Genomic DNA, 72,089 nt, shown 5'->3' on the forward strand with positions numbered 1-72,089 from the left:
TGTATGACTAACTTGATTGAATTTCTCGAGGAGGTAACAAGGAGGGTCGATGAGGGCAGTGCGTACGATGTAGTGTATATGGATTTTAGCAAAGCTTTTGATAAGGTCCCACACGATAGACTGGACATGAAAGTAATAGCCCATGGGATCCAGGGCAAAGGGTCCAGTTGGATCCAAAATTGGCTCGGAGGCAGGAAGCAAAGGGTAATAGTTGATGGGTATTTTTGTGACTGGAAAGGTATATCCAGTGGGGTTCTGCAGGGCTCAGTGCTGGGTCCCTTGATTATAGTGGTATATATCAATGACTTGGTCTTAAATGTTGGGGGTATGAGTAAGAAGTTTGCAGATGACACTGTGTGGTTGATAATGAAGAAGAAAGCTGCAGACTGCAGGAAGTTATCAATGTACTGGGCAGGTGGGCAGAACAGTGGCAAATGGAATTCAATCTGGATAAGTGTGAGGTAATGCATTTGGGGAGGTCTAACTAGGCAAGGGAATACACATTAAATGTACACTGAAAAGTGTAAAGGAGCAAAGGCACCTTGGAGTGCAGGTCCACAGATCCCTGAAGGGAGCAGGCTAGGTAGATAAGGTGGTTAAGAAGGCACATGGAATACTTGCCTTTATAAGTCGAGGCATGGAATACAAGAGCAAGGAGGTTATGCTTGAACTCTAAAAAACACTGGTTAGGCCACAGCTGGAGTACTGTGTACAGTTCTGGTCACCACATTACAAGAAAGATGTGATTGCACTGGAAAGGGTGCAGAGGAGATTTACAAGAATGTTGCCTGGACTGGAGAATTTTGGCTATGAGGAAAGATTGGAGATGCTGGGTCTGTTTTCTTTGGAACAGAGGAGGCTGAGGGGAGACCTAATTGAGGTGTACAAAATTATAAGGGGCCTGGATAGAGTGGATGAGAAGGACCTGTTTCTCTTGGCAGAGGGGTCAACAGTCAGTGGGTATAGATTTGAAGAAATTGGGGGGAGGTTTAGAGGAGATATATGGGGAAATGTCTTCACCCAGAGGGTGATGGAGGTCTGGAACTCACTGCCTGAAAGGGTGGTAAGGGCAGAAACCCTTAGCACATTTAAAAGATACTTCGATGTGCAGTTAAAGTGCCATAACCTACAGGGCTACAGACCAAGAGCTGGAAAGTAGGATTAGGCTGGATAGCTCTTGGTCAGCCAGTGCGGACACAGACCGAAATGGCCTCCTTCCGTGCTGTAAATTTCTATGATTCTATGATTCTATTCTATCCCCTGTACAGGGCATCGTGCTGGAAATTATGTCTAAGAACCATAAGTTGCTGTTCAAAAACCTGTGAAAAGTCTGTGGGCAGTTGTAAGCATGATGAATGGCGATACTGTTCGTCACGCTGTCATCAAAATCCGCGCCTATATTTATACTCACACCTTAAATTGCAAAACCGATGTTTTCACATTTTATTTTCACAAGTCAGGGCTATTCTTGTAGTGTCAGCTTTTGCTAATTTTCTAGGTTGGCACATATGGAAGAGAAAGGGAAAATGTATTCCTATGGTATTAAGATGAAATGCCTTCTGACAGATGCTAATATGATATTGTATGAGGTGGTCAAGAAAAAGCAAGCACTCTACTTGGAGCTCCGACACGGCAAGTGAGCTCAAGATGGGCAGAGGAAACGTTTCAAGGACGCCTCCTTGATGAAATGCAACATCCCCACCGACACCTGGGAGACCCTGGCCAAAGACCACCCTAAGTGGAGAAAGAGCAAGAGGGCGCTAAGCACCTCGAGTCTCGACGCCGAGAGCATGCAGAAACCAAGCGCAGGCAGCGGAAGGAGCGTGCGGCAAACTGGTCCCACCCATCCTTTCCTTCAATAACTGTCTGTCCCACCTGTGACAGAGACTGTAATTCCCGAATTGGACTGTACAGTGATCTTAGAGTGGAAGCAAGTCTTCCTCAATTTTGAGGGACTGCCTATGATGATGATGATGATTGTATGTCATACTGCTGTCGTGCATTGTGTGGATTGGATTCTCCTCTGGAGTCCCACTTGAAATCGGGACAAGGAACGTTCTGGTGGTGAGGCCTACTGCTGCCTCGCCGCCCTGACCTGGATTTTCCTGCTCCGCCCCGACTGAAACTGCTGCTGGATGCTCCTTCCCCACCCACCACATGTGAATGGCAGTGGCTGGATGGGAGCCAGGTCCCCAGCAGCTTTTCCTGGCGCCTGCCTCATTTACCACTGCTTTGTGGAGCCACCATGTGGTGGTAGGCATGGGAAGCAACAATCATGGCCTTGCGGTTCCCCAATGGGTTTTGTCTCTGTCAAGGCTGATGATTTTCCGATCCGCTGGCCTCCTCTTCCCCTTTTCAATACTGAGCCGTCACCTCTGGTGTTGCCGTGGCAACCTGCTGCAGCACTGTTGAGATTTTTCAGCCGGACACTAGTGTGTTCCTCCTTGGCAGCAGAGAGGCTGCCGGATGTGTGCCGTGCATATAAAATGACTCCCCGACATAGGGCTGGGTTCAGGGAGATACGCTTCAGCGGGCGGATCTCCCCCCCCCCCCGGCCTCAAGCAGGAGAATCCTGCCGATGTTTCCATGTAGCTTAGTGAGAGAATGAGTCGGGGTAACAATGAGATTAAGAACAGGAGACTCGCTGGAAGTTGGCAGCAAGCCTCCATACATTCCCCGTTGCTACTCCATCCGAGCCAATAATGCTGAGGGCCATCTTTTCAAACCTTGACAAGCCTTTTACAAATTGGGATTGCCCGCTCCTGTGTGCATGCAATCACTGCGGTTGTGAGCAGCATTTTCCTAGAAACATACACAAGACATCCTGATGTTTGAAATTAGCATGGGCAGCCTGCCCTGTAGCCAGTCAAACGGCCCATCTTGTGCGAGCGCATTCCATAGCAGACAAGCCATTTTGCTGGCAGTGCTCGTTCAGAGGGCGAAGGCCCCAGGGAAAGCTTTTCTACAAGAAGAGAGTGTAAAGGAGAAGGATAAATTGTCTCTGCTCTTTGCATGCTACCTTTCTGAGGGTGCTCAGGTTCACAGCTTTAGTTTGTGCTAATTAAACATTGACTCAATAGCAAATTACATTTGTAAGGGTGAGTGCACTTACTTTCACACATCTGATACCACAAAACAACTTCCGCATTTGGTCCAAGATGCCATGGACCTGGAAGACTCCATTCGATCGCTCTGAAAAATCTATCCAGGCAATTTTACCCTGTGCTTTCACCGAGAGGTTGACCTTTCCTTCAAGTACCTTCATGGCATCATCCTCAAAAGGAGGAGCCTTCTTTGCATTCCTCCTTGCCTCCATTGTCCTTCCCAAAAAGGCAAATTTTGAAGTAACAATACAACACCCTGGTGAGCAACAGCCCTTTGTAGGGCAAAGTTGCACAAGACACAACAATTGCAATAATCGTGGACACCTTGCCTGAGTTGTACTGTAGCGCTCCTCTGATCAGGGTGCTGACAATGTGCTCAGATAATATTCTGATGGAAGCATGTGCTTCATGGGACTTGCCCGTCCTGAAGTTGACATTTCCCGTAAGACGAGCTGCCTGTGGAGGGGCGTCCATCGCTGGCAGCCCATCCCCAATTACTCACAGCAGGCCCGAGGGTGAATTTCAATCGATCCCCGGGTCTCTTACTGTGAAATAGAGCCCGCGTGCATTTTTACCTCCACGCCTCCAATGGGAATTCTCTGGGCATCAGAAATTCAAGCCTGTGCTGCGATATGTGTCTCCAATGGGCAAGGCTCCTCAGCTGCAGTGCGAAACCAGAATAGTACCCCATATGCAAAGGGCCGCACTTCAATCATTAAAGAGTCACACGTGGCTCATGAAGTCTCAGTTGGCTGCCTCTGATGTACTTATCTCCTCTGACGCCCCTCCTGTTCTTAAGTTCCACGTATGTCCATCCATTCTTGAAGAATATTCATCCATAACTTTGACAGAACTCAGGCCACATTTCCACATTTCTTCGCCCTAAAGCCTGATAACATTACTGGGCATAAAAGTCTACAGAGTTTGATTTGGGATTGTTCATATACCAGTGGCACTGACACGAGATTACTGCAGGTGCCTGGGAAATTTTAACAAGCATGCTGTTTTCATTATTTTTAGGCTCTTATTACTCTGCCAATGTCTCGGCATGACACTCAAAGTATTGATTTGTAGAATCTGACAAGCAGCTAGAAGGAGTAAATGTGCCCCACTGTTTTAGATAACTGGTGAGAGTGCAACTGTGATGCTAATCTCACCATAAGTTTCTATCAGCAAAGAGTACTTAATAATTGTGCTTGTGGATCAAAGAGTGATTTGTGGAAAAGAGGCTATTGATTAGTTGAGAATGGAGTAATGGCTAAAGACGTTGCAAACCTCGAAGCAGTCAATATGTTGGAACAGGCATGGGATGATATAAATTCTGGCTCTTGAGGCTATTTAGGTATAAAAAAAATTGACTACAAACTATTCAGTCATTACAGAGAAATGTGAACGAGAGAAAGAAAGAAAGACTTGCATTTATATAGCGCCTTTCACTACCACCGGATGTCTCAAAGCACTTTACAGCCAATGAAGAACTATTTGAAGTGTAGTCACTGTTGTAATGTGGGAAACACAGCAGTTCATTTGCACACAGCAAGCTCCCACAAACAGCAATGTGATAATGACCAGATAATCTGTTTTGATATGTTGATTGAGGCATAACTATTGGCCAGGACACCAGGGATAACTCCCCCGCTCTTCTTTGAAATAGTGCCATGGAATCGTTTACGTCCACCTGAGACAGCAGACGGGGCCTCGGTTTAACGTCTCATCCGAAAGACACCACCTCTGACAGTGCAGCACTCCCTCAGCACTGCACTGGAGTGAAGCCACCAAATCAGATGACTGATGCGAAATTTACGGGAAAACAGAATGTCTGGATGGGCGTATTGACTAAGACAGTTTCAGTCGCAATAAAATGTAACGGCAATTGAGCAGAGGGAGGCCATTCGGCCCATCGTGTCTGTGCCGGACCAGAAAGAGCTCGCCAGCCTCATCCCACTTTCAAGCTCTTGGTCCGTAGCCTTGTAGGTTACAGCACTTCAAGTGTATATCTAAATACTTTTTAAAATATGATGAGGGGTTCTGCTTTTACCATCCTTTCAGGAAGTAAGTTCCAGACTCCCACCACCCTCTGAGTGAACAAAAATCTCCTCAACTCCCCTCTAATCCCTCCTAATCATAATATGAGCTTGCAAATGTTACCTTTCTCCTGCACCCCACCCTCTCACTGCCAGTAGACCTTCGTACATATATTCAGACTGTAACCTGGGCTGTTCTGTGTTCTGTAACCTGAAAGAGCTCATCTGGAATATTCCATAACAAGAGTGCACAAAATAGCTAATTATGCATGAATATAAACTATAGGACATGTGATACAATAAAATACATTATTGTAACTGAAGTTTGGGATTTAAAACTAAGAAAGAACAGCAGCCTTAGACTGCATAGAGTAGTTATGGATTCTCCACACAGATAACAGGAAATATATTTAACTTAGAAAGCATTGTTTAAAATTAATTCATAATCATTATTTAGTAGTGACATTTTAAATTGAAATTTTGAGCTCTCCTTCTGAGTTGTAATTATCCTTGGTGTCCAACCATCAGAAGGTAATAAACGTTGTGCTGACCTGTTCAGTTTGGATCTGAGTTAATCAGTTAAATGTGCAATATTTCAGTGGACTTTTGAGCTGGTGTAAATGTCACATGGTGGGGTAAACATGTTGAACAAATGCAGTCACGCAGCACTGACTGCAAGGGGATGGTGCTGATGATATGGGGTGACATTGACTATACAGGGTGGTACTGATCATGTGAGTGTGACACTGACTAAGGGGATGGCGCTGATGTGAAAGTGACACTGACTGTCAGGGCGTGGCAATGATGATATGGGGGTGTCACTGACTGTATTGGAATATTTTTATGAACCCATCTGCTGGTGGGCAGCCTCATCTGTCGGCATTGCTAATCAGATGTTTGGGTCTGCAATTATAATTCTGGTCGGAGAATCACAAGCAATGCACGGCTGAATTTCTGCTGCTGATGGGCAAGGCTCTCTGTCAACAGTGCGAAAATGTAAATTTACCCTCCTTATGCGAAAGAAAGAAAGACTTGCATTTATATAGCACCTTCTACGACCACCGGACATCCCAAAGCGCCTTACAGCAAATGAAGCACTTTTTGAAGTGTAGTCACTGTTGCAATGTAGGAAATGCAGCAGCAAATTTATGCACAGCAAGCTCCCACAAACAGCAATGTGATAATGACGAGATAACCTGTTTTAGTGATGTTGGTTGAGGGATAAATATTAGTCAGGACACCGGGGATAACTCTCTTCTTCTGCTCTTCTTCGAAATAGTGCCATGGGGTCTTTTATGCCCACCTGAGAGGAGAGATGGGATAGAAACATAGAAACATAGAAAATAGGTGCAGGAGCAGGCCATTCAGCCCTTCTAGCCTGCACCGCCATTCAATGAGTTCATGGCTGAACATGAAACTTCAGTACCCCCTTCCTGCTTTCTCACCATAACCCTTGATCCCCCGAGTAGTAAGGACTTCATCTAACTCCCTTTTGAATATATTTAGTGAATTGGCCTCAACTACTTTCTGTGGTAGAGAATTCCACAGGTTCACCACTCTCTGGGTGAAGAAGTTTCTCCTCATCTCGGTCCTAAATGGCTTACCCCTTATCCTCAGACTGTGACCCCTGGTTCTGGACTTCCCCAATATTGGGAACATTCTTCCTGCATCTAACCTGTCTAAACCCGTCAGAATTTTAAACGTTTCTATGAGGTCCCCTCTCATTCTTCTGAACTCCAGTGAATACAAGCCCAGTTGATCCAGTCTTTCTTGATAGGTCAGTCCCGCCATCCCGGGAATCAGTCTGGTGAACCTTCGCTGCACTCCCTCAATAGCAAGAATGTCCTTCCTCAAGTTAGGAGACCAAAACTGTACACAATACTCCAGGTGTGGCCTCACCAAGGTCCTGTACAACTGTAGCAACACCTCCCTGCCCCTGTACTCAAATCCCCTCGCTATGAAGGCCAACATGCCATTTGCTTTCTTAACCGCCTGCTGTACCTGCATGCCAACCTTCAATGACTGATGTACCATGACACCCAGGTCTCGTTGGATAACCTCACATTTATCCACATTATACTTCATCTGCCATGCATTTGCCCACTCACCTAACCTATCCAAGTCACTCTGCAGCCTAATAGCATCCTCCTCGCAGCTCACACTGCCACCCAACTTAGTGTCATCCGCAAATTTGGAGATACTGCATTTAATCCCCTCGTCTAAATCATTAATGTACAATGTAAACAGCTGGGGCCCCAGCACAGAGCCTTGCGGCACCCCACTAGTCACTGCCTGCCATTCTGAAAAGTACCCGTTTACTCCTACTCTTTGCTTCCTGTCTGACAACCAGTTCTCAATCCACGTCAGCACACTACCCCCAATCCCATGTGCTTTAACTTTGCACATTAATCTCTTGTGTGGGACCTTGTCGAAAGCCTTCTGAAAGTCCAAATATACCACATCAACTGGTTCTCCTTTGTCCACTTTACTGGAAACATCCTCAAAAAATTCCAGAAGATTTGTCAAGCATGATTTCCCTTTCACAAATCCATGCTGACTTGGACCTATCATGTCACCATTTTCCAGATGCACTGCTATGACATTCTTAATAATTGATTCCATCATTTTACCCACTACTGAGGTCAGGCTGACCGGTCTATAATTCCCTGTTTTCTCTCTCCCTCCTTTTTTAAAAAGTGGGGTTACATTGGCTACCCTCCACTCCATAGGAACTGATCCAGAGTCAATGGAATGTTGGAAAATGACTGTCAATGCATCTGCTATTTCCAAGGCCACCTCCTTAAGTACTCTGGGATGCAGTCCATCAGGCCCTGGGGATTTATCGGCCTTCAATCCCATCAATTTCCCCAACACAATTTCCAGACTAATAAAGGTTTACCGCCTCATCCAAAAGACGGCACCTCCAACAATGCAGCACTCCCTCAGTACTGCACTGGAATGTCAGCATAGAGTTTTGTGCTCAAGTTTCCGGACTTCAACCCACAACCTTCTGCCTCAGAGGCGAGAGTGCTATCGAATGAGCCATGTCTAACATGCGAATCAATAGAGAATCCATAAGAGTTTCAAGTTGTAAACGAGGGGTTGAGTCTAAGCCGGAAGTAATCAAAAATGAACATCAAGCCAAAGAAGAAGATATTAGAATGGGTGACTAAAGGCTTCATCACAGAGGTAGATGTTAAGGAGCATCTTAAAGGAGGAAAGAGAGCTGGAGAGGCGAAAAGGACTGGAGAGGGAATTCCAGAGCTTATGGCCTTGATGGATGCCAATGATGGAGTAAAGGAAGTGGGGGATGCACAAAAAGCTAGATTTGGAGGAATGCAGAGTTCTCCATGGGTTGTACGGCTGGAGGAGGTTATAGAGATAGGGAGGGGCAAAGCCATGGAGGTATTTGAACTTATGGATGAGCATTTCAAAATTGAGGCATTGCCAGGAGCCAATGCAGCTCAGCGAGCACAAGGTTGATGGATGAACGAGACTTGGTGCAGCAGAGTTTTGGATGAGCTTAAGTTTATGAAGGATGGAAGATGGGAGGTCAGCCAGGAAAGCACTGGAATAGTCAAGTGTGAAAGTAACAAAAGCATGGATGAGTTTTTCAGCAGCCGATGGGCTGGGGCAGTGGCAGAGAGTGGCGATATTATGGAGGTGGAAGTAGACAGTGTTTATGATGGAGAGGATATGGGGTCGGAAGCTCAGCTCAGGGTCAAATAGGATGCCAAGTTGCGAATGGTTCACCTATTTTATTTTATGCCAGAAAAACGAATATATTGATGTCCAATTTCTCCCCATTATTTGTATGAAATTCACTGCTATTTGAGCAACTGCATTAACCCAACATTTTCATTAAACTGTGGACAAAACATATCGTGAAAATCCATTAATGTTCAGCACTAAAATCAATCAAGGTCATTTCAACTCTTGGGTTTTATCCTGCACTGTCTAAAGCAATGTACACCTTCATTATTTCTGAGCTTAATGAAATAACAAGCCAAGGTTACCTAGCATAAAACTCACCACGATCTACTAATGTCTCTCAGTGTAACTGTCCTACACCAGTTATGTTTGATACCAATTGTTATTAAACTTTCAGTTTCTTTATATTATCTTTGTCTTCTCAGCCCATGAGCGAGATCTCCTGGGCACTCTGCTGTCTTGGACGATTGATTTGTGTTCTTATTGCACTTTAGTATAGCTCTTGCAAACCTTTTCAGTGTGTTCATTCCTTTGGGATGGCCCCCTGAAGTTGTAAGGCATGCTATGCCTATTCATTAGCTTTCTTGACAATGATATGCCATTCCTTCTGGCAGCACTCTGTGGCTGGTTGTGTTGTTTTTCTGTCCAAAAAAGAATATTTCTCTTTCACTGCAATGCTTTCACTGTTTCGTCTGTACCACCATTTCTATCCTGTGCTGCCAACAATGCAGTAAGTCATGTCATTGCGTGTTTGTGTGTGCATCAAATTGCTTCTTTTGTTACAATGGTAAACTTGAATAATCTCAATTAATCTCTAGGTAGATTAGTTTAATGCTAGTGAAGACAAACATGGGCCGTGAGTAACTGTGCTTAGTCAGTGGGATTAATCTGAACGCTTCACACTGAAGTCAATGGAAATAAAAATCGGGAGAGATGTATAACGGGATACCGACTTGTTATCATCCATTTTGCACTATCGCTCAAGATCTATCCCAATGTAGTAAAACTAGGCTTTACAGCTCAAAAAACAGGACCTGAGACAACTATCATCAAAAAGACGTGTGGTTTGACCTTCCTGGCTCTATTGGATTAGACACATCTTTTCATTGCAGAATCTAATGTGCTAACATAATCCCTTTGAATTAAATTACATTTCCATCTCTAGATTGTTACCTAGTAACAATTGACAACAAAAGTTTACACAACGCAATACTTTGCGAACATGAATTTGTGGATTAAGACATTCTCTGCAATGAGTATGCATGGAGGTCTCCCCGCATACGTTTACTCCATAGTTCTCAAAATCTCAACTATGATCATTTTTCTTAGATTTAAGTTTGTACCTCGCTAAGCCTTTTGGCACCAAAAACCTGTGAAGTTCCTCACCAGGGGCACAGTGCCTAACTTGTACTATCTGCTGAATCAGACCTGTAGGCAATGTCAGCAGCAAGAATGGCCTTGCCAGTAACTATGGCCCCAAGTTTCCACATGATTTGCTCCTGATTTTTAGGAGCAACTGGTGTAGAACGGAGTATCTTAGAAATTGGAATTCTCGTCATTTAGTTTGCTCCAGTTCTAGTCAGTTAGAACAGTTTCACTTTGGAACAGAATTTTTTTTTCAAAAGTGGGTGTGTCCGGCCACTTACGCCTGTTTTCAAAGTTTCGTCAGTGAAAACTTACTCCAAACTAACTTAGAATGGAGTAAGTGAAGATTTTTGTACGCTCGGAAAAAACTTTGTCTACACTTTAGAAAATCAGGCGTAGGTTATAAATCAGGTGTAGGGAATGGGGGGGGGGGGTGTTTAAAGGGAAGTTTACAAACATTAAACACTTCAGTTTTACAAATAAAGAGCCATCATCAATAATAAATGATAAATACATCAATAAATCAACCAATAAATCAATCAAAAAAAATTAATAAGAAATCATTTTTTTTTTAATCAATAAATAAAACATTTTCTACTTACCGACTGCAGCACCGGGAGCCCTCCAACAGCGTGCTGGGATGCCCCCCTCAGTGTGTCTCTGTCAGTGTCTCTATCTCTCTGTCTGTCTGTGTGTCTCTCATTCTCTGTCTGTCAGTGTCTGTGTTTCTGACAGCAAGAGGAGGGGACGGAGGGGGGTAGAGAGAGTGAAGGGGGAGAAGGGGAGGGGGGAGGGATGGGGAGGGAAGGGGGAGGGAAGGGGGGAGAAGGGGGAGGGAAGGGGGAGGGAAGGGGGAGGGGGGAGAAGGGGATAAAGGGGAGAAGGGGGAGAAAGGAGATGGGAGTGAAAGGAGATGGGGGTGGGGAAGGAGATTGGGGGGTGGGGAAGGAGATTGGGGGGTTGGGGAAGGAGATTGGGGGGGGAAGGAGATTGGGGGCGGGGAGAAAATTGGGGGGGGTGGTGTCGGGGGCGGGGGGGGAGGAGCGGGTGTCGGGTCCGGTCCGGGAGCGGGAGGGAGTGGGGAGCGGGTGTCGGGTCCGATCCGGGGGCGGGGGGGAGGTGGGGAGTGGGTGTCGGGTCCGGTCCGGAGGCGGGAAGCGGGAGTCGAGTCGGGTCGGGAGGAAGCAGGAGCTGGCCATGGGAGGAGCCTTATTCACGCAGCCCCAGTGAGGCCATTCGGCCAGGGCTAGGGGCTGCGTGCTTCGGGCCCCTCCCACACAGTTTCGGGCACCTGGAGCTACTGAACATGCACGCCCACTGTAGCGCATGTGCAGAGGTCCCGGCACTGTTTTCAGCGCAGGGACCTGGCCCCACCCCCTACAGCTTCTGCTGCGCTGTGCCGAGGGCCAGAGGACCTGCAGGGAGGTGGAGAATCTGGAGGGTTTTTTTAGGCGCACTTTGTGGCGTGAAAAACGGACGTCCAGGTTGGGACTGCGCCGTTCTAGGGCCCTATGAAGGTGATCACAACTCCTTTCAAGGTATCTCAGTGGATAGTTGCAACATCAGTCAATTCGTAGTGCACAGTAGCATCAAGCAGATTCATATCATATCCTATCATAGGCAGTCCCTCGGAATCGAGGAAGACTTGCTTCCACTCTAAACATGAGTCCTTAGGTGGCTGAACAGTCCAATACGAGAACCACAGCCCCTGTCACTGGTGGGACAGATAGTCGTTGGGAGAAAGGGTGGGTGGGACTGGTTTGCCATATGCTCGTTCTGCTGCCTGCGCTTGATTTCTGCACGCTCTTGGCGGTGAGACTCGAGGTGCTCAACGCCCTCCCGGATGCACTTCCTCCACTTAGGGAGGTCTTTGGCCAGGGACTCCCAGGTATCAATGGGGATGTTGCATTTTATCAGGGAGGCTTTGAGGGTGTCTGTTTCCTCTGCCCACCTTTGGCTCATTTGGCCGTGAAGGAGTTCCGAGTAGAGCGCTTGCTTTGGGAGTCTCGTGTCTGGCATGCGAACAATGTGGCCTGCCCAGAGGAGCTGATGGAGTGTGGTCAGTGCTTCAATGCTGGGGATGTTGGCCTGGTCGAGGACGCTAACATTTGGTGCGTCTGTCCTCCCAGGGGATTTGCAGGATTTTGCGGAGACATCGTTGGTGGTATTTCTCCAGCGACTTGAGGTGTCTACTGTACATTGTCCCCATTACTGATGCACTGACCACTTTCATCTATTTCCCCCGTGGAAAACAGGATAAGAGTTACTGCAATGCATCTATATGGCAGAAGTCCCTAGAGTCCAGCGTGTTAATGATGACACCTATTTGGCCATCGGCATCTCTACAGACAATGCAATTTATAAGTCTTAAATGACTACACTACATCAATGTGCAGGTGGGCAGTAGCCATTAACACAAGAGCTTACAAGTCAAAGCCTATTTCCCAAGCAACAGTCATGATTCCTTTATTTGAAGTCAATCCTCTGTGCCTGAGTACCTTGAAGGAATAGCCAGACTGGTAAGGTTACTTCCTGTAAACAGAAGCTAACCCCCGACAACCATGATTTGTGCCAACCTTGTATCAGCTGATCCACAAGGCCCATACAGCCATAAGGATGATTCCTGAGCGTTACTATAGCTGTCCTGCGGCAATGTTTCCAGTGTCTCACTGGGATCAGGGAGGTATTACAGTACATCTAAAATGTAATTAAGCTCATTGTTGACAGCTGCATGTTGGGGACTTTGCAAGAGATTGCCCAACAGGAGTTGCAGCTGTCCCAGATATCCCATCATCCTCTGGGGATCTTCTACCAAGAGACCCTGTTTTGGCTGGGAATTCACTTTGCATGTCTAACAGGGCTGTCACGGGAAGATTCTGGAGGGCTGGCCATTCTTATTTTAGGTAAAAACAAAACTTACTGTGCAACAGCAAATCCAAGCATCGGACCAGAATTAACCCTACTTTTCCACAAAGGGTCTGCTGAGAGCAAATTGATTTAATTAACTGTTGAGTTCAATGATTACTGGGGAGTTAGATTTATCAAGTAGATGTCATATGATCTATGCAAAAAGTTGAACCAAGAATTCAGGGTCTGGAATAGGCCCGTTATCCCCCGTTTTGCGGCGGCCATACGACGGAATCGAGTGGCCGCCGCGTTGCAGTCCATTGGCCGCCACAATCCAAATTCACCCCGGGGATTTTTCGGCCTGTCCCCACTTCCACCCCGCTGCTGCCGACTGCCCCAAGTGCGTCACCAAAGCACCGCCATCCCACTCCGCGTGAAATTTACCCTAAACAATCTATGATCCGCCGCGCGGTACCCCCGACAGTCTTTTCTGTCGGTGTACCTTGTTTTCTTGTGTATGAGCCACGGCGGCGCAGTGGCCCTTCGAGGGGAGGGTACACTGCCGCAGCCGCCATGTTTTTTTTTGCCAGCCGACTTCCTGATCAGCCGGACAATTATGGCCCCGGGTTCAGTCAAGCCGGCAACAATCAGCCTGGCACCCCCACTTGGGTGCCAGGCCGCTGGCCTGGCCGAAACGCTCCCTGGTAGCCCAGTGGCCGAACCTAAAGAAACGCTGCTTCTCTCCCCTTTGAATGATGGTGACACGCACGCGCACTGGTGTCATCACCGCTCCGTCCGTCCCTCACCAACACATACCGCCGCATTTCCAACCCCATTATGACCAGCTTCCAGTCCGATCCGAAAAAAATGGCAAAGTGGAGAAAATCGTTCGAAAGCCCGCCTCATCGCAACCGATGGTAAAAATATTTTTTTAAAGATAGGTGCGTCAGCTTTCAGGCAGGCCTGAACTTTGGCCCCACCATGTTATTATAAGAACAGACGAACATAAGAAATAGGAACAGGAGTAGGCCATATGGCCCCTCGAGCCTGCTCCGCCATTCAATAAGATCATGGCTGATCCGATCATGGACTCAGCTCCACTGCCCTGCCCGCTCCCCATAACCCCTTATCCCCTTATCGTTTAAGAAACTGTCTATTTCTTCTTAAATTTATTCAATGTCCCAACTTCCACAGCTCTCTGGCAGCAAATTCCACAGATTTACAACCCTCTGAGAGACGAAATTTCTCCTCATCTTAGTTTTAAATGGGCGGCTCCTTATTCTACGATCATGCCCTCTAGTTCTAGTCTCCCCCATCAGTGGAAACATCCTCTCTGCATCCACCATGTCAAGGCCCCTCATAATCTTATACATTTTGATAAGATCACCTCTCATTCTTCTGAATTCCAATGAGTGGAGGCCCAACCTACTCAACCTTTCCTCATATGTCAACCCCCTCATCTCCGGAATCAACCTAATGAACTTTATCTGAACTGCCTCCAAAGCAAGTATATCCTTTCATAAATATGGAAACCAAAACTGCACGCAGTATTCCAGGTGTGGCCTCACCAATACCTTATATAGCTGTAGCAAGACTTCCCTGCTTTTATACTCCATCCCCTTTGCAAACAAGGCCAAGATTCCATTGGCCTTCCTGCTCACTTGCTGTAGCCGCATACCATTCTTTTGTGTTTCATGTACAAGTACCCCCAGGTCCCGCTGTACTGCAGCACTTTGCAATCTTTCTCCATTTAAATAATAACTTGCTCTTTGATTTTTTCTGCCAAAGTGCCTGACCTCACACTTTCCAACATTATACTCCATCTGCCAAATTTTTGCCCACTCACTTTGACTGCCTATGTCCTTTTGCAGATTTTTTGTGTCCTCCTCACACATTGCTTTTCCTCCCACCTTTGTATCGTTACATTACACTCAGTCCCTTCTTCCAAAGCGTTAATATAGATTGTAAATAGTTGGGGTCCTAGCATTGATCCCTGCGGCACCCCACTAGTTACTGGTTGCCAACCAGTGAACGAACCATTTATCCCAACTCTCTGTTTTCTGTTAGTTAGCCAATCCTCTATCCATGCTAATATATTACCCCCAACCCCGTGAACTTTTATCTTGTGAGTAACCTTTTATGTGGCACCTTGTCAAATGCCTTCTGGAAGTCCAAATACACCACATCCACTGGTTCCCCTTTATCCAGCCTGCTCGTTACATCCTCAAAGAATTCCAGCAAATTTGTCAAACATGACATCCCCTTCATAAATCCATGCTGACTCTGCCTGACCGAATTTTGCTCTTCCAAATGTCCTGCTACTGCTTCTTTAATATGGACTTCAACAAAGTGGAAATAGTCATAGGACATGCTATCCATGCAACCGATACTTGAATTAACATTGTCTCTGCAGCCGCTGCTTCTTTGCTCAGAAGAGTCAAAACATTTCAGCTCTCTCCCCTTGACTCCACAATGACTGCAAAGAAATACAGCAATTCTTTGACATTGCCATATGTCACAATGTCCTTGGAGCTTTCAGCTGGCAGCTGAGCACCTTTGTTCAATTAAATACATTTTAGAAACAGGAAAGAATATGATTTAGTGAACGTCCAGGAGACAGTTAGTGTAATTATATGATCACCTATAATGTGCAAAACTCCTGGGCTCCTGCCATGACTCATACATGACTCATACTTATGATGGGCATAGAGAGCTGGGTCTTTCTACTTTAGAAAGGCTTCGACTTTGGTGAGATTTAATTGAAGTATTTACATTTATGAAGGGACTAGACTGTGTGGAAAGACTATTTAACTTGGATGGTTAGGCAAACTAATTTGGCAGGGAGATGGGCACCATTATTTAGCATTAGCAAGGAGAAACAAGGTGTACAAAGGATTGGGAGAGACTGATAGCACTAGAGTAAGAAATAGTACAGTATTAGGTGGGGTCAGACTAAGATAGAATACAAGAAGGTCAAAGATCAGTTTACGGTGCATGTGTGTGAATGCACGGTGTGGTATATAAGGTTGGTGAGCTGCAGGCGCAATAGACACATGGCTGGATTTTTGGCTTTGATGATTTTTGGGCGGTAATAGAGGCGGGGTGGTAACGTTTGAGCCCTGGAACAGTTTGCGTCTCAGTAAGTAAAATTGGGCAGCCGGGCCCTGAGTCAGGGAGTGCAGTGCTAAGGGAGGCTCTTGGGTGCTAACATGGGAAAATCCCGAGCTGAGGAGCCGGGCCGAGGGTGCTCCCAGAGACGCCTGGGGAGAATGAAAGACTCAACAAAAACATTCCCAAAACATAGCCCACGCCATCACAACATAAATCGCAAAAAAATTAAAAGAAAAAACAATCACACTTAACTTAGGAATCCATTATTTACCCCTCTGCAGTCGGTATCGTTGGACCGCCTGATTTCCCAGGCGTTCACTGCAGACCGTGCTGCGGGGCGTACGGGTTGGGTTGAAGTCAAATCTCCCACCAGTGTTGCAACCAGGAACGCTGCACACCAGTTCCACGCCATCGCAAAACCAGATCCGAGGATCCCTGCGGGATGCAGGAGACCACCTGCCCAGAAGTCCTCACCACCGTCATTGCCGCCGCTCCGGGGCGTAAAACGGAGCGCAGAAGATCCGAAAATCTGCCCCATGATGTGAGAAAATCCAATGTTGTGGGGATAACGGAGACCTGGCTTAAAAAAGGGCAGGATTCGGTGCTAAATATTCCTGGATACAAGGTGTTCAGCAAAGTTAGGGAAGGAAGGTAAGGAGATGGGGTGGCAATATTGATTAAGGAGAACATTACACGGCTGGAGAGAGAGGATGTCCTGGAGGTGTCAAGGACAGAATCTATTTGGTTAGAGTTGAGAAACAATAGAGATGCCATTATACTAATAGGTGTATTCTATAGGCTGCCAACTAGTAGGAATAATATGGAGGAGAAAATTTGCAGGGAAATTACAGAGTGGTGCAAGAACTATCGTGGTAGTGGTTCCAGGGATGAGGGACTTCAGTTACGTGGATAGACTGGAAAAGCTGGGGTTGTTCTCCTTAGAGCAGAGAAGGCTGAGAGGAGATTTGATAAAGGTGTTCAAAATCATGAGGGGTCTAGACAGAGTAGATAGAGAGAAACTGTTCTCATTTGTGGAAGGGTCGAGAACTAGAGGACACAGATTTAAGGTGATTGACAGAAGAACCAAAGACGACATGAGGGAAAACCTTTTTACGCAGCGAGCGGTTATGATCTGGAATGCACTGCCTGAGAGGGTGGTGAAGGAGACTCAATTGTGGCTTTCAAAAGGGAATTGGATAAGTACCTGAAGGGAAAAACTTTGCAGGGTTGTGGGGAAAGGGCAGGGGAGTGGGACTAGCTGAAGTGCTCTTGCAGAGAGCCGGCACGGGCTCAATGGGCCGAATGACCTCTTTCTGTGCTGTAACCATTCTATGATGCGATGATTCTAAAACTAGGGGTTATGAGTATAAGCTCGGCAAGCATAGGACGAGGTTAGATGTCAGGAGAAGACTGAAGCCACGGCCACAAACTCTGTTCCCTAGCCACCGATTCCAACTCTTCCCTGGCCACTGCCTCAGGCTGAATCAGGCCATTCGCAACCACAGTGTTGTATCTGATCCTGAGCTGAGATTCTGATCCCATATGCTTGCCATCACAAAGAGTGCCTATTTCCACCTCTATAATACTGCCCATCTCCACGCCTGCCTCAGCCCATCTGCTGCTGAAACCCTCATCCATGGTTTTGTTACCTCCAGACTCGACGATTACAATGTCCTTCTGGCCAGCCTCCCATCTTCCACCTTCCATAAACTTAAGCTCACCCAAAACTCAGCTGGGCATATCTTAGCTCACACCAAGTCCCATTCACCCATCACATCTGTGCTCACTGAACTATATTTCACCCCGGTTCACCAAGCCTCGATTATAAAATGCTCGTGCTTGACACTTCTTGAAACCTACCTCTTTGGCCATGTCTCCTTCCTTAGCTCAGTGTTAACTTGGTCCGATTTCATTCCTATGAAGCTCCTTGGGACACTTTACTGCATTAAAGGTGCTATATAAATGCAAATTGTTGTTGTAAGGACATATCTGCAGACCTTGGCACACTAACCAGCCAATGCCTTAGCTTGCAAAGAGCCAGCTGCAGAACTTTGCCACCTGCAGTCAGTCCACTTACAACGTAGTAATAGCACTGCCTGTGGCTGGTAAGGTTATTACTGCCCCCAATTGTTATGTCTCTGGTTCATTTTTCGACTAGTACTGCAGTATCAGATAATGTGCTGCCCACTATATCAAATAGTTGATCGGTCAGTGTGGTCAACACTTTCAGCTCTTAGGACAGTCAATAGCTTGACCAGCCCAATATCACTTTACTGCTGCATTTCACAAAGTACAGGCGATCAGTGATGGCTGCCATGTGTCCAACCTGTAGACCAACTTTGGTGTCAGTAAGTGACCATATGTCTGTCACGATGGGTTGGTGCTTGAAGTTCTTGGATGAAGTGAGTGTGGTAAGGCTTTCAATTGCACATTACATTTGGCTGTGTACCTTGCTGCGGTATGGGTATGCATGAGATGCAGTGAAAGCGCTTGGCATAAGGAAACAGTAATGAGGAACTGTTTGGCAGGCAATATTTTGAGCCATGCATTCATCGGCCATCTAACTGGTACATGGTACTGTTGGACAATCTTACCGTATCTTGCTAGGTCCCTTAAGGTGTGTGGTAGTCCCCTCATGTCTTGGAGGTACTGTAGAGAGAGTAAAGTTGACCTAGCAACCACATCATGCAACAATTTGTCTATCTCACTAGCTTCAAACAGTGAGTTCTGCCATTTGCCCATAGACTCCATTTTGTGCCTCTGCATTGGGTTTTCCATCCTTTTCTTCTTGACATCATTTCTACCCCCATTCCATACAGCCTGAACAAAGACCGAGTATTTTAAAGTCTCCAACAATGTTTGTGCTCATATGTAGCCATTTACCTTTCAGTAGCTGCATCGCTTTAAGTTTGAACTGTAGGGTTACATAGTCATGGGATTTTGCATTCACCCCACCCTCACCCTGCTTGTCACACTACAAGCCTCCAAGTGGTACAATTCAAATCAATTCCTGAGCAGCAACTGCTGAAGCCAGCTAATGACTGCCAAGGTGCAAATTGGGCATTGGGCAACCATTCTGGTGGCTCTCATCCACAATCTCTAATTGCCCCATTTATATTTTCACAGGACGCTTTCTATAGGCTAACAAATGGTTTCATGAATTCAGTACCAAATGTACAAACACCTGTGCAATTGTAATATCAACAGGGACACAAAGCCACATGATTCATAATATAGCACATCGTTGTTCGATAAAAGATTAATTTTGAAGTTTCTATTTGACAAAGCTTTAATTACAGTACATCTCTAAGATCACTGCCAATTCTTCATTGCATATTACATTTTCTAATGTGCACTTTTAGTAGATATTTCTGAGAAGGGAAAACAACGTACACTAGATGCTATCAAAATTCATCCAGGATGCAGAGGCTATTCAAAGCACTCAAAATGGACTCAGAAGCAATATAACATGCCTCATCAATTTGCAGGATTTCTTTGAGTCGGTAACAAAACTAGTAGATGAGGACTATCCAGGGAATATAATTTACGTTGAATTTCAGAAGGCTTTTGATAAAATTCCATGTTTAAAACTTTAAACAAAAATATTAAGGCTCGTAGAATCAATGGAAAATTCGCTGTCTGGTTTGCAAAACTAGCTATGCAACAGGAAACAGAAGGCACGATGATTAGTGGAAAATGTTTTAACCAGCAGCACTCCACAGGGGTATGTTCTGGGCCCCTGTTGTTCACACTCTCTGTGTATAATTTGAAGGAGATTTGTGGTATTATAAGATTTGCTGAGGATATCAATCTTTGCTGCTAGATGACAAAAATAAGGGAGTAAAACGGCATTGAAAGCAGATGGGTCAAGGAATAGGGGATGGAACGTGATATAAATAATTGCAAGGAAAATGACGCTGTAACAAAAAATAGCAAACCTGTATGTAATGAAGGACCAATTTTGAAATAAGCCATTGATTATGGGATGAGGAAAATCACAGCCCTATGGAGATATGTCATCACAGAGACAACACCAAACTTCATCAACAAAACACAACAAAAAAAATCGGAAAAGGTTAAGAAACGTGGTAAGCAGAAATCAAACAAGAGATGCCATGCATTACAATTCTGACATTACAACAGTGACTACACTTCAAAAGGTGTTTCATTGGCTGTAAAGCGCTTTGGGATGTCCAGTGGTCGTGAAAGGCGCTATATAAATGCACGTCTTTCTTTTCTTTTGCAGTACCTAGCAATTATAGAAGGCTTCTATCCAATTGATATATACCACATGTTGTGCATAATAAGATACATTTTATGAATACTCACAGCGATCCAATGAATCCTATTGATCCTCAGTGAATGTCCATTAGCAAAGGAGGAAATTGATTGTGGTATGATTATTGATTAGTTACTGAAAGATTTAGTCAATCTGAAGCAATTATTAACAAAACTCACCAAGTTCCAGGAGCTGTTTCAAGGGCATTTAAATAAACAGCAATAAGAAATTTATTCAACCCTTGAATATTCAGCCATTGCCCAAATGTGGTATTGGGGACAATTGTTGATGTTCTGTGCCACCAGTAGGCCACAACTCGGCAATTTTTGGTTATGCAGCACCTCTATCTGAGATTCCTCTAGCAGTACAGAGTCTCATAAAATGTATCCTATTACACACAATACTTACTACGTTACCTTCAAAAGTGCATTAATGTCTTCTGCAGAGTTTAGGGAACAGTAACAAGCATGACTGATGGATTTTAGAGCTCTAAATTATGAGAAGAGATTTGCAGAGGCAAACTTGTTTTTTGTGGAAGTAAAGAAGATTGGCAGGGTACTTGATCAAAGTCTTTAAAATGTTGAGAGGCGTGGATGATTTAGATGCAAGCTTGCAATTTATCTTGCATTGTGAGCACAGAACTAAAACGGGTCAATTTTAACAATCTCAAATGAGACTACAAACTCAAAGAAAAACTTTTTTCCCACGAAGTAGTGGAACATCCTCCCAGCAAAAACAATTGATGCTGTGGCAAGATAGATAAATGACTGGGGGTAGGATTAAAGGTTGTTATAAATGTGGATCCGCAATAAATACATCCTCAGTTTCAGTGGGGTTAATTCCTCCCGTAAGATACTTTTATGAGGGTTTGCTCACGCTGCCCTATATTTACCTGTACAATAGCAACTCAGGGTGTAATATTCATTCCCCCTTGCTGGAAATGCCACTAACGATGCCTCTGCAAGATCCTGCAAATCCCCTGGGAGGACAGACACACTGACATCAGTGTTTTCGATCAGGCCAACATCCCCAGCATCGAAGCACTGACCATACTCGACCAGCTCCGTTGGGTGCGACACATTGTTCGCATGCCAGACACAAGACTCCCAAAGCAAGTGCTCCACTCGAAACTCCTACATGGCAAGCGAGCCCCAGGTGGGCGGAGAAGGGGTTTCAAGGACACCCTGAAATCCTCCTTGATAAAGTGCAACATCCCCACCGATACCTGGGAGTCCCTGGCCAAAGACCACCCTAAGTGGAGGAAGAGCATCCGGGAGGGCACTGAGCACCTCGAGTCTCATTGCCGAGAGCATGCAGAAAACCAGCGCAGGCAGCGGAAGGAGCGTGCGGCAAAGCAAACTCCCCACCCACCCTTTCCTTCAACGACTGTCTGTCCCACCTGCGACAGAGACTGTAATTCTCGTATTGGACTGTACAGTCACCTGAGAACTCACTTTTAGAGTGGAAGCAAGTCTTCCTTGATTTCGAGGGACTGCCTATAATGATGAGCAACTCAGGGGCGTAATATTCATACCCTCTTGTGACCTAGACCAGATATCTGTGCCTTTCGTAACTGTATTTTTTCAATCTCTTCGAAGGTGGATCAAGCAAACTCGCGGTGAAATGGGACCTGACAAGAATCATTAAGCTGCTTTTTTGCACAACAGATAAACACCCAAAGCAACAGTTTATGATCAGGTTCACTTGTTTCAATCATTACAGCTTGTTATCATGTAATACTATAAATTAATGAACACCTGATAGTGTCCACATCAGTGGGTCGTCTTACTTAACGTGAACAAAATGGGGCCGAATTTCCTTGGGGGTTCTTCTGCTCGCCCACAGCAACTTACATAGAAACATAGAAAATAGGTGCAGGAGTAGGCCATTTGGCCCTTCGAGCCTGCACTACCATTCAATATGATCATGGCTGATCATGCAACTTCAGTACCCCATTCCTGCCTTCTCTCCATACCCCCTGATCCCTTTAGCCGTAAGGTCCACATCTAACTCCCTTTTGAATATATCTAACGAACTAGCCTCAACAACTTTCTATGGTAGAAAATTCCACAGGTCACAACTCTCTGAGTGAAGAAGTTTCTCCTCATCTCGGTCCTAAATGGCATACCCCTTATTCTTAGACTGTGACCCCTGGTTCTGGACTTCCCCAACATCGGGAACATTCTTCCTGCATCTAACCTGTTCAATCCCGTCACAATTTTATATGTTTCTATGAGATCCCCTCTCATTCTTCTAAATTCCAGTGAATATAAGCCTAGTCGATCCAGTCTTTCTTCATATGTCAGTCCTGCCATCCAGGGAATCAGTCTGGTAAACCTACGTTGCATTCTCTCAATAGCAAGAATATCCTTCCTCAGATTAGGAGACCAAAACTGTGCACAATATCCAAGGTGTGGCCTCACCAAGGCCCCGTACAACTGCAGTAAGACCTCCCTGCTCCTATACTCAAATAGAGCTCAGATACCCCAGAAACATGGTGCAAACAATAGAAGTTCACCCCCAATAACTCCTCTGCATTCTGGTCTACAGGCCAAACGGAACCCTTTCCCACCGAGCCTGCCGTCTTTGCGGACTTTCTCTCCATTTTAAATTCCGCTCCTCACAGAAAGGGATGAAATGGTTTGACAATGTAATGGATGCAATACGATTTTACCGAGACAAACAAATGAATTGCTTATTGCTTAGTCTGTGGGGGAAACAACTTCCAATTCATATATTAACCATCCTTTGCATCAGAGCCTATTTTTTCAAACTTTTACTTAAAAAAAATTAAATGTAACTCATATTTTCAAATGCATTTGGTTGAAAAAATGGTCAGAACATCCTGAATTGTGACTGAGATTACCTGGCTATTAATAGATTGAGATGAGTAAATATGCCAAGGAACACACTGATTCATGTGCTGCTGGGTCTTGGGTGGGTGGTAGAGGCTGATGTCTGTGGTGGCAGCAGGTCAGGCTGGAATCGTGGATATGCAGAGATGAATAAATATGTCAAAGCTTTACTTCATTGCTTTTGGGGATCAAGAAAAACTTATGGAGAAACTTCCCAAAGAAAACTAAATAAGTAGGTTTAGGTAGATGATAGAGTAGGTAATGCTTGGTTTGTGGAAGTAATGAGCTTCACTGACCAAGTGCCATTTCTTGTATGATGTTTTCTTATGTGCTTGGGTAAATTAGCGGAAAACTCAGTATAGGGCCAGAAGCTAACAAGTGACCACCACTTTCTTGATATAATCATGATGAGCTCATTCAGAATCAATGTACATATAGTGACGGATGAAGCTTCATCAAAGTAGAGTCTTATGTTTGTGGGTGGCGAGACATCTCTTTTCCAAATCTAATTAGAATGGTATATGTAACGTGCTGCTCTCATGAATGTATCTTTCAAGTTTTATAAAGATAGGACTTCTGTTTTGCGAGTTATGGAAAAGTTTATCAGTTCAATCCCCCTCCTACTCACATACTTTGCCCTTTTATACAAACAGACTAGAAAAGAGTAATAGATAGTACAGATGAGTCAGGCATTATTTCATTAATAGCATCCATTTGTGCAAAGTCTGTGAGGTAATAAATAGTTCTAATTGTATTGAAATACTGAGGCTGCAGAATCTGAGTCATTTATTATGAAGAATAGTCCAGACAAGTGAATGTTAGCAATATAATGCTTCATTTGTGGAATTAAGTGTGCGTAGCCTTGTAATGTCGGAAAGATTGAACTGGTAGGAATCTAATTCTGTTGGGTGGTCATAATGTCATGATAACATGTGACACAGTTCTCATGTTGCAACTGAATAATAATGTTTCTTACAGTAAAACTTCTGACACGTGCATGTAATGATACATCAATCACCTGATCCCATCTCTTTACCATGATAGTCTCATCGTCATTGCATTGTAGCGTATAACTTGGGATGAGCCTTCGGAAAGAAGAGGATCACTGACTGCCAGCAAAAAATCATTCTCTTCTATTAATTCCATCAAGCTATTAAAGAATCTTTAGCATAGAATATCAGCAACCTTGTATGCAGTTTTCAATGCAATGCAAAATGCAAATCCAGTTTACCAATGGCAAATTGCATATGCCTTCAGGTCAAACCTAAAATTGTCTTTTCCCATAGTTTCCTTATTCTGCTTCCTGATGAATGCACATAGTGCATGCTAGCAGCAAAATAGGACGTGCCAGTTCCAATCAGGCTTGCCGTTCTTTGCAGCTCATCGTGGTTTTTTTTTCTCCTAGAGGCTGTGAGCAAATGAACAGCCGAAACCGAGCTTCACCTAAACATTATGTTCACAACACAGGCAGGATTATGTTAATGTAAGTCAGGCAACATCAGCAGAGCACTTTCCTGAGTACAAGGATCGTGGGTCCATGCCCTATTTCAGGACAGCAGTATATAATCCGGGCTGACACTCCAGTGCAGTGCTGTGGAAGTGTATTGTTGGAGGTGTGCTCCTTCGATTGAGATGCTAAACTGAGTCCTACCTATCTGCTTAAGTGCACTAAAGATGGTATGGCATTATTTGAAGAAGAGTAGGGCTTTCTCCTGGTTCCTCATTCCTCCCTCACCACACAGAAATTGGCTCAGAGGCAGGAAGCAAAGGGTAATGGTTGATGGGTGTTTTTGTGACTGGAAGGCTGTATCCAGTGGGATTCCACAGGGATCAGTGCTGGGTCCCTTGCTTTTTGTGATATATATCAATGACTTGGATTTGAATGTTGGGGTATGATTAAGAAGACACTAGAACAGGCTGTGTGGTTGATAATGAAGAAGAAAGCTGCAGACTGCAGGAAGATATCAATCTACTGGTCAGGTGGGCAGAACAGTGGCAAATGGAATTCAATCCGGATAAGTGTGAGGCAATGCATTTGGAGAGGGCTAACAAGGCAAGGGAATACACATTAAATGTACACTGAAAAGTGTAGAGGAACAAAGGGACCTTGGAGTGCAGGTCCACAGATCCCTGAAGGCAGCAGGCTAGGTAGATAAGGTGGTTAAGAAGGCATATGGAATACTTACCTTTGTTAGTCGAGGCATAGAATACAAGAGCAAGGAGCTTATGCTTGTACTGTATAAAACACTGGTTAGGCTGCAGCTGGAGTACTGTGTGCAGTTCTGGTCACTACTTTACAGGAAAGATGTGACTGCATTGGAAATGGTGCAGAGGAGATTTACAAGAATGTTGCCTGGACTGGAGAATTTTGGCTATGAGGAAAGATTGGAGATGCTGGAATTACAGTCTCTGTCACAGGTGGGACAGACAGTGATTGAAGGAAAGGGTGGGTGGGGTGTCTGGTTTGTCGCACGCTCTTTTCGCTGCCTGCGCTTGTTTTCTGCATGCTCTCGGCGATGAGACTCGAGGTGCTCAGTGCTCTCCCGGATGTTCTCCCTCCACTTAGGGCGGTCTTTGGCCAGTGATTCCCAGGTGTCGGTAGGGATGTTGCACTTTATCAAGGATGTATTGAGGGTCTCTTTGAAACGTTTCCTCTGCCCACCTGGGGATCGCTTGCCGTGTAGGAGCTCCGAGTAGAGTGCTTGCTTAGGGAGTCTTGTGTTGGGCATGTGGACGATGTGGCCCACCCAATGGAGCTGCTCGAGTGTGGTCAGTGCTTCGATGCTGGGGATGTTGGCCTGATCGAGAACACTGACGTTGGTGCGTCTGTCCTCCCAGGGGGTTTGTCGGATCTTGCGGAGACAGCGTTGCCTACAAAACAACCGCCATTGCACTTCAAAAGTAATTTATTGTATGCGATGTGGCTTGAGACGTTTTTGAGAGGCCTTATGTAAATAAAGTCTGAAAATGCTGGAAACATTCAGCAGGCCAGGCAGCATCCGTGGAGAGAGAAACAGTTAACGTTTGAGGTCTGAGACCCTGCGAAGGACCTTAGACCTGAAACATTAACTCTGTTTCTCGCTCCACAGATACTGCCTGCCCTGCTGAGTGTTTTCAGCATTTTCTGTTTTTGTTTTGGATTCCAGCATCCTCAGTATTTTGCTATTGTAAATAGAGTCTGCTTGATTCAAGAGTGGAGGCTAAGAATGGTTTCCAGGATGTACATCTGTCACCTGAGGAACAGACAATAATGCCATGTGTGGTGCATGGCTGTGTACCGAACGCAAGATAAGTGAAAATATGATTTAGATTTGCCTGTCATCAAGTTGCAAATCAACAGCGGCCAGAATTTACTGGAATTGAACAATCCTGGGGCGTTTTCAGCCAGGCAGGACTTCAGCCAACTGTAAGGATACACCCTGACCCCAGCCAATTTCAGATCAGCCATGATCTTATTGAATGGCGGAGCAGGCTCGAGGGGCCAAATAGTCTACTCCTGCTCCTATTTCTTATTAACCTTAATGCCTCGGGGACATTGTCATTTTTCAGGCAGGCTTCCCAGCCTCTGCTGAGGATTCTGTTTGGAGAAGGCAGAGACTGACAAGTGTCAGGCTTCCAGTGTAGCCATACCTTCAATACTGCCTTGTAAAGTTGCCTTTATCATTATTACTTTTAAAATGCCATCTAAAGCTATGCAATCATTCACTCTGCAATCGCTTCCATAGGCATTTTGTTCATTTAAGTTCCATGGGGCTCCTCCACTACCCGTAGCAACGGTGAGCACCAGAGATGAACAGGCATTCATGTTGCTATGGCGCAAATGGTGTATTTCCATGATTTGCGCAGCTTTACAATATGCTCGTCCATATGTGGCTGGACTTATTGCCCGGCCTCTGTCAGTTCCAGCAAAGCAGCTCCTGAAGAAGTTTCCGCGTGTATCGGTGTAACTCGAGCAGAAAGTCTGGGCTGGGATATATAATGGGTAATTCTAAAAAATGGCACTGCCGGCATCAGGCACAAGTCAGGAATTCAGGTGCACGCCCAAATCCAGCTGTCAGTGGGTGAGAATCCACACCGGAAACTCCATTCCAGGAAATTATCCCGATAATGTGGCAGACTTGTCTTTGCAGGATACCTATTGTGTTATGCCTGTGCCTGAGGAAAATTGGGGCCATTTTGTAAAGTGCAAGTGATTCTCCTTACTCTTAACGGGCGGTTGCTATGGTGATTTCTATATTTGATACTGGTCATTTTTTCATTGAGCTATTGGCACTTACTGTGCAATCGCTGAGCCCTGTTTGTTTTTGTTGAGAATTGTGTAAATTCTATTGCCGCAATCTATTTGCTTCAATATCAATGCGAGCATGCAGAAATTACTGGTTGCTTGATGTTTTAATATATAAATCATATGAAGATTGACAGGTAGATTATTTATTCAAGACATCAGTAATGCAAAACAAGCCATGTAAAAAAAATGCATATTTTTAAAAGAAAAAATTGCTGTTGGGGTGGTCTCCCCAAACTATCAGTCATCAGGGTTACTATTCTGTTCATAAACAATGCCAAAGATTCACCGCCATCAGTTCCTGATGATGCATTTTATAACACCGGTTTGCCATCAGCTGAAGACCTAACTGCACTGATCAACGACACAGCACACGAGGTGAGCTACTTAAAGTTAAAAGCATTAGCAACTCTGTTTTCATAGAATAGAATCAAATCATAGCGCACAGAAAGAGACCATCCTGCCCATTGTGCCTGTGCCATCTCTTTGAAAGAGGTATCCAATTATTCTCACTCCCTTGCTCTTTCCCTATAGCCCTACAATTTGTTCCTTTTCAATTATATACTCAATCCCCTTTTGAAAGTTATTATTGAATCTGTTTCCACCACCCTTTTGAGGCACTACATTCCCAATCATAAGAACTTGCTGCGTAAAAAATAAAACTCTCCTTTTCATTTGGCAGGGCAAGGAGCACTAGGTTGAAGCATTAGAGAGGAGGTATAAGGCATACAGAGGAATGGGAAAGACAAACAGCATTATAATAAAGAGTAGTTCAGAAATAGGAAGGATCAGACAGGGTGGAAATGCGAGGCAGACTAAGATGAGTTTAGAGTGCTTGTGCCTAAATGCACGGAGCACAGTGAATAAGGTTGGTGAGCTACAGGCTGAAGCAGCCTCATGGAATTATGATATAGTGGCAATAACGGAAACCTGGCCCAAACAAGGTGTGGAATGGGCTCCCACTATTCCTGGTTACAATGTATTCAGGAACAGAGAGGGAAGGGGGGAAAAAGGAGGGGGAATGGCAGTATAGATCAAAAATATTGTTACAGCACTAGAAAGAGATGATGTACTTAAGGTATCAAAGGCAAAATCTATTTGGTTAGAATCAAGCAGCAATAGAGGAGCTATTACACTGTTGTGTGTATGCTACAGGCCAGCAAATAGTGGGAAGGAGATAGAGGAGTAAATTTGCAGGCAAATTGCAGAAAGATGCAAGAACTTTAGAGTAGTGATAATGGGTATCATCAATTATCCTAACATAGACTAGGAAAATAACAGTGTAAAGGGCAAAGAGGGGGAGGAATTCCTGAAATATGTCCAAGAGAACTTGCTTGATCAGTATGTTTTCAGCCTAACAAGGAAAGAAGCAGTGCTGGATCTGGTTCTGGGGAATGAAGTGGGGCAAAGGAGCATGCTTCAATGGGAGAGCATTTGGGGAACAGTGATCATAATATCATGAGGTTTAGAATAGTTATGGAAAAAGACAAGGAAAGATCAAATGTGAAAATACTCAGCTGGAGGAGGACTAATTTCAGTGAGCTAAAGGGATCTGGCCCAGTTGGATTAGAATCAAAGATTTGCAGGTAAATCAGTAAATGAGCAATGGGAGGCCTTCAAAGATTGGATGGTCTGGTTACGGAGAGGACACATTCCTATCAGGGGGAAAGGAAGGGCTTCCAAAGCTAGAACTCCCTGGATGACTAAAGATATAGGGGCCGAAATTGCCCCGCGCCTGGTATTGGGGCACGCAGTTCGAATAATCCGGAAATATAGTGGCCTGCTCAGACTGATTAGGCCCTAGCTGGAGTATTGGAGCCAATTCTAGGCACCACACTTTGGGAAGTATGTCAAGACCTTAGAAAGGGTGCAGAGCTGATTGGCTAGAATGGTACCAGGGATAATTTACATCAGTTATGTGAACAGACTAGAGAAACTGGCGTTGTTCTCCTTTGAGCAGAGAAGGTTAAAGGGAGATTTGATAGATGTGTTTAAAATCATGAAGGATAAATAATGAGAAACTATTTCCAGTGGGAGAAGAGTTAGTAACCAGAGGACATAGATTTAAGGCAATTGGCAAAAGAATTGAAGATGACGTGAAGGAGAAAATATTTACACTGCGAGTTTTTATGAGCTGGAATGCATTGCCTGAAAGGGTGGTGGCACGCAGATTGAATAATTATTGTGTTCCTAACACAGATGAGGCTGCACACAGGGAGGCTAAAGTAACAGTGACCTCAGTCTTTATTAAGACACTCCAGTGTGAGGAACAGGCCTTAGGGGCCGGCTTATATACAGTGCTCCCAAGAGATGCTGGGATCCCTTGGGACTTCAGGGGATGCACTCCCTGGTGGCGGAACATGGGAGCGCATGCTTTACAGATACACAACATTACTCACCCCCAAAGTCAAAGTGAAAACTATTTGCAAGGTGAGGCGGACGGGAGCCTTTCTTTCCCTGATGGACCGCCTCGGTACAAATGTCTGTTCTGGTGTGTTGGTTGTGCCCTCGCTGGGCTGGCGTGTTGTTGGCCCTGCAGGGCTGCTGGGTGAGCCTGGCCTTGCTGGGCTGTTGGGCGTGACGTGTTCGATTTCCTGGTCCGGTGTGGTGTCGTTGATCCTTTGGGTGTGTGTTGTGGACTCGAAAAAGGTGGTGTCTGCTGTGGGTTGTACAGGACAGTCTGTGAACCGCAGCCTCGTTTGGTCCAGGTGTTTTCTGCTAATTTGTCCATTGTCTAGTTTGACTACAAACACCCTACTCCTTTCTTTAGCTATCACCGTGCCCGCGATCCACTTAGGACCATGTCCATAGTTTAGCACATACACAGGGTCTTTCAGCTCAATTTCCCGTGACACAGTGGCATGACCATTGTTTACATTTTGTTGCTGCTGCCTGCTCTCTACCTGATCATGCAGGTTGGGGTGAACCAGCGAGAGTCTGGTTTTAAGTGTCCTTTTCATGAGTAGCTCAGCCGGGGGCACCCCTGTGAGCGAGTGGGGTCTCGTGCGATAGCTGAGTAATACTCTGGACAGGCGGGTTTGGAGTGAGCCTTCTGTGAATCGTTTAAGGCTCTGTTTGATGGTTTGTACTGCCCACTCTGCCTGCCCATTGGAGGCTGGTTTAAACGGGGCCGAGGTGACATGTTTGATCCCATTGCGGGTCATGAATTCTTTAAATTCGGCACTGGTGAAACATGGCCCGTTGTCACTGACCAGTATGTCAGGCAGGCCATGGGTTGCAAACATGGCCCTCAGGCTTTTAATGGTAGTGGTGGCGGTGCTTCCTGACATTATTTCACATTCAATCCATTTTGAAAAAGCATCCACCACCACCAGGAACATTTTACCGAGAAACGGGCCCGCGGCCAGATCAGCCATGAGCTTGTTGAGTGGTGGAGCGGGCTCGAGGGGCTAGATGGCCTACTCCTGTTCCTAATTCTTATGTTCTTATAGTCGACATGGATCCTTGACCGTAGTCTGGAGGGCCAGGACCACAAACTTAGTGGTGCCTCTCTGAGCACGTTGCTCAACTGAGCACACACGCTGCATTGCCGAACACAGGACACTAAGTCCGAGTCGATACCGGGTCACCACACGTCGGATATGGCTATCGCTTTTATCATTACTATACCCGGGTGCATGCTGTGGAGATCCGAGGTGAACGTCTCCCTGCCCTTTTTGGGTAGTACTACGCGGGTACCCCACAACAGACAGTCTGCCTGAATGGACAGTTCGTCCTTTCGCCGCTGGAACCGCTTGAGTATCTCTTGCATTTCAATGGGGTTGCTGGTCCAGCTCCCATGCAGTACACAGTTTTTTACTAGGGACAGCAGAGGATCTTGGCTGGTACAAGTCCTAATCTGGCGGGCCGTGACAGGCGATTTATCATTTTCAAACGCTTCCATGACCATCAACAAGTCTGCGGGCTGCGCCACCATCAACAAGTTTGCAGGCTGCGCCATTTTCACCCCCGTGGTGGGCAATGGTAGCCGACTGAGAGTATCCGCACAGTTCTCGGTGCCTGGCCTGTGGCGGATGGTATAGTTATACGCTGATAGCGTGAGTGCCCACCTTTGTATGCGGGCTGAGGCATTAGTATTTATCCCCTTGTTTTCAGCGAACAGGGATATGAGGGGCTTGTGATCGGTTTCCAGCTCAAATTTGAGGCCAAACAGGTACTGATGCATTTTCTTTACCCCGAACACACATGCTAATGCCTCTTTCTCAATCATGCTGTGTGCCCTCTCGGCCTTAGACAAGCTCCTGGAGGCATAGGCGACAGGTTGCAACTTCCTCACAACGTTAGCTTGTTGTAATACACACCCAACTTCGTACGACGACGCATCACATGCTAGCACAAGTTTTTTACAGGGGTTATACAATACAAGCAGCTTGTTGAAGCATAAAATGTTTCTGGCTTTCTCAAAAGCAATTACTTGGTTTTTTTCCCCATACCCAGTTCTCACCTTTACGCAATAATACATGTAGAGGCTCTAAGAGGGTGCTTAACCCCAGTAGGAAGTTACCAAAATAGCTGAGGAGTCCCAGGAACGACCGCAGCTCCGTGATGTTCTGTGGCCTGGGCGCGTTCCTGATAGCCTCTGTCTTGGTGTCTGTGGGCCGAATGCCATCCGCCGCGATCTTTCTCCCCAAAAACTCCACTTCTGTTGCTATGAAGACGCATTTCGACCTCTTCAGCCGCAGCCCTACGCGATCCAGTTGCTGGAGGATCTCCTCCAGGTTTTGTAGGTTCTCAACGGTGTCCCGACCCATGACCAATATGTCGTCCTGAAAAACCACCGTGCGTGGTACCGACTTGAGTAGGCTCTCCATGTTTCTCTGGAAGATCGCTGTAGCCGACCGAATTCCAAACGGGCATTTTTTGTAGATGAACAGTCCCTTGTGTGTGTTGATGCAGGTGAGGCCCTTCGAAGATTCCTCCAGTTCCTGCACCATGTAGGCCGAAGTCAGGTCGAGCTTGGTGAATGTCCTGCCTCCTGCCAGCGTCGCAAGTAGGTCGTCTGCCTTAGGTAGCGGGTATTGGTCCTGTAGCGAGAAACGATTAATAGTTACTTTATAATCGCCGCAAATCCTGACCGTGCCATCAGTTTTGAGTACTGGAACAATCGGACTGGCCCACTCGCTGAATTCCACTGGGGAGATGATGCCCTCGCGTTGCAGCCTGTCCAGCTCGATTTCCACTCTCTCACTCATCATGTGAGATACCGCTCGCGCATTGTGGTGAATGGGTCGTGCCTCTCGGATCAAGTGGATCCACACCTACGCCCCGGAAAAGTTTCCAATGCCTGGCTCAAAAAAGGAAGGAAATTTGTTCAGAACCTAGGTACATGAGGCCTCATCAACATGTGATATCGCTCGGATGTCATCCCAGTTCCAGCGGATTTTGCCCAGCCAGCTCCTTCCACGCAATGTGGGGCCATCGCCCGGGACAATCCAGAGTGGCAGTTCGTGCACTGTGCCCTCGTAGGTGACCTTGACCATGGCGCTGCCCAGGACAGTGATAAGCTCTTTGGTGTACGTTCTCAGTTTCGTGTGGATGGGGCTCAGGGCTGGTCTGAGTGCCTTGTTGCACCACAGTCTCTCAAACATCTTTTTACTCATGATGGATTGGCTAGCACCAGTGTCCAGTTCCATGGCTACAGGTAAGCCATTCAATTTTACAGTTAGCATTGTAGGTGGACATTTCGTCGAAAATGTGTGCACCCCGTGTACTTCAGCATCTGCCTCCTCTCTCTGAGGCTCGAAATTGCTTTTATCCACCATGGACCGATCTTCCTCTGACATGTGGTGGTTAGCAGGTTTTGCAGAGCTTGCAGCTCATCTGCAAGCTCGTTGGAGGTGCCCCATTGTTCCACAGCTCTTGCAAATGTACCATTTGAAGCGGCATGAATAGGCTGAATGGAAGCCTCCACGATGCCAACAAGGTGTGAATTGCCTTGCATTCATCCTTTGTTGGGGACTCTGATTCATCTGGGTCACCTGAAGCCTGCTGGAAGTTGCAGACTCATGGGTTCTGCCATGTACATTTCTGCTCGCAAACACAGTTCCAGTTAATTTATGAACATTGCTAGTACTTGTGTGCTGAGAGATTTGTTTGGTGTTATCATTGATGGACATAAACGCCTGTGCTATCGCAGTGGCCTTACTGAGGGTCGGTGTTTCTACAGTCAAAAGTTTTCGTAGGATGGTCTCTTAGCCAATGCCCAGTCCAAAAATGTCTCTGAGCATCTGCTCTAGGTAGCCATCAAACTCACATTGTCCTGCAAGTCGCCTTAGTTCGGCAACGTAGCTCACCACTTCCTGACCTTCAGATCGCTGGCACGTGTAGAACCGATACCTCGCCATCAGCATGCTCTCCCTCAGGTTAAGATGCTCCCGAACCAGTGTACGCAGCTCCTCATACGACTTATCTCTGGGTTTCACCGGAGCCAGAAGATTCTTTATGAGGCTGTAGGTCGGTGCCCCGCAGACCGTGAGGAGGACCGCTCTCCTTTTTGCAGCGTTTCCTTCTCCGTCCAGCTCGTTGGCTACAAAGTACTGGTCTAGCCGTTCGACATAGGTTTCCCAGTCCTCACTCTCCGAGAACTTCTCCAGGAGGCGCACAGTTTGCTGCATCTTTGTGTTGGATTCGTAAATTCATCGCCAATTATTGTGTTCCTAACACAGATGAGACTGCACACAGGGAGGTTAAAGTAACAGTGACCTCAGTCTTTATTAAGACACTCCAGAGTGAGGAACAGGCCTTAGGGGCCGGCTTATATACAGTGCTCCCAAGGGATGCTGGAATCCCTTGGGACTTCAGGGGATGCACTCCTGGTGGCGGAACATGGGCGTGCATGCTTTACAGATACACAACAATAATAACTTTCAAAAGGGAATTGGATAAATGAAAAAAAATACTTGAAGTGGACAAATTGCAGACTTTGGAGAGAGAACAAGAGAGTGGAACTAATTGGATAATTCTTTCAAGGAGTCAACAGAGACGTGGTGGGTTGAATGCCCTCCTTCTATGTTGTATTATTCTATGATTCTGTGATCTCCCCTCTGGTTCTTTTGCCATTTATCTTAAATCTTTGTCCTCTGGTTACCGGCTCTCCTCCTTTTATACTCTGCTGCATTGTTGCTGTGTTTGGCTTTTGGGTTTCCACAAGAATTAAGATAAATGCTATTTGAAGGGAAAACTGAAGAAACAATATTTTATTATCATATTTGCTGTTAGAGCTTCAGCAATAATATAGATGTGATTTATGGAAGTAATTTAGAAGTACAAAAGCTATTATTTCTCTAAAAGTCAAAGATTGCATGCTTTACCAGTGTACTGTCTAGACTTACAATAATTATAAATTGAAATGCTTTTTACCTATTCTGTAAATCGTCTCAAATTAGCTATAGATCCTGATAATGCAACATCAGCAAAACTGAGGGTGGTCCTGCCCTGGGTTTGGGCGAGCCTGCCCCAGCAGTGAGGAGAACTGAGCTAATCAATTTTAGCAGGCTTCTGATTTTAATCGGCTTTCTGCTTATTGAAAAGGAGCAGAGGGAGCTTCTAAATGGCTGGGTTTGGAAATGCCATCATTGAAGAGAAGTGCTTTTATTTTAGCTGAACAAATCTTTTTTCTGTAAGGATAATAGTAAGCAGGGATGTAGAGCAAACTACCCTTTTGTCAAGGGTTATAGGGAGCGGGCGGGGAAGTGGAGTTGAGGCCAAGATCAGATCAGCCATGATCTTATTGAATGGCGGAGCAGGCTCGAGGGGCCAAGTGGCCTACTCCTGCTCGTAGTTCTTATGTTTCTTATGGATGATGATGTTTTGATGATCCTGCTACAAGGAGGTGCAGTGAAGAAGGTTGGCCCAGTGTGAAGGGGAAGGACTTCTCTTCTCTCAGAATGGAGTTTGAAGCTGCTAAGTGGAAATTGCCAAGAGAGTAAATGAAGCCTGTCAAGGCTACGGGATCTGGTAACAAATAAGGAATTTGTGTTCTCGTTTCAGGAGGAGAACCAAAGTAGGTGTACCCATTTTTGCATGCTGCGGCATAGCTGGCATGGCACAATCCAAAATAGTATACTCAGCATCTTCAACGGAGCCATGTAGGGTCAGAGCCATAGTGGAGGAGGGTACCACACCAGCACTATAAACACATGTATTGAAAACAGGAATAAGCTTAATTCAGAGAGTATATTGGTAAAATATTTAGCCTCATATGCATCATAAGGATCACTCTGATGTCTATGATTTCCTCAAGCAGTCTTGCACTCATTGCACTCTTGCACTGAATGGCCAGAATCTTCCGGTGCAGTGAGTGCGGGTTTGAAGGCGGGCTCATTGTCAAAATGGCTGTGATTGATGGCGGGACAGGATCCGCCTCCTGTAAATTTCCAAACTGCCGTGTCCTGCTGCGGATTGTAGACCTGACACTAAGCGGCGAGTCAGGCAATTGTTAACTAGCTGCTTAACCCTATTTAAGCAGCATTTTACCAGCTGCAAAGAATTTTACCAAGATTGTAACGAGCCTCCCATCGCTTGGGTTTCACAGCAGGTAAGTGTGCCGGGTTCTCAATGACGCTCCATTGCTTTGACAGGTTGACAGCTACACAAGTGGTATAAAAGCTACCATTTCACAGCTATTCACTTTCCAACCTCAGAAGCTGAAGCCTTCAGGATTTGGAAGAAACTTTTGAGCTGTATCCAGGTTGGAAGAGTTTGCAGTGAAGTCTCTATCCACTGTCACCTCCTTGGAGAAACCTCTCTCACCATTGACAGATCGCTTCTGTCATCTTAACTTCAGCTGCCATCTATTCCTTCAGCATTGGTGCCATTGAGAAAATCTCACCCTGGTCCTCAGAATCCCATCACGATCAGCTCCAATACCAATATCACTAAACACACCAACATCACCAACAACACCAAACTTTTCTGCAATCAGCTGATGCTGTACAGGGCATCAGCACCTGACCACATTGCTGCCCAGGACACCAGAGATGGCCTCACTATGGCCACTTTTACTTCACTTGAAGCTGTACACCCTGGTTGCCACATGATGCGCCAGGTTGGCATCACCCCACAACAACACCATAAAGCATTCCTGCAATGCCCAAGCTATTCCTTTCACACTCATCACCATTGCAGGGGTGCCCTTATGAGTCACCATTCATTACCACTCACTAAACCACTTCTAAAGGTTCACAAAAATTTGTCCAAGAGCGCAAAGTGTTCAAAATAAAGATTTCAATGTTTGACAACACATTAGCAGAAACTCTACATGAACATTGGCTAAAAGTCCCAAATGCCTACTCTTGTGTTGGTAGTTTGTATGATTGAATAAGGACAAGGGTGAGTGTGAGTGTGAGAGGTGGCTAGTGAGATGGGGATGTGATAATGTAGATAGAGCGAGAGGGATGGGTGGAGGTGCATGGTAAGTTGGTGTGAGTAAGGATGTGCAGGAGTAGTGTCGGGAAGAGTGATGGGGATGTGATGAGTGACACAGCAGGATGAGGTTGAGCATGGCTTTGCAGTAACATTTTGTGATCCACTGAGATCATTGAAAGGTTTGCGCCATTGCAGCCAGCTCCTCCTGATGACATCCCTGTTTGTACTCTCTGAGCAATGTGCAACCAGGTTGTGTTGGTCTCCTGAGGTAATCTCTTCCACCCATTGGAAGGTAAGAGAGCCTCCCTGCATGCTGTGACTCCCTCCATAAGTATCTGGAGGGAGTCATGGGGGAGCCTGGGTGCAGCCGTGCACCTTTGTGCAGTGTTTGTCAATGTTTGCAGCACCTCAATGCTGTAGAACACTGACAGCACAACTGTCAAAATCAATGTAGCCATGGCCCCTTTAAGGAAACCAGCTGATGATGCATCATCAAATGACGTCATCAGACCCAATTTCTTCATCTGGCTGGAAACCTCGCAGGGCGAGTTTAACAAGCCCCATCAAGGGAAGATTCTTCATGCAGTGCAGGCTGGAGCCAGGAGCGTTTTTGCCACTCGCCACTGGCCCGACCACCCTGGACTTGCTGCAGTTGGTGAGATTGCGGCTAGTGTGCGGAGGATTTTATAATACATACAATCCAATATGGAATCCCTAACATTCGCCATTTCTTGTAGGGTCCCACAGGTAGCATGACCTCACACTGCACTGAAGCACCAGTGTGCAGTGCTACAGAGAGAAAATCCTTGCCGAATCTCAGGAATCTTCCATTTGCTGATTTCAGACTGGAACTGGCAGGGATCTGTGAACAAATTATCTGCTCTCTTCTTCATTGATGCAGTGTTGCAAGGAAATGCAATTGAGAAAAATAGGAGAAAATATATATTTTTTAAAAGAACGTTACCATCACAATAAATAGGGCAGAGATACATATAAACTCAAAGTGCCCAACTTTCTGCAAATTTGACAACTTGAATAATGTATCCTAGATTAATTAGATTATTCAGTGAATCAATTCCGGTCACATTTGGTTGGTGGTTTAATTCAGGAGAGATCCTTGCTGCATATGGATGCATGTACCATTGCCAGCTAGTGACTGTGAGAAGCACCAAGGTTGAACAAAGGTTACTTTATCACTCATTTTTCTGATAGTCAGTCACACGTCTGTAGTACTGTAGTTGTTTAATTAGCTTTGTCAAGCAGAAGTCAAAGAAAAGGTCATCTAAAGTCTGTTTTTACTTCTGTCGAAGGTAGAGTGTTACAACTGATTGAAATTAATATGTGCTTTCCATTATATTTTATCATTTAAAAGGAAGTTGGATAAGTATTTGAAAAGAGAATACAAAAGGCAGGGAAATTCGAATAGATAGCTTTGGTTGAAGAGCTAGCACAGGGCCCCTTTTGTGCTGTAACATCAACGATACTTGATTCTCATAGCAATGTTTGGCTCAGAATAGGGCAGATATTGCATGAATTGGAAGGGAGGAACAACTGTGCTGTGCTTCTGGTGTGGGAGGGTCATTTGGTGCGGAACCCAAATCCATCATCATAGGCAGTCCCTCGAAGCGAGGATGACTTGCTTCCACGCCAAAAAGGAATGAGTTCACAGGTGTTTCAATGAAGGACCTAATATTCCAGATCCTGAACTACATCCTGAAGGGTGGAAGATACCTGTGCTTAGATTTTTTAACGTGTGGTAGCTGTTGCACACCAGCCACCACACGGGCTTGACAGTGGCAAGGATTACCCAAGACTAACTGGAGACCAGCTCTGCTGTACAGACAGAGCGCGCACACATATCGCAGTGTGGGCTGGTCCATGCTGCCCTGGGCCCTCGCCTCTTCTGGGCCTCAGACTCACGCCTCTCCTGGGCCCCGGTCACTTCCTTCTACAAACTCTTGCCGCTCCTTCGCCCCTCCTACTGTGCCTGCCCGCACTGCAATCAGCGACCTGACTTCACAGCCTTCGCCCTCCTGCATTGGTATGCCGCCACAAGCTGCTCCCTCCGATGGCCCCGGCCTGCTGATGGTCTTGCAGGCCGGGACCGTGCCGATTACCGGGCCGGACCGTCGCACGCTGCTCCCTCTAATGCAGCCTTTCAACCCAAATCACTGCCCCATTGATACAAAACAAATAAATTCTGCCCTGAGGTGGAGGGAGAGGAGTGCTGGCGTTTCTTCTGCCCGCCCCCCATCACTTAGGGAAAACAGCTTTGGGAGCATGACCATACGAATTCCCAATCTCCCTCGGAATTCCACCCAAAGTGCCCTTGATATTCCCGCAGGACCTACTTCTGCTGAGACCAGACGCAAGTCCCATTCTGAGCCAAATATTGCTATGAGGGCACTACATCAGCCAAAGAAAAATAACTTAAAATCGCCGGCCTTTGTTTTTAGTCCGATCCCAGCCTTGGGTTTCCCCTCTCAAAGCGCCAAGATGTTAATCTCAGATTCGCCCATCCACGGGGTTGGCAGCTCTGTTAAACCGCCACTGGCAAAGGTGCCACCCTGATTATATAAATCTCTTAGATTTGGAATAAGGTCAGCAGATACAGTTCCAAGGGCACCAACCAGTATCTCACCAAAGTGGCAATTATGCAGTATATGTCAACAGACTAGGAGCAGGAAGTCTCAAGCAGAACCCAGGGACGTTGAGGTCATCCTTACCATCATCAGGCCTGAGGTCAGCTAACTCATTACAGACTAGGAATTTCCTGCTCTGCACGCCTCAGGAATTCAGTGACTCAGTTCACTGAGCCAATGGGGAAATCATTCACTTCATTTGTATATAGAGAGTAGAATTGAAGGGCCCAAGTTCCAGCTGTCCCGCAGAACGGTGCACCTCCGAGAGGCCTACCTATTTTGTAGAATTAAAAGCGTGCCTAGAACTTACCTCACAATTCTCGGTGTTCAGCAGGCCTGTTCAGCAGTCAGCGCTGCTCATCACAAGCAGCTGGGGGCGGAGCTACAGCCCTGTGCCGAAAAGAGTGCCGGAAGCTGCGCGTGTGCGCAGTGGAGTCTGCGCACGTGCGCAGTAACTCCTGGCCCTCCCAGCGTGTCCTATCTCCGGGTGGCCCTATCCCTGACCAAAGGGATAATGTGATGTTCGCCGCCTCTGCCTGCCTCACCGTCCCTCGCCTCGCCTCGTCGCCACTGCCCTTACCTCCTCGGTGGAGGGGCCTGCCCGACCAGCTCTTTGGCAGGCTGTTGGAGGGCTCCCGGTGCTCCCAAACAGATAGGTGCTGCAGTAGGTGAGTAGGTGAGTAGTGGATTTTTTATTTATTGATTGATTCTTTATTTTTTATTTTTTTAAATTTTTTTAAAAATTATTTTTTACTTTTTGATTTTTTGATTTTTTTGATTGATTTATTGGTTGATTTATTGATTTATTTTTAATATATTATTGACAATGGCTCTTTATTGGTAAAAGTGAAGTGTTTAATGCTTTGGAAAATCCCCTAACTTCCCTCTAACTTCCTTTCCCCTCCCCTATCTCTGGCTACCTGCGCCTAATTCTAAAGTGTCGGTAAGGTTTTTCTGAGCGTACAAAAGTCGACACTTACTCTGTTCTAAGTTAGTTTGGAGTAATCTTTCGCTGCCTAAACTTGCAAAACAGGCGTAAGTGGCTGGTAACGCCCTCTTTGGAAAAAAAACAGAACTAAAACGAAACTAAACCTAACTCACTGGAACTGGAGCAAACTAAATGCCGAGAATTGCGATTTCTAAGATACTCCAAACTAAATTAGTTGCTCCAAAAAAATAAGAGCAACTCCACCCGAAACTTGGGCCTGAAGTGTTGAAGAAAATCTTGGAATCACTGGCTAATAGCCACTGGCTAATTGTTAATTGAAACTACAACTTGCATTTATATAGTGCACTTCACAGAGACAAATAGTCAGAATAAAATGGGAACTGAGGCAAAGAAAGAGATATTAAAAGAGTGAACCAAAAATTTGGTCAAAGTGATGAATTTGAAGGAGCGTCTTAATGGAGGAGGGAGAGGCGGTGGGGATTAGAAGGGAAAGTTCCAGAGCCTGGGGCTCTGAGGTAAATTAATTACCTTCAAAACAGATTTTAGTCACTATTATTTATCCCTTGAATATTTCCTTTGATATCATCTTGAACGTGTGAATAGAAAGGCCCAGATTACAAACACAGCATAAACAACGATACCAACCTTCATTTATAAAATCACAAGACACTTCACAGAGTTGTAAGGAGAACAACAGATGCCGAGCCAAAGAAAGATTTTCACATCGGTGTAAGGAAAGCAATAGGTGCTAAGCCAAAGGAGAAGATATTAGGAGGAGTGACCAAAAGATTGGTCACGTGATAGGTTTTAAGGAGGGGTTTAAAAGAGGACAGGGAGATGCCAAGGCAGAAGGCAATAGGTAGAGAATTGTAAAACTTGATGCCTGGGTAGCTGAAGGCATGGTCACAAAGGGAGTGGAATTAACAAAAAGCTGAAAGCAGTGGAAAGGAGAGCTCGGGGTGGGGTTTGTATCTGAGAGCTTCTTGGTCTGTATAGTTATGCTAGTTATTAATTTGAACATAAGAAATAGGGACAGGAGTAGACCATTCAGCCCCTCAAGCCTGCTAGGCCATTCAATAAGATCATGGCTGATCTTCTATCTCAATGGAATCTTGGCCTTTTTTGCAAAGGGGATGGAGTATAAAAGCAGGAAAGCCTTGCTACAGCAATACAGGGTATTGGTGAGGCCACACCTGGAATACTGCGTGCAGTTTTGGTTTCCGTATTTATGAAAGGATATACTTGCTATAGAGGTAGTTCAGAGAAGGTTCACTAGGTTGATTCCGGAGATGAGGGGGTTGACTTATGAGGAAAGGTTGAGTAGGTTGGGCCTCTACTCATTGGAATTCAGAAGAATGAGAGGTGATCTTATCAAAACGTATAAGATTATGAGGGGGCTTGACAAGGTGGGTGCAGAGAGGATGTTTCCACTGATGGGGGAGACTAGAACTAGAAGACATGATCTTAGAATAAGGGGCCGCCCATTTAAAACTGAGATGAGGAGGAATTTCTTCTCTCAGAGGGTTGTAAATCTGTGGAATTCGCTGCCTCAGCGAGCTGTGGAAGCTGGGACATTGAATAAATTTAAGACAGAAATAGAAAGTTTCTTAAACGATAAGGGGATAAGGGGTTATGGGGAACGGGCAGGGAAGTGGAATTGAGTCCATGATCAGATCAGCCATGATCTTATTGAATGGCGGAGGAGGCTCGAGGGGCTGTATGGCCTACTCCTGTTCCTATTTCTTACATTCTTATGCAATTCTTTCCAGCACTATCCCTATAACCCTTGATTCCCTTAATATCCAAAAATCTATCGATCTCTGCCTTGAATATACTCAAAGACTGAGGCTCCACAACCCTCTGGGGTAAAGAATTCCAAAGATTCATCACACACTAAGTGAAGAAATTTCTCCTCATCTCAGTCCTAAATGGCCGATCCCTTATTCTAAGCCTGTGACCCCTGGTTCTAGACTCCACAGCCAGGGGAAACATCCTCCCTGCATCTATCCTGTTAAGCCCTCTAAAAATGTTGTATTGTTGTATGTTTCAATGAGATCACCTCTCATTCTTCTAAACTCTAGAGAATATAGGCCTGGTCTACTCAATCTCTCCTCAAAGGATAATTCCCCCATCCCAGGAATCAGTCTGGTGAACCTTCGTTGCACTTCATCTATGGCAGGTATATCCTTCCTTAGGTAAGGAGACCAAAACTGTACACAATACTCCAGGTGTGGTCTCACCAGGGCCCTATATTATTGCAATTAGGCAATATTCTTATACTCAAATCCTTTTGTAAAAAAGGCCAACATATCATTTGCTTTCTTAATTGCTTGCAGTACCTGCATGCTAACTTTTAAAGATTTGTGTACAAGGACACCCAGGTCCCTCTGAACACCAACATTCCCCAATCTCTCACCATTTAAAAAATACTATGCTTTTCTATTTTCCCTACCAAAGTGGATAACTTCACATTTCTCCACATTATATTCAATTTGCCATGTTCTTGCCCCACTCACTTAGCCTGTCTATATCCCCCTTGAAGCCTCTTTGCATCCTCTTCACAACTTACATTCCCACCTGGCTTTGTATCATCATCAAATTTGGATATACAGGTATTATATTTGGTCCCCTCACCCAAATCATTGATATAGATTGCAAATAGCTGAGGCCTAAGCATTGATCCTTGCGGTACCCCACTAGTTACAACCTGCCAACCTGAAAATGACTTGTTTATTCCTACTCTCTGTTTTCTGTCCGTTAACCAATCCTCAACCCATGTTAGTAAATTACCTCTAATCCCATGAGTCCTAATTTTGTTTAATAATCTTCTGTGTGACACCTTATCGAATGCCATCTGAAAATCCAAATACACCACATCCACTGGTTTCCCCTTATCTTTTCTGTGAGTAAAAACCTCAAAAAACTCTTAACAGATTTGTCAAACATGATTTCCCTTACATAAATCCGTGTTGACTCTGCCCAATCCTATAATTATTTTCGAAATGCCCTGTTACCACGTCCTTAATAATAGATTCTAGCATTTTCCCTACTACTGAGGTCAAGTTAACTGGTCTGTAGTTCCCCATTTTCTCTTTCCCTCCTTTCTTAAATAGTGGGTTACATTTGCTACCTTCCCATCCACGGGAACCGCTCTAGAATCTATGGAATTTTGGAAGATGACAACCAATGCATCCACTATATCTATAGTCACCCCTTTAAAACCCTAGAATGTAGGCCATCTGGTCCAGGGGATTTATCAACTTTCAGTTCCATTAATTTCTCCAGTACTATTTTTTTAACCAATACTAATTTCTTTCAGTTCCTCATTCTCGTTAAACCCTTAGTTCTCCACTATTTCCAGGAGGTTTTTTGTGTCTTTTTCCATGAAGACAGACACAAAGTATTTGTTTAATTTCTCTGCCATTTCCTTATTCCCCATTATAATTTCTCCTGTTTCAGCCTGGACCCACATTTACTTTTGCTAATCGTTTCCTTTTTACATACCTATAGAAGCTTTTACAGTTTGTTTTTATGTCTCTCGCTAGATTACTCATATTCTATTTCCTCTTTCTTTATCAATTTCTTGGTCCTCCTTTGCTGAATTCTAAAATCCTCCCAATCCTCAGGCTTACTGCTCTTTTTGCTAAGCCTCTTCCTTTGATCTAGTACTATCTTTAGCTTCTCTTGTTAGCCACGGTTGGATCACTGGCCCTGTGTTTTTTTTGCCTTAAAGGAATGTATACTTGCTGCAAATTATGTATTAATTCTTTAAATGCTAGTTATTGCTCGTTTACCTTCATACCTTTTAATGTCGTTTTTCAATCTACCTTAGCCAACTCACCCCTCATACCTACGTAGTTTGTTTTGTTTAGATTTAAGACCCTAGTTTTGGATTTAACTAAATCATTTTCAAACTTAATATAAAATTCTACCATATTATGGTCACTCTTCCCTGAGGGCTCTTTTACCACAAGGTTATTAACCCTTTCTCATTGCACAATACTAGATCTAAAATAGCCTGCTCCCTGGTTGGTTCCTCAAAATACTGATCTAGGAAACCATCTTGTATACATTCCATGAATTTGTCCTCCACACTATTACTGCAAATTTGGTTTGCTCAGTCTATACGTAGATTAAAGTCCCCCGTGATTACCCTTGTTATATGCACCTCTAATTTCCTGACTTATGCTCTGCCCAACATTGCAACTACTGTTTGGGTGTCTATAAACAACTCCCATCAATGTTTCCCCCCACCCAAACTGATTCTACTTCTTGATTTTCGGAGCTGACATCCTTTCTCTCCACTGTCTTTATCCCATCCTTTACTATCAGGACAATCCCTCCTCCTTTTCCATTTTACCTATCTCTTCTAAAAGTTAAGTATCCTGGAATATTTAGGGGCTGAACTTGGTGATGGCCAGGTCCCACCCAAGTGCCGCCCAAAAGGCCGCAGATAGCCGCCGAGAGACCGGGCGGCACTTTGAGCGGGAAATTCAAGAGACCAAAAACCACAGAAATTATTTAACAAATTCCCTGACCTGTAAATATAAATTTTAGAATTGTATAATAACCTAGTACATGGTTTATAATATTCTAATATAATTAAAAAATATATTATCTTATAAACCAGAAAACAGGTAACAGCTCCCCGGTAATCAAGATGTTCTTTCAACAGCTTACATTTATTTAGCACTTTTAACATAGAAAAACATTCGCAAGCACGTTACAGAGATGTAATCAAAAAAGGGGGAAGTAGAGATGAAGAGATGTAGAGATTTAAGGAGGGAATTCCAGATCATAGAGCAAAAACACTGACAGATCGAACAATGATGGGGCACAAAGAGGGGAGTCTGGGCCAGAGGAGTTTGGTGGAGGCTCGGACTGGATAAGGTTACCGAGATAGAAAGGGAAAAGCCATGCAGGGATTTAAACACAGGAGGTGGTTGTCGGATTGAGGGAGAATATAGAGATATGGAGGGAAAAGGTCACGAATTGATTTAAATACAAGGATGAGAATGTTAAATGTGAAATATTGGTTCACTAGGAGCCAATGTAAGTCAGTGAGAAGAGGAGTGATTGGCCATTGGTGCAAGCTGGGATATGGGCAGCACAGTTTTGGAGTTTACAGAGGGTGCAGGATGAGAGGCTTTCCAGGAAAGCATTGGAGACAATTTGAGACACAGCTTTAAACGTTAATGTATTGCCTTATAGTTCAATCTATGTTCCTTTCATGGATGTAGGTATGAAATTTAATGTTTTGAGCTAAAATATTACAAATTCTAATTGCTTTCTAAGCTTGATGGAGTGGAAATTAATACAGTAGCTCCAACCTTAACATTGAATAAGTAGAAGCTTTAGCATAGGCTTTCTTAATGTTTGGTGAGAATCGTGTGCCAGTCTGCCTGGCAGGATGACGATGCATTTTGAGAACAATTTAACCAGCAAGACGTAAAGGAGGTTGGGCCTAAATTTGAGGTCGGAGGCTTCCTTCATACAAACGCCTCCGGCCCTGGAGGCCTAGATCCCGGAGACATGTAGGTCGGAGGCCTAGATCCACTGCGCGTCGCGTGGGAACCTGCCTTCGAGGTACATAAGTCCAAGCTGGAGTCACGTGGGTCTGGACAACCAATCCTGGTACAGTATTCTCATTGATGATAATGGGAACTTCGTATCTCCGAGTTCCTATTACTATCAATGAGAATACCTCCTAAAACACACAAACACAACATAAAAAATAAAAAAAACACCTCACATATTTAAAATTAATTGAAATTAAAGTTAATTAAATGTTTTCGAAAAAATGTATATTTTTCGGATTTTTTTTAATGTGTTTTAATAGGGTTTAAAATAAACTTACCTTAGTGGACAGGGTTTTTAACATTAAAATGTGTGTTTAAATTTTATTTTATAAATGCTTTAAAACCCTTACACTGGTAAAAGTAAGCTACGCGTCTGCTTTTATCAGGTGCAAGAGTTTGAAGGACATTCGCTGGGCATGAGTTGGGCAAATAGTCCAATCTCGCCCGCGCGGATGTCCTTCCTGCGGGGATACGGAAGATCTGTCAAGAGATATCTTGACAGATCGGAAAACCCAGTTTTCGGCGCATGCGCATTGCGCGCTGAAAACAGCTTTTGCGAAGCCTCGTCGGGCCAGTACATATTCCATACAGACCCAGAGAGGCCGCGATTTCAGAGACATTATTTTAGTGAAAAGGTGAAAACAGGTGCTAATTGGGTGTTGTGCTAATAAGATATGCGCTGTTTGAAAGTCTGGTTTGAGCTTGCAATTTTGATCCTAATTGCTGATTACCATAATTTGAACTTGCTTGGAGGTGCTAAATCAGTCACCTGCAGGTTTAGCACTCAAGCGCTAATTAGACGGAATTTTCTTGGAACAGTATAACTGGGCTCCTTGCGCCCACTTTCACTGAGGTTGTGGATTGGGCTGGTTGACGCACAGCAGCAGGTTTCAGGATGGCTCAGGGACTGAATGAGGGTCCATAGGTTCTTGACACTGAAGGTCCTGGTGGAGGAGATCCAGAGGAGGAGGTTTGTCCTGTCCCCCTCCCCTGCAGCAGCTGGCAATCAGCTGCTTAATGATCCTCCGGGCGGTCGTTCCTAGCCCAAACTTCAATTCCTTCACCAAGATGGTGTCTTGCCATAAATGCGGGCTAAACTGGCGTTTCAGTTTAAGATCCTATCTTGGCCACCTCAGAGGCTCTTTAGTATCTAAAGTATGCAGGAAAAATCGCTTCTAGTGTTCTTACCTTGTTTCGTTATTCACAGGATATGGGAGAAATAAGGGATATGGATAGTGTAGCAAGTGTGCAATTTGACTAGTAATATATATGTCTGGACTAATAATCCCACCTTGTGAATTTGAATTCAGTTTATAGCAAAAAATTTGGAAATAAAAAGTTGGTCTCAGTAAAAATGACTGAAGTAACAGTCAGATTGTTGTATAAACCCAACTGGTTCACTAATATCCTTATTGAGTCTGACCTATATGTGCCTCCAGTCCTACACCAATGTGGTTGAGTCATAACTGTCTTCTGAAGTGGCCTAGCAAGCCACTCAGTTGTATCAAACCACTTTGAAGAAGTCCCATCACCACCTTCTCAAAGCAACTAGGGATGGGCAATAAATGCCGGCCTTACCCTTAACGGCCACATCTTGAGAATGAATAATAAATAGATTATGATGCTATCAAATGCAATGCTTACCTGGTATATGGGGGAAGGGGCGAAGTAATATAAAATTATTCAGATGCTAATGAATGGGAGGACATAGTTAGCAAAGAATAGATCAAGAAACATGCTATTTAATGCTGAAGGTTAGTATGTTAATTGAGTGGTGTCAGGACTGAATGTAACAATATGACCTCTGCATTATTGCTCATAAAGATGGTCTGTTTTTAACTTTGATTTTGTGCCCCAGAAACAGTTCATTACTAGTGTAAAGGCTACAGTTTTATATTTTCTCAGTGAAACATCTGTTCTTTCCAGGTCCTCTGTCGCAGCACAGCTAAATGACTGAGTAATGGCCCATAAATGAAGATCTTATTAGCTTAATCAGAGATGTAAGATACACAAATCAGCCATTTGTTCATAGGATATAGTCTAAATTTTCAATCCATCTTTGTCAGAAATTATGCCCATTTTAATTCATCAGACTCTTGACATTCACTCCCCACAGACTGCTTGAAAGATCCACCAGCACTGCTCCTAGTGTAAGCCCAAACAGAATATTCAAGTGCTTTAAAGCTTTAATTGGTATGTCTTTTATTATCAACTAATTAAATGGTAGCGCCAGTAACCACAGCAGCATGAAGACCATCTCATTACCATGGCAAATTTAATTAAAAATATCTTTTACAACTCAAATGTACTTTTTTAATAATATCTTTTATTTCTTGCATATTAAAATGAAACTGGCCCCAACTTTTAATTATAACTAAGATTTTCAGAGATGCTAGTGCATTTTACAGAATGTACATATTTAATGAGCTATGGAGGTCTTGGGTATGATAATGGGGTTGTTGAGAGTGGCACTTTACTGAGACAGGGAAGAACACTATTTCTCAGCCTTTGAACCTCTGCTGTTAAAAACTTTCCAAACCATCAATGTTTCCGATTTTCATTCTGCCAATTAGTGTCAAATTGGAGAACGGTATTATGAAAAGGATGTATGTCTACTGAGAACTGGAATGATTTCCCCAGGCTGAATTCATTTGGAACCTATAACAACTCACAAAGGGAGAGGAATTTCATCTTCATCTATCCTGATTGCAATCTAACTAAGGTGCTTACCATGAAAGAACGTTTTTGGTTAAGTGCACTGGGCCTGGTTTCATATTCTGTGGTATCTAAGTCAGAATAACTGTATTTTTGAAGCATGGTCCTTAACATAATTAAAATTCCGCAATTTGATTTATATTTTATTCTTGCAATCTGTAGTATAACTAACACAGACTGTTTGGGCTGTTTTCCTATTATAATTTCTATGTAATTCAATGTAAGAGCCTGAAAAATATCAGTGACAATGGGCTCAAAATTGCCCAGGAGTTGCTCCTTTTTTTTTGGAGCAACTTGATTTTTCTGGAGTATCTTAAAAATCCCCATTTTGCACATTCAATTTGCGCCAGTGTAAGTGAGTTAGTTAGGATTTTTTAGTTTAGTTTAGTTTTTATCAAAAGGGGGCTTTACCAGCCACCTACGCTCGTTTTGGCCATTTAGCCACTTTGGACAGCTAATAGTTACTCCACTTGTGGCCGCACAGAAAATCCTTGCGGAGAGTTAAGAAATCAGAGCAGGTAGGTACTAATGACTTGACTAAAGAATGTGAATAGGATCAAACAACTATACAGGACATCATATGACAAACTTCGCAAAGTTAATTTACTATACAACAGAAGCATTCATGGAAGCTTAAACTACAAAAATAAAAGAAGTAAAGAGACAAAACATATTGACATAATTTTTTCAAAATATCCAAATAAAAAATAGAAGTACCTCCTGCTCGTAATTCTTATGTAGGAAAGTATTTTCGTCAACATGGTTAGGGAAAGTCTTGAGTAAGCTCATTAAAGTTACTGGCTACACAGTTATCACAACCCCAGCCCCCCCGATCAAAACTCCCCCCCTTTATCAAAACTCCCCCCCACCCCCCATCAAAACTCTCCTCCTCCCCCGACCCCCCCCCCCCGCCACCCCCGGATCAAAATTCTCCTCCTCTCCCACCCCATCAAAACTCTCCTCTCCCCAGATCAAAACTCTTCCCTCTCCCCCCTGGATCAAAACTCTCCTCCTCCCCCCGCCCCCCCAATCCCCCTGATCAAAACTCTCTTTGCCCCCCCACCCCAGATCAAAACTATCCCCACACCAACCTGTTTGTTGTAGCCTTAACCTGGGAAGGCAGCAGGCCGGCCTGTGTGGCAGGCCATCCGGCCCAGGATAGGGGCGGGATGCATCAGGTCCCACGTTACAGCACGCATCGTCATCATCATCATCATTGTCAGGAGCTACTGCGCATGCGCAAACGCTCCAGTGCGCATGCGGAGAGCTGCCAGCACTGTTTTTCGTGCAGGGACCTAGCTCCATCCCCTAATCGACAGACCACGCTGCGCCAGGCCATGGGAGAGGCCACAGAGCGACCTGAATCCGGAGACATCTTTTTGGCGCCATTTTCAGCCCACAAAGTTGCCGCATCTCTGGTGAGTGTGCTGAAAAAACAGGTGGGCCAATTTTGAGCCCAATATAGGGTGACAATACAAATTCTTTAATTGAAGAGGTTATCACTAACTTTTTCTCATGGCAGAGGGTAGAGTAGAAATATCATAGCGAGTCATTTTGTGAATGAGGATTTGTCTCATTTCAATTATTCTTCATCTGTCAATGTTCATAGCATCCACTGTAGAATGGGTGCAATAGGCATTGTGCAATTTTCTCCTCCAAAAAAAGACTTGCATTTATATAGCACCTTTCACAATCTCAGGACATCCCAAAGCGAATACAACCAATTAAGTACCTTTGAAGTGTAGTCACTGTTGTAATGTAGGAAACGAGACAGACAATTTATGCACAGCAAGCTCCCACAAGCAGCAATGTGATAATGACGAGATGATCTGTTTTTTGTGATGTTGAGTGAGGGATAAATACTTACCAGGATACTGGGGATAACTCCCCTGCTCTTCTTCGAGAATAGTGCCATGGGATCTTTTACTTCCACCTGAGAGAGCAGACGGGACCTTGTTTTAAAATCTCATTCGAAAGACAGCACCTCGGACAGCGCAGCACCCCCTCTGTAATCCCTCTGTAACACACTGGAGTGTCAGCCTAGATTTTTGTGCTCAAGGACCATGAAATTGACAATCGAGTATCTGACAAGACAGCACAGACGCTAACTCAATGGAACGACGCAGGCATAAAACGGCTCCTTTTATCTAATTCTAATTACTAAGCAAACCAAAATAAAAGGATTAAATTATGGCTGCCTGTCACCATTGCTTGTTTTCTTTTCCACTAAGATTTTGATGGGAAATCTTCTTGAAAATTTCTACAAGGGTCTTTCATTAAGAACCTCGAATCCATGCTTCCCTAATTGGTGCAGTTGAAATGAGGCGTTGTGCTGCCAACAGTCATCTCTTGCAGCTTCTTCTGGCAGTTATTAGGAAACCCTCGACACAAGCCAGTGCAGCGAGGGAATCTTGCTTTGGTTTTGCAAGCAGTCATGGGTTTACTTTTTAATTGACAGTCACATACATATTTCCTGGAAGCCATATTTTCTGTCAGGCATATTGCTGAGCTGGGAGCGCTCATAATAGTTTCTCTATTTGTACAATTTTAAGAATTATTATCCCAACACCAGAGCTCTTGCCTATCACCCTCTTGCAGTGAGCCACAGGTTCTTTGAATCCAAACTGAGTTGGAAAAATTGGGTTTACAACTTGTATATTACATCACGCCAACCCTCTTCTCAATCTTCCTCGCTGCCATGCTCCACCTCACAGTCAACAAGCTCCCCGCTGGAGTGGAACTAAACTACAGAACCAGTGGGAAGCTGTTCAACCTTCGTCGTCTCCAGGCCAGGTCCAAGACCACCCCAACCTCTGTCGTTGAGCTACAGTTCGCGGACGATGCCTGCGTCTGCGCACATACAGAGGCTGAACTCCAGGACATAGTCGACGTATTTACTGAGGCTTACAAAAGCATGGGCCTTATGCTAAACATCTGTAAGGCAAAGGTTTTCCACCAGCCTATCCTTGCCGCACAGCACTGCTCCCCAGTCATCAAGATCCACGGTGCGGCCCTTGACAACGTGGACCATTTCCTATACCTCGAGAGCCTCTTATCAACAAGAGCAGTTATTGACGACGAGATTCAACACAGCCTCCAGTGTGCCAGTGCAGCCTTCAACCGTCTGAGGAAAGAGTGTTCGAAGATCAGGTCCTCAAATCTGTCACCAAGCTCATGGTCTACAGGGCTGTAGTAATACCTGCCCTCCTGTATGGCTCAGAGACATGGACCATGTACGGCAGACACCTCAAGTCGCTGGAGAAATACCACCGATGATGTCTCCGCGAGATCCTATAAATCCCTTGGGAGGACAGACGCACCAACATTAGCGTCCTCGACCAGGCCAACATCCCCAGCATTGAATCACTGACCACACTTGATCAGCTCTGCTGGGCAGGCCACATTGTCCGCATGCCAGACACGAGACTCCCAAAGCAAGCGCTCTACTCAGAACTCCTTCACGGCAAACGAGCCAAAGGTGAGCAGAGGAAACGTTACAAGGACACGCTCAAAGCTTCCCTGATAAAGTGAAACATCCCCCCCGATACCTAAGAATCCCTGGCCAAAGACCACCCTAAATGGAGGAAGTGCATCCGAGAGGGCACTAAGCACCTCGAGTCTCATTGCCGAGACCATGCAGAAACCAAGCGCAGGCAGCTAAAGGAGCGTGCGGCAAACCAGTCCCACCCTCCCCTTCCCTCAGCGACTTTCTGTCCCACCTGTGACAGAGTCTGTAGCTCTCGTATTGGACTGTTCAGTCACCTAAGGACTCAGCTTAAGAGAGGAAGCAAGTCTTCCTCGATTCTGAGGCACTGCCTATGATGATGATACATGAGCATGAGAATTGTTCACTTCCTGCATGCTGATCTACAGACAGTTCAGACGGTTTATTTTATTCAGGGAAGATTAAAGGGAAAAATAAGCATTTAAAGGAACCATATCCAAATGACTGAGCTCCTTCCTGTACGGTGGAATGAATAGATCTGAAAACCAGCCAGTGCTGAGTTGAATCATTTGATGTACAGCATTGCAGTTTTGTTAAACAGCTCAACACTCCCTCATCCTTAAATATTTGCCAAGCAACAATATGGAGTTTTGTTCTCTGCTTCATCTCAAGCTAGATGCTGCAAGATTTGCAAGACATCTTGTGCAAGATTTAGATACATGTTGTTGTGAATATCAATTAGTATCCAGTAGAGACTCTTCCTTGTGGTGAGAATTTTGGCATAGCTGCCAAATTAATGTCTTCAGCCTTTACAAGATACAAGATAGGGTCCCAGAGATGTGTCGTGAAATCTCTGATAAATTGCAATTTATATCGAACCGAAGGGTAATATTCATAATGTTAGCATTTTAGAACTCAAAGTTAAAGGTTACAATAATGTTTAATCATCATCATCATTATCATAGGTAGTCCCTCGGAATCGAGGAAGACTTGCTTTGACTCTTAGCATGAGTTCCTAGGTGGCTGAACAGTCCAATATGAGCACCACAGGCTCTGTCACAGGTGGGGCAGACAGTCATTGAGGGAAAGGGTGGGTGGGACTGGTTTGCTGCACGCTCTTTCTGCTGCCTGCGCTTGATTTCTGCATGCTCTCGGCGACGAGACTCGAGGTGCTCAGAGCCCTCCCGGATGCACTTTCTCCACTTAGAGGGACTCCCAGGTGTCAGTGGGGATGTTGCACTTTATCAGGGAGGCTTTCAGGGTGTCTTTGTAACGTTTCCGCTGCCCACCTTTGGCTCGTTTGCCGTGAAGGAGTTCTGAGTAGAGCGCTTGCTTTGGGAATCTCGTGTCTGGTATGCGAACTATATGGCCTGTCCAGCAGAGCTGATCAAGTGTGGTCAGTGCTTCAATGCTGGGGATGTTGGCCTGGTCGAGTACGCTAATGTTGGTGCGTCTGTCCTCCCAGGGGATTTGTAGGATCTTGTGGAGACATTATTGGTGGTATTTCTCCAGCTTCTTGAGGTGTCAACTGTACATGGTCCATGTTTCTGAGCCATACAGGAGAGCGGGTATTACTTCAGCCCTATAGACGGGGAAACACTCATCAAGGACACCGAGGCAGTCAGGGCCCGCTGGAAGGAGCACTTCGAAGATCTCCTCAATCGAGACTCTGCCTTTCACTTGAGTGTTCTCGACTCCATCCCGCAGCATGTGACCTGCCACCACCTCAGTGAAACCCCAATGTTGCACGAGGTAGAAAAAGCCATAAGACAGCTCAAGAACAGCAAGGCTATGGGAGGGATGGAATCCCTGCTGAGGCGCTACTAAAGTATGGCGGAGAGGCACTGTTGGTGTGGATACATGACCTCATCTCTCTCATCTGAAGAGAGGAGAGCATGCCGGGAGGTCTCAGAGATGCAGTGATCGTGACAAGTCCAACTGCGGCAAATACAGAGGAATCTCCCTGCTATCAGCCACTGGGAAAGTTGTCGCTAGAGTTCTCCTCAACCGTCTTCTCCCTGTGGCCGAGGAGCTCCTCCCGGAGTCACAGTGCGGATTTCATCCCCTATGGAGCACAACAGATATGATCTTTGCAGCGCGACAGCTGCAGGAAAAATGCAGGGAGCAGCGCCAGCCCTTATACCTGGCCTTCTTCGAACTTACAAAGACCTTTGACACTGGCAACTGCGAGGGTCTATGGAGCGTCCTCCTCTATTTTGGATGCGCCCAAAAGTTCATCAACATCCTTCGCCTGCTCCACGACAACATGAAGGCCAGGATCCTTACCAACGGATCCATTACAGACCCAATCCACGTCCGGACTGGGGTCAAACAGGGCTGTGTCATCGCTCCAACTCTCTTCTCAGTCTTCCTCGCTGCCATGCTCCACCTCACAGTCAACAAGCTCCCCGCTGGAGTGGAACTAAATTACAGAACCAGTGGGAAGCTGTTTAACCTTCACTGCCTCCAGGCCAGGTCCAAGACCACCCCAACCTCTGTCGTTGAGTTACAGTACGCGGACGACACCTGCGTCTGCACACATACAGAGGCTGAACTCCAGGATATAGTCGACCTATTTACTGAGGCATACGAAAGCATGGGCCTTACGATAAACATCCATAAGACAAAGGTCCTCCACCAGCCTGGCCTCGCCGCACAGCACTGCCCCCCAGTCATCAAAATCCACGGCGTGGTCCTGGACAACGTGGACAATTTCCCAGACCTCGGGAGCCTTTTATCAACAAAAGCAGACATTGATGAGGAGATTCAACACCGCCTCCATTAAGCCAGTGCAGCCTTTGGCTGCCTGAGGAAAAGAGTGTTCAAAGACCAGGCCTTCAATCTACCACCAAGCTCATGGTCTACAGGGCTGTAGTAATACCTGCCCTTCTGTATGGCTCAGAGGCATAGACCATGTACAGTAGACACCTCAAGTCGCTGGAGAAATACCATCAATGATACCGCTGCAAGATCCTACAAATCCCCTGGGAGGACAGACGCGCCAACATTAGCGTCCTTGAACAGGCCAAAATCCCCAGCATTGAAGCACTGACCACACTTGATCAGCTCTGCTGGGCAGGCCACGTTGCCTGCATGCCAGACATGAGACTCCCAAAGCAGGCGCTCTACTCGGTACTCCTTCATGGCAAACGAGCCACGGGTGGACAGAGGGAACGTTACAAGGACACCCTGAAAGCCTCCCTGATTAAGTGCGGCATCCCCACCGACACCTGGGAGTCCCTGGCCAAAGACTGCCGTAAGAGGAGGAAGTGCATCCGGGAGGGCAGCGAGCACCTCGAGTCTCATCGTCGAGTGCATGTAGAAAACAAGCGCAGGCAGTGGAAGGAACGCGTGGCAAACCTATCGCACCCTCCCTTACCCTCAACGACTGTCTGTCCCACCCGTGGCAGGGACTGTGGCTTTCGTATTGGACTGTTCAGCCACCTAAGGACTCATTCTAAGAGTGGAAGCAAGTCTTCCTCGATTCAGAGGGACTGCCTTTGATGATGACATGGTCTATGTTTCTGAGCTACATAGGAGGGCGGGTATTACTACAGCCCTATAGACCATGAGCTTGGTGACAGTTTTGAGGGCCTGGTCTTCAAACACTCTTTTCCTCAGGTGGCTGAAGGCTGCACTGGCGCACTGGAGGCGGTGTTGGGTCTCGTCGTCAATGCCTGCTCTTGTAGATAGGAGGCTTCCGAGACAAGGGAAGTGGTCCACGTTGTCCAGGGCCACGCCGTGAACCTTGATGTTTAATATGTTAGGGCTGACATTTGGTGTTGACAAGGGAAGCCACTTTCAGTTCTAGTGCTAGATAGATAGGTAGCGCATACATTTATATGTCACTTTTTACATCCTCGATGTTCCAAACGCATTTCACAGCCAAACACAGCAGCTAATATGCATACAGCAAGGTCCGCAAACAGCAATGACATAAATGATAATCTATTTTTTAGTGATGTTGGTTGAAGGGTAAATGTTGGTCAGGATACAGGTAGAACTACCCTACACTTCTTCAGATGCCATGGGATTTTCTACATCCACCTGAGAGAAAAAACTGCTTGCTTTCACATCTCATATTCCAGCTTCAATAGTGCAGTCTTCCCTCAGATCTGTACTGAACTCTCAGCCTCAATAATGAGCTCAAGCCTCTGGAGGGAAGCTTGAAGCCAGAACCTTCTGACTGTTACCGCAATAGGCTTGGGGAGCTGGGTCCTTTTACTCTAGAAAAGCATAGAATTCAAGGATATTTGAATGAGATTTTTGAAATAATGTGGATAGGCTATTTGAGTTAGATAGCTTAGGGAGCACCAGGGAACAGGGTTATAAGTTAAGTAAGTGTAGAACTAGGTTAACCAGCAGGAGATACTTTTCACAGAGAGTTCTTAACCTCATAAAAGTTCACCAGTTTTAATACCTCTCACACCTGGAACTGTTCACACTGAAGGCTGAGTGTGGATCCCAGGGGTGCGTCCATTTAGTTGATGCATTGGACTGACTGAATATTAAGCCTTGAGAAATTGATATTATCTGTATACCACTTTGGCACTAAAATTTCTCAGCTTGGCTGCCTCTGGATCACCACCTAAACCACTCTCCGATCCACGTCGCCAGGGGAACATTTGTGATGCTCCCATTTCTCTATTAAATTGAAAAGAAGTGTCTATAATAAGAACAAAGTCCCATGGCATAAACCACAGCTTGGGCTGCTAATTTTTAATTCTAGCAAAAATTGAACTGGACCTCACATTGTCCGCATACAACATCTCACCTTGAAGGACTACCAGGGGCAAATCTGACTGGTTCATCTAAAAGTACTGTTGCCGATTATGATAAAAATGAAGAGATTTTTTTTAGGTTTTAACACTGTCTTTAAAACCAGCCATGCTATATAAGGAGTTTTACAACCAGCTAAGCATGCATCTTGTACTAAATCTACACCAATACAACATTGCAAGTTTTGTCGGTGGCAGGATGGAGAGAGAAATAACTTAAACTTAAACGATGCTCTGTGAATGGTTTGCTTTGCATATGACTGACATTTTTGTCTCTAAATTTGAGTGGTGGAATATTTAAAACCCACGCAGTCCTGGTAATGCTTTTCTGGGATATGAAACGGGGCTGTTCTGTGCAAATTAATGATTGCGTTTCAAAATCCCAAAGGGGGAACGAACTGATCACTTTGAAACTCCTGAGAGACAAATTGACTTGCATGTCCAAGGAACAGTTTCGATTAATTAAGCTCTCACAGCTCTAAGAAAGCAACATGTATTATTTAAAAGTTATTTCCAAAAAAAGCTGATTTTTATGGTTGTAATCTTGTAATAATGTTCCTCTTTTGAGGAGTTAGGTAGCAGGATGGTTACTGTAAATATCTAACTATATGATATAAGTGTTCCTTAAGTGCATGTGCATCTTTTACATAGAATTTACAGAACGGGGGCAAGCCATTCGGCCCAACAGGTCCGTGCCGGTCTTTATGCTCCACAGGACCTCCTCCCACCCGACTTCATCTCACCTTATCAGAATATCCTTCAATTCCTTTCTCCCTTGTGTACTTTCAGCTTCCCCTTAAATGCATTTATGCTAGTCATCTCAACCACGCCATGTGGTAGCAAGATCCACATTCTAACCACTCTCTGGTGAAAGAAGTTTCTCCTGAATTCCTTATTGGATTCATTAATGACTATCATATATTTATGACCCTTAATTTTGGACTACCCCATAAGTGGAAATATCTTCTCTATGTCTACCCTATCAAGCCCCTTCATAATTTTAAAGACCTCTATTAGGTCACCACTCAGCCTTCTCTTTTCTAGAATCTTTCCTGATAGTTATAAACTCTCAGTTCTGGTATCATTCGTGAAAATATTTTTTTGCACCTCCTCCAGTGCCTCGATAACATTTTTATAATAGGGAGCTCTGAACCGTGCACAGTGCTGTCGGTAAGTTCAAACCAAGGTTCTACACAATTTAACATAACTTCTTTGCTTTTCAATTCCATTCCTCTAGAACAGAAGAATAGAATTTGTAAAATAAGGGGATGAAATTGCCCTAGCGAGGTCCAGGCCGCCATCGTGCAGCCCAGCACTCAAGATAGCACTTCAGGCCCAGTCCCATGCTGCCCTGGTGGCCTAGTGGAGGGACTTGAGCACAAAATAATCTAGGCTGACAGTCCAGTGCACTGCTGAGTTGGCGCTGCACTGCCAGAGGTGACGTGGCCAATATTTATCCCTCAATCAACATAACAAAAACAGATTATCAGGTCATTATCACATTGCTGTTTGTAGGAGCTTGTTTGTACGCAAATTGGCTGCCGCATTTCCCACATTATAACAGTGACTACACTCTAAAAATACTTAATTGGCTGTAAAGTGCTTTGAGACGTCCGGTGGTCGTGAAAGGCGCTATATAAATCCAAGTCTTTCTTTCTTTCAGTATCGGATCAGCCAGTTGTTTTGTACCCCACCCAATTTTCCTTTCATGACTGGATGTATAATGGGTGGCTGATTTAGCACTGCCGTCAAATTGAATTGCATCCTCTTGATCTTTTTTTAGAAACTGCGCTGGACATGAAAATAAGTGTTGAGAAAAAGCCCAAATTGTAAAACTCGCTATATTTTTTTCCCAAAAAAATCTTTAATGCAAAAGCTTCTATAAAAGTAATTTTTTAGTTCAAATAAAGACTCATTGAAATTCTGTTTAAGTGTGAAGATATTAAAGCAGGCACTGCTGAAAAGGTTGGCAACACATCAATCAACCACGAGATCATGGCTTTAACATCACCACCAGGCAGCTGTCAACTGGCTTCCGTCCACAGAAAATGCAGCAACAAAAAGGTGATTCATGTGACATCTATGTACACGATGAAATAAATAGCTGCGTACACTAATTTTAATGGACCTTTTCCTGACTTTTTTTCAGCATAAAACATGGATCGATTATTTAATCACTTTCTTCTGTCAGTAAGATTGATAAGAAAGTAAAAAAAAATGTCATAGATAGAGAGGGAGAAGTAGACATTTCTCATATTGGTGTGACAACCTGATTAAGGGACTTTTTAAACCTATTTATGAAAGTGGTGACTATTAGCTTAAAATACTACTCAAACTCTGAAGTTAACAAACAAGGCACTAATATTATCAAGTGTAACATTCATATTTTGCAAGTAAAATGGGCCATCAAATTGCTATGAGGATGGTTGTGATTTTGCTGGTGCTTGGTGAACGGGATGGGTGGCTGGTGAGCTGCGAAATTTAAAATGATTGACAGCGGGTCTGGGAACCTGCCATCAAGCCGCGCATACCTGCATCTCCCGATGTCGGGTCTGCCAGCGCTGACAGGCAGTGGCAGGGGACCCAAGTCAAACCATTAGTGGCTTGTTTATAGCCATTTATCAATGCTTTTTTCCCCAGATTTCTGAATTTGACCGGTCGCCCATCGGTTTCCCGCTGTGTCTAGATCTCATCAGTGAAGCTGAGGCGGGAGGTCACTGCCATTGAATCAGCTGATGAGCTGACGGCTTCAAATCCCAAGTCAAAGCTCCCAGCTGATTGAGAAATGTTCCCTTAACCACTGGCTTCTCTAAACTGCATTTCCACTACAGATTCAGAATGCTGCAAGTCTTTACACAAGTCTCCATCCAGTCTGACCTCATTACCTCTCCCGCCATTGACAGATCGCTTCTGCCATCTCTACTTCACCTGCTATCTGTTCCATCAGACCCGCTTCCTTCAATTGGCCGGGAAACTCGTTGGTGGGCTGAACATACCCAATCAGGGGAAAGTCATGTCGGAGGCCGGGATGGAGCTAACAGCGGGACCGCGGCCCGCCAGCGACGTCGCCTGCCACAGACCCACCGAGGTAGGGAAAATTGTGGTCGATGTGTCAGCAGTAGCCTAAAGTAACATCTTTATTCTATTACAAGAATAAAGCTACTGTCCACATTGTCACACGCAACTCCCACACTTCAGGCATGGAGCGTAGGCCATTAAGCCCCGAGCCTGTTCCGCCATTCAATTCGATCATGGCTAATCTGTATCTTAACTTCATCTACCCGCCTTGGTTCCATAACCCCTAATACCCTTGCCTAAAAGAAATCTATCAATCTCAATTTTGAAATGTTTGATTGACCTCGAGCATCAACAGCTTCTTGGGAAGAGAGGTTCAGATTGCCACTAGTTTTTGTGTGAAGAAGTGCTTCTCGACATCACCCCAAATTGCATGACAAATTAAGTTAGAATAATAGACTGGAAATTCCAATGTTCAGAGTGGTCCCACCAGTGTTAAACATATCAGCAGAAACCAGAATATTGTTTCTTTGTGAAGTCATAGGATCCCATTTCTGATTGTGTAGTACATCATTTCAGGGTCTGTGATTCCTGCCAACATAAACTGCTTTCAAACTAGAATATGAAAAAGCTGTATTACATAATGCTTTAGGCATATAAATGAGGATATTGCTATGGAGTCTTCCATTCTTTGCATTTCAGGCAGAAGTCCTGTCCAGCATTAACTCCACCCATTAAAGGGTCATTTTCTGAGTCCACGCTGCCAGGGGAACCTCACCTACTGATGGGATGTATTAAAAATGTTGTCCGTTGCTCACGATCTTTGCAGATTTGGAGTTGGGAATTCATGCAGTGGGATCAAATGCTCGTGTAATTGCACATCAAACATCTGGTGCCCACTCGGCCTCATCCCAGGAGCTGAATTTTCTGACCTAGGCACAACTATTTTGGGGTGTCTGAAGAGACCTACCTTCACTGTTTATCCTTCATGAGGAAGGTTATAATGGAGTTATATCACCTTAATACCAATCTGCACACAAGAAATGCCACAGGGAAAGTCTTGCCCATGGCTATGAAAGTTACCACTGCATTAATTTTTTAGATGACTGGATTCTTCTAAGCCGTAACTGGTTGTGACTATTTTCAGACCTTCACACACTTTCCTTGGAGAATAGTGTAAAGCAGTGGAAGGATTAACAGTCTAACAGGCTGCAATGTGAGCACTCCTTCCATGGCCATAATCATCTTTATACCAGTCGATGGGCTGGCTAGTCCTATACGGCAGGGGGCTTTATGGGGTTCGAACCGGGCACAGAGGGGGGATTTCTACCACTAAGCTGAAGGCTCGGTCCACTGCCACTGGTGACATTTGGTGCATCTGTCCGTCTTCATAAAACAAGGAACAGAGACTTGCCTGCTGGGAAAACATTTTCTTTACTTTCTCCAATGGAAAGGAAAGGAAGCAATACCATGAGAAGATGCAGCAACTTTGCCAGTTTACAAACTTTCATGGATGACACACATGTGGTCGTTTGAGACTTTAGCAACAATCCCAGGGTAAATATGAATAGGAGGGGTTTCATTCCATTAATGTACAAGTAATATCAGACCACAGGAACACAATAATGTAAGTAAATGAGTGACACCCTGTCAGCAGCCACAATGCCGCTATTTTACCCTATCCACGGTGCCACCATTATTTGGAGGAGCAGATAGACTGGACAGATCACGAAGGGATTAAGAATACCCACTATGCCCTAGTCAATGATCTTATTGAGAAATATGTACATCGAGCTGCAACACAGATGCAACCCATTTCTGGTGGAATGACAAAAGAGATTCTGATTTTTAGGCATATTGGGAAAGGGGTATTGCTCTATAGGCACAACAAAGTGTCCAAAAATATCCGTGTCTGCTGTATATTGCATAATTCCCCCATCCGGAGATTGCCAGCTATACAGCAAGAGTATCTAAAGGATAGCCAGAAGCTTTGCTGGTGATGGAGGAGGAGGAGGAAGGATAATTGGTTGAAGGCCAAGTGTAGCCAGGGAGAATGTTTGATTGACAGGACTTTTACTTAACTCTGTAAATTTGCTCTACATGAGTAGAATGTACTGGCTGCATGAATATTTCCCGCCTAATTGCTTCTATTATCATATGCCTACCAACTCACCAGCTGTTCCATTAATATATCCCTTCTGAAGATAAATCCCTGCACTACATTCCTAAGAAGATGCAACCAGTTTATTTTCCTACTACTGTTTTGTATATCATAGAATCATAGAAATTGACAGCACAGAAGGAAGCCATTTTAGCCCATCGTATCCGCGCAGGCTGACAAAGAGCTATTTAGCCTAATCCCACTTTCCAGCTCTTGGTCCGCAGTCCTATAGGTTACGGCTCTTCAAGTGTACATCTAAGCACTTTTTAAAGGTGGTGAGGGTTTCTGCCTCTGCCACTCTTTCAGGCAGTGAGTTTCAGACCCCCTCTGGGTGAAGACATTTCTCCTCAAGTGCCCTCTAAACCTTCTACCAATTACTTTAAATCTATGCCCCCTAGTTGTTGACCCCTCTGCTCAGGGAAATAGGTCCTTTTTATCCACTCTATCTGGGCCCCATATAATTTTATGCACCTCAATAAGGCTTCCCCTCAGCCTCCTTTGTTCCAAAGAAAACAAACCCAGCCTATCCAATCTTTCCACATAGCTACAATTCTCCAGTCCAGGCAACATCCTCGTAAATCACCTCTGTACCCTCGCTAGTGCAATCACTATATATGCTAGTGCAGAGCTGGTCTCCAGTCATTTTGGTTAATGCTTGCCACTGGACCAAGACCTAGCTCTGCCAAGCCTGTGTGGTGGCTGATGCAACGGCCATCACACTTTAAAAAAAATCCACGCACAGGCATCTTCCACCCTTCGAGATTTAGCTCGGGACCTGGAATATTAGGTCCTTAATTGAAACACCTCTGAACCTTTTGGCGTGGAAGCAAGTCATCCTCGAATTGAGGGACTGCCTATGATGATGAGTGCAATCACATATTTCCTGTAATGTGGTGACCAGAACTGCATGCAGTACTCTAGCTGTAGCCTAACTAGTGTTTTATACGGTTCAAGCATAACCTCCCTGTTCTTGTATTCTATGCCTCGGCTAATAAAGGCAAGTATTTCGTATGCCTTCTTAGCTACCTTAGTTACCTGGCCTGCTACCTTCAGGGATCTGTGGACATGCACGCCAAGGCCCTTTTGTTCCTCTACCCTTCTCCATGTCCTACCATTTAATGTGTATTCCCTTGCCTTGTTAGCCCTCCCCGAATGCTCTTAGTGTTTGCTTCCCTAGTGCTTGTCCTTGGTGAGAGGATGTGGTTTGTGGCATCTTCTACATCATTTTGTGCTTCTTCTAAATGCCACCTCATTGGTAAGAGTAAGGGGTAGAAGTTGCCCTCCGCTGGAAACGGGGCACACCTACCATTTTTGAAGTGTTCTGGCTACCGCGATGGATGCGCGGCCAATCTGGCGAAATTCAGCTCCTCGGGGTTTTTTCCAGTGGGGCGGAAGTGGGAGCGGAGCGCAGTGGGCATCACTACCGCGGCGGAAATGGGAGCGGGAAGGAGTGTCCGCAGCTGTCAGGCATCAACGCCCCGCTGATGACATCATCGCACTGGCGTGTCACTAGGTCTCTCCCCTTCAGTTAAAGGGGAGCGCCGCTGCAAACTCTGCATTCATTTTAGTTAGGTCCACTGGGCCACCAGGGAGAGTTTTGGCTGGGCCAGTGGCCTGGCACCCAATAGGGGATGCCAGGCTGCCTTTTGGTGGCCCGGCCGAACCCAGGGGCATAATTGTCGGGCCGACCTGGCAGTCGTCCGACAAACAAAAAAATGGCGGCTGCGGCAGTGCACCCTCCCCTTTAAGGGTGGCTGGGCCACCATTTCACACTGAGCGCACCGACAGCTGGGGGCACCAGCCAGCAGTGGGGCTGCTCCCATGGGGCAATTTCGTGAAAGGGACAATTTCGTGCAGGCAATTTCGTGAGGGTGTCCCTGCCAGATGGTAAGGGGGCAGCGCGTGCGCGCCACGGCGAGAAAACGGATGCAGCAGTCCCGGACACCGCTCCGCTCCTGAGGAAGGGCAATTTCTAAAATGGCGGCCCCTCCACGGAGAATCGCCGGCCATTCAGCGCCGCCCCGTGGCTGCTGCTTTCCGGCAGTCAGAGGCCTTATCGAAAGGGGCAATTTCGGCCCCTAAGTGTGTTGGCAGCCTGCTGCTCCCATTCCAGAGACCCGAGCACAAAATCTAGGCTGTAAATCCAGTGCAGTGCTGAGAGAGCACTGCATTGTCAGAGGTGCCGTCCTTCAGATGAGATATTAAACCAAGTGGCAGTAAAAGATTGCGTAGCACTATTTCGAAGAAGAGCAGACGAGTGCTCCCCATTATCCTGGTCAATATTTATCCAGAAAAACAGATTATCTGGTCATTATCACATTGCTATTTGTGGGACTTTGCTCTGTGCAAATTTACTATTGTGTTTCCTATACTACAACAGTGACTACACTTCAAAACATTACTTTATTGGCTATAAAATGCCTTGAGACATCCCGAGGTTATGCGCGGTGCTATATAAATGCAAGTTCTTTCTATTTTCGGTGGGACCTACTTGACATGACTAATGCTGGGTCCTCTTTCTGCTCGGTCATGCCCCTGGGCTAGACATGAATCAGATTTATTGCTGTCCACAGATACTTGATGTAAGCTTCAATCAGAGAATGTATTGCATAATTTGTGGGTTCAAACAAAAATAAGAAATGCATAGAGCAAGTGTTTATTTTTTACTGGGGCTTCTATGTAGACAACACAATGCATGCAATGGTGCAGTGACAAAATGTAAAATGCACAAGATTTAAATATCACAAAATCAATACAGCTTCATAAAGCAATCATACAAGATTTATTGCATGTCAGGCTGGGTGCTCAAGCTTGTAAAGTTATTTTATGTACAAGCACTTGCCTTGCTTTGTTCTTATAGAAATTGATAAAGGCTATATTTTGAGTAACTGAAGTAGTCATACAGAATGTTTCAATTGCTTAGAAAGCTGTTGCTCAATCAGAAAATGCCCTCCACCATGTGGCTGAGGGGCCGAGATGAGATGGCTGATGTCAGATTAGCTAGCAGTGATAGTGCTACAGTTAGCCCAATGTCCGAAGACTGGGGAAGGGGGCGGAGGTGGGGGGAGGGAGGGGGCAGAAACAATGTAGCTAAGGTTCTTGCTTCTCACTGTCATTCAGTTCCCCCCAGTGGAAGGCAAGTGTGTGACTGTCATAATAGAGTAGGATTGGGCTTGACTGAAACGCCCCTGCACCAGAGTCAAACAGACTGGCAACACTTCCAGCGAAGATAGGTCACTTGGGTGAGATATGGGAGGACCCAAAGATTCAGACACCAGCACGAATCACAATCTTCAGGAAAGGAGAACAGAAAATGATTAAAAACAACAGTAAATAAATAGCTTTTAGACTTTACATATAGTTACTGAGAAACAGAGCTACAATAATATTTATTTTAATGAGCATTAAAGTGGTATTGTCGGATAGAATAGTTACAATGATCTGTGAAATAAAAGATTGATTAAATAACTGTACTTGGATCTTTTTAAAATGGCAGATATGTTATTTTGTAAAGGTTAAAAGAAAAGATAGTGTCTCTTTCAACAGGGGCTATGTGAGACCACTAATTGATGGAAAGGGCACAACAGGAGAATACTTAGCTTTTTGAAGACTCCCTGGTCTAACTTTAATCAAATTTGTAAATGGTACATCTGGCAAGCAAACTTAACCTCCTTTGTCATGTGGATTATAAAAAGCGGAGTCCTACAAAATGACATGAATGTTCCCTGCAGCTGTGGCGGGAGTCTCTGCAAATAGATTAGCGGTTCACTCATTTGTAGACTGACATTAGCAAATCATCAATTACACTTTCCTGTAGCGGTGAATGGGCAAATATCTGTGGATGTCGCTCCACAAGTGTCTGGAATATCAATCAGCCCCAGAATCTATTCTGGTTTCTCTGCGTTGGCTCAACTCAAAATATTTTTGAAATAAAATAAATTCTGTCCTCTGAGTCATGACACATCGAATACATCAACGTTTGTTGGATAACAAAGTTTATAATGTCAGCCTCTACCCTTCTCATGTATGCATGTTACTGAACAAAAGAAACCCTGTTCCTATGGACAAGGGACTGCAATTAAACTGCTCTTTCAATGCCTTGCCTATAATAGTGACAAACGTTCAATAGAGCAGTTGCAATTGAATTACTTTCTGCAAATCTGTTGTAATTCTTGGAGCAAAGCAATTCAAGTTCTGCTCTATAGTCGCTTGAAAATAATGTGGAACTCCCTGAAGGCTCAGTGAGATAAGCATCAACCAATGGGACCCTGATCTACATAGAACAGGAAGGTTTGGCGTCTGTTCGATGCTGCGCTAGTTGCTTTTGGCTGGAGTGTTAGGTGGGGGAAATCAACCTGGGTACCTTTTCAATATCTAATGGCTTGGAGAGCACGCAGTCATGATATTAAGGGAGAAGATTTCTGTGGTGGTTCTCCCGCTCATCAGCTGTAACTTCGGCGAAGAGCCACGGAAACCCTGGAAAAATTCGCTGGCGCCGTTTTCCTGCGGTGCCCCCGGCTCTTCTGCCAAAGCTACGATGGACGAGTGGGAGAAACCCCATTAAAATTCACCACCTAAGGGACAGCCTTGGATCCATGGCACCCTTCTCACCCGTGACTCAGAAGGTTGTAGGTTCAAATACCACTTAAGAGACTTGAGTGCATCATCATGGTTGACAGTTTAGTGCAGTACTGAGTGGGTGCTGTGCTGTCAGAGGTGCCAGCTTTTGAATTACATGTTAAACCAGTGGCTATACTCCAAAAGTAGTTCATTGGCTTGAAGTATTTTGGGCCATCCTGAGGCCAAGAAAGGAACAATGTGGGAAAAAAATGTGTTCTCACCCAGAAAGCAGTCGGTGTCTTTGCCAACTGTCGTTAATGGCCGCCTAAAATGTTGCTCCCAGCACCTGGCTCCAGTGCCCAAAGAAGCTTCATGACCTCAGACCACTGGTCAAGGTCAGTGAATGCATCTTCAAAAGATGTCACCTACCAACTGAGCCACTAGCCTCACACACTGCTCAATTCAGGACCCCCAATCACACATCTACCAACAATGCTGCAAATACTCAGTTGGTCAGGAAGCATGTTGACCTGAGACGTGAACTCCACGGATGTTGCGTGACCTGCTGAGTATTCGCAGCATGTTCTGTCTTCTCAAAGTCCTTAATTTACCATCCAAGCCCTTGCAAGTGTTCAGTAGCACTCCCTATACACTTAAAAACCTTTTCACAACTATTGGAGTAAGCCACCACTTCAATAAAATTTAAAAAAACAGTCCAAAACCTTCCATTCAATCTTACCTATTGATGTGTGTGTCCCTTTTAACAGCTGCAGATATTGCCCGTCAGCAGCTATCAGCCTGCTTGCACGCCAGGTTAACCTGACGTGCTTAGGACCCAGTGCTGACTTGAATGCGAGGGTCAAAGTTCGCGTAGGTGATGGTAAACTGGCATTCCATGACGATTAACATCACCATGCCGCCTTTTTTTTTCATGGTTACCGGCAGCGCAAAGGGCGTGACCAATATGGCAGCCACTGTCGGGACTGCCTCCAGTTCGTGCAAGAGCGGCGGCCGCCGTTTTTTCACACATCGCTGGCGCTACCAGATGGCGGTAAGGACATCAAATTCTCGCCCTATATAAATGCAAGTTCTTTCATTTTTTTTACTGAGTAAGGATAGGATCAGGTTCAGCTATGATGCTCTCACAGTTGAATAGCTTCCCAACAATCATTATCCGGATGCAAGCACTGGGAATGGCCATTTATAAAGCAATGGAAGGTTGCTGTGTACATGGATCTCTACCCCGGCATAAGTCACCGACCTCAGGAGAGGAAAGGTAAGAGGAGTGAATCAAAGGTGAGTGGAAGCAAGACATGCAACGTTCTTGTCAATAAAACAAAACAAAGAGATGGATAGAAAATGTGAGGTGCAGGTGGTGGAACTGAGATGTTTGGAGGGATGGGGGTGATTCTTTAACAGGGCTGAGAATGAGAAGCACATTGTGGTGAGGTGGATTGAGAGCGCAGCAGAGATGGATTGTGAAAATGGAATAGATTGCTCCAATTAGTGGACTAGTGTGGTAATGCGGCCATTGCTGTAAATATAATAAAGGCATCAGGTGACAGGTCACCTGTCTTGAAAAGAACTCGGGGCAAGAATGACTGTGCAGAGGCGACTGACAAGTCCTCTCCCACACTCTACTTCCAAAGTTGAGTGGTAGGGACCACAACCCCGATGTTGGTTTGCATAATGTAAAAGCAGCAGGCTTTGCTTTGAATGATGTAAATAGTGTGTGCCTGAGTAATGCAATAACATAAGAATGGATTTAATTTCCAAACAATTTGATTCAGACCAATACGAACATAAATTTGATAATATGTCTTAACCAAGTTGGTGGTGGCTATTTATAGTTGTACCTTATTAATTACAAAGGCTACATGTTCAATAAAACATACTTTATTCACTTAATGCATCAATGGAAAGCCATCAGCAACATTTATTTCCATGCAAATTTATCTCTGAGGGGACAATACCGTGATTATAATTGTAGATAAGCTACAAACAGCTTCATTCTAATTACTTTATGTATGTGCCTTAATGGGGAGCAATGTTACTGCAAGAAATGATAAGTTGTGCACCTTTGGAAGACTTCCTGTGCCCTCACCATTGAGGTTATGTTAAAGTCGATGGCAAAAAAAACCCACAGCAGCATTTAGGATACCAGATAGTCAGTCCCGTGTGATCAGAGAGGCAGACTACTGACAATGTTCTCAAGTTTAAATAACCCACGATCTATTCTTTTAAAATGATTAAAAATGTTAATGGCATTCAAAGGCTGGTAAGCAGAGCTCAGTCCGTGTATTTGAGAGTGCATATTCATAGCTTTGGCTTTCCCGACCCCCTATCAAGCAGTATGTGGAGAAATGGTCACAATCAAACGTGCCACTGATACAGCATCACTTGCGAGAAGGTTCAGAATTGAACTATTCCTAAAGCTGATTTTAAACCCTGGGTGCAGTGCTAATAAGACACGCCTGTTTGAAAATCTGGTTTGAGCACGCAATTTTGGTCCTAATGGCTGATTACCATAATTTGAACTTTCCTGCAAGGTGCTAAACCAGAAACCTACCTGGTCCTGCAGCCTTCTCCGCAGTGATCCCCACCCGACTAGAAGCCAAGCCTATCAATCAGGCTGACTTAAGAGCATAGAAACATAGAAAATAGGTGCAGGAGTAGGCCAGTCTGCCCTTCGAGCCTGCACCACCATTCAACAAGATCATGGCTGATCATTCACCTCAGTACCCCTTTCCTGCTTTTTCTCCATACCTCTTAGCCGTAAGGGCCATATCTAACTCCCTCTTGAATATATCCAATGAACTGACATCAACACCTCTCTGTGGTAGAGAATTCTACAGGTTAACAACTCTAAGTGAAGAAGTTTCTCCTCATCTCAGTCCTAAATGGCTTACCCCTTATCCTTAGACTGTGTCCCCTGATTCTGGACTTCCCCAGCATCGGGAACATTCTTCCTGCATCTAACCTGTCCAGTCCTATCAGAATGTTATATGTTTCGATGAGATCCCCTCTCATTCTTCTAAACTCCAGTAAATACATAGAACATAGAAACATAGAAAATAGGTGCAGGAGTAGGCCATTCGGCCCATCGAGGTTCAGTCGATCCAGTGTTTCCTCATATGTCAGTCCTGCCATTCTGGGAATCAGTCTGGTGAACCTTCGCTGCACTCCCTCAATAGCAAGAATGTCCTTCCTCAGATTAGGAGACCAAAACTGAACACATTATTCCAGGTGAGGCCTCACCAAGGCCCTGTACAACTGCAGTAAGACCTCCCTGCTCCTATACTCAAATCCTCTAGCTATGAAGGCCAACATATCATTTGCCTTCTTCACCACCTGCTGCACCTGCATGCCAACTTTCAATGACTGATGTACCATGACACCCAGGTCTCGTTGCACCTCCCCTTTTCCTAATCTGCCGCCATTCAGATAATATTCTGCCTTCATGTTTTTGCCACCAAAGTGGATAACCTCACATTTATTCACATTATACTGCATCTGCCATGCATTTGCCTACTCACCTAACCTGTCCAAGTCACCCTGCAGCCTCTTCGCGTCCTCCTCACAGCTCACACCGCCACCCAGCTTAGTGTCATCTGCAAACTTGGAGATGTTACACTCAATTCATTCATCTAAATCATTAATGTATATTGTAAATAGCTGGGGTCCTACACTGAGCCCTGCGGCACCCCACTCGTCACTGCCTGCCATTCTGAAAAGGACCCGTTTATCCCGACTCTCTGCTTCCTGCCTGCCAACCAGTTCTCTATCCACGTCAGTACATTACCCCCAATACCATGTGCTTTAATTTTGCACACCAATCTCTTGTGTGGAACCTTATCAAAAGCCTTTTGAAAGTCCAAATACACCACATCCACTGGTTCTCCCTTGTCCACTCTACCAGTTACATCCTCAAAAAACTCCAGAAGATTTGTCAAGCAGGATTTCCCCTTCATAAATCCATGTTGACTTGGACCGATCCTGTCACTGCTTTCCAAATGCGCTGCTATTTCATCTTTAATAATTGATTCCAACACTTTCCCCACTACTGATGTCAGGCTAACCGGTCTATAATTACCATTTTCTCTCTCCCTCTTGTACAAAGTGGTGTTACATTAGCTACCCTCCAGTCCATAGGAACTGATCCAGAGTCGTTTGACTGTTGGAAAATTATCACCAATGCATCCACTATTTCTAGGGCCACTTCCTTGAGGCTCTGTGCCTCAATACGAGGTGTATTCGTAATAAGGTGGACGAATTAACTGCGCAGATTGCAGTTAAAGGATATGACGTAATTGGCATCACGGAGACATTGTGCCAGGGTGACCAAGGCTGGGAACTCAACATCCAGGGGTATTCAACATTCAGGGAGGATAGGCAGAGAGGAAAAGGAGGCAGTGTGGCATTGCTGGTTAAAGAGGAAATTAATGCAATAGTAAGGAGGGACATTAGCTGGATGAGGTGGAATTGGTATGGGTTGAGCTACGGAATACCAAAGGGCAGAAAACGCTAGTGGGAGTTGTGTACAGACCACCAAACAGTAGTAGTGAGGTTGGGGACAGCATCAAAAAAGAAATTAGGGATGTGTGCAATAAAGGTACAGCAGTTATCATGGGTGACTTTAATCTACATATTGATTGGGCTAACCAAACTAGTAGCAATGTGGTGGAGGAGGATTTCCTGGAGTGTATTAGGGATGGTTTTCTAGACCAATATGTCAAGGAACCAACTAGAGGGCTGGCCATCCTAGATTGGGTGATGTATAATGAGAAAAGACTCATTAGCAATCTTGTTGTGCAAGGCCCCTTGAGGAAGAGTGACCATAATATGGCAGAATTCTTCATTAAGATGGAGAGAGACTAGGGTCCTGAAATTAAGGAAAGGTAACTTCGATGGTATAAGATGTGAATTGGCTAGAATAGACTGGCGAGTGATACTTAAAGGGTTGATGGTGGATAAGCAATGGCAAACATTTAAAGATCACATGGATGAACTTCAACAATTGTACATCCCTGTCTGGAGTAAAAGTAAAACGGGGAAGGTGGCTCAACCGTGGCTAACAAGGGAAATTAAGGATAGTGTTAAATCTAAGGAAGAGGCATATAAATTGGCCAGAAAAAGCTGCAAACCTGAGGACTGGGAGAATTTTATAAAACAGCAGAGGAGAACAAAGGGTTTAATTAGGAGGGGGGAAATAGAGTATGAGAGGAAGCTTGCTGGGAACATAAAAACTGACTGCAAAAACTTCTATAGTTATGTGAA

Source organism: Pristiophorus japonicus, chromosome 16, assembly GCF_044704955.1.
Source record: "Pristiophorus japonicus isolate sPriJap1 chromosome 16, sPriJap1.hap1, whole genome shotgun sequence".
NCBI lineage: Eukaryota > Metazoa > Chordata > Chondrichthyes > Pristiophoridae > Pristiophorus > Pristiophorus japonicus.